The sequence below is a fragment of the Engystomops pustulosus genome, chromosome 8 (genome assembly GCF_040894005.1).
Source record: "Engystomops pustulosus chromosome 8, aEngPut4.maternal, whole genome shotgun sequence".
In the NCBI taxonomy this organism is placed as follows: domain Eukaryota; kingdom Metazoa; phylum Chordata; class Amphibia; order Anura; family Leptodactylidae; genus Engystomops; species Engystomops pustulosus.
In genome coordinates, this window is record NC_092418.1 from 65,238,091 (window position 1) to 65,310,179 (window position 72,089).

The 72,089-nt window shown below is 40.8% G+C and overlaps 2 protein-coding genes across 2 annotated transcripts; one reads left to right on the top strand and one right to left on the bottom strand.

The window, feature by feature from the left end:
• Positions 1-8,146: 8,146 nt before the first annotated feature.
• LOC140075314 (carboxypeptidase O-like) lies at positions 8,147-56,476 on the bottom strand. Its single transcript, XM_072121023.1, has 11 exons — positions 56,249-56,476; positions 44,542-44,617; positions 39,019-39,143; positions 20,315-20,426; positions 19,310-19,411; positions 17,419-17,523; positions 16,329-16,439; positions 14,392-14,482; positions 10,706-10,908; positions 9,741-9,825; positions 8,147-8,455 (listed from the first exon to the last, which is right to left on the bottom strand). The coding sequence occupies exons 1-11, from the start codon at positions 56,326-56,328 to the stop codon at positions 8,184-8,186; spliced, it is 1,362 nt and encodes a 453-aa protein (XP_071977124.1). The 5' UTR covers positions 56,329-56,476; the 3' UTR covers positions 8,147-8,183.
• LOC140075313 (uncharacterized) lies at positions 30,649-32,155 on the top strand. The gene is made up of 2 exons (XM_072121022.1): positions 30,649-30,665; positions 30,697-32,155. Coding segments are annotated over exons 1-2 (1,446 nt in total). The 5' UTR covers positions 30,649-30,663; the 3' UTR covers positions 32,141-32,155.
• Positions 56,477-72,089: the final 15,613 nt, after the last annotated feature.

A 72,089-nucleotide genomic window follows, 5' to 3' on the forward strand; every position in this document is an offset into this window, starting at 1 on the left:
CCATAGTTTTGGCATAATGGTGCGATTAAGCAGCCTCAGAGGCATCCATGCATGCTGCCCCTGCTGTTTCCTGTCCATTTCCGTGGTGTTTCCATCCTTTTCTGAGGTTCCCAGGTGCTTGGCCAAGCTTCCCTGTGCAGATCCTTGGTCCCCTTGAAAAATGCTCGAGTCTCCCATTGACTTCAATGGGGCTCGTTATTCGAGACGAGCACTCGAGCATCGGGAAAAGTTCGTCTCGAATAACGAGTACCCGAGCATTTTAGTGCTCGCTCATCTCTAATAATGAGGTATGGCGAAATACAATCGCGTCCCAAACAGCAAGTCGATGTAGGACTCTGCCCACACACCTCCTATGCAGGAAAGAAGTGCCCAGTCAGAACAGGTCCGAAAACTATGAAAGTGAACCTGTTTTTTGTTTGTAGGAGAAAACATAACAAGGGAAAACACGGAAGGCCAGCAATGACTACAGTGGTCAGTAGTGAAACATAATCTCATGTCTGTGATTTAGACCTTTTGGAAATCTGGTATCTAGGCGACAGAACTAAAAGGCTTCACGATTCCGCAAAATCCTGGATCTATCCCCTCCATAGCATGCAGAGACGCTAATCTGCCATGGTGTATCTCAATAAAATGACGTGCCACCCTCTACCTCTATATGCTGGTATGGCAGATACATCGACCATCATATGGAGGGGTGATGTGTTTGCCGTACCAGCATTTCTGGAGTATATTAACTCATATATATTAACAAGTACAAGAAGGAATTTTTGGAATAATGCTTGCCATGTTTTACTGGACTAAATTTGAAATAAAGGCTATTTAAAAAGAAGACAAGATTTTACCCCACACTGTTGTGGAGTTTTGTTTCTTCATTCCCCTTGGATTCAAGTTTACACAAACGCAAGTATGAATCTTCAGCACGTGCGGAAGTCAACGGACGGTGAGCTGTACAAAATATTTCTTTCTGTTTCTCATTGTGCCACTTTGTAGCCTATGCATATTTGAGCATGGCACAACGTTCTACAACACCCTACATGATTCTCCCTGATTCGATTTGGCGAATCGGCTTGAACCGAATTTCAACAAAGTCGCCCATCTCTAGTCTTAAACTATGACATATATAAAATGGGCATTTGCCCAGGGCCTTGTGGCTTGTTGACTTTTGTGGCCAGAGGATGTATTGCTCTTTTAATACCCCATGATTGAATGCTACAGTGAAGATGCTCTTGGCTATATAATTATCATCTATCTGTTTAGATACCTATCTCCTATAATTGGTCATATTTCCTATCTATGTGTCTATCTAACCATGACAAAAACTAAAGCACAGCAGCACAATCATTATGTGAAAAAACAAGATAAAGGGTGCTATGCTGCACTCTCACCAATGTGAGAGTCCAACGATATAAAAAAGAAAACGGCGGTACTCCATTCAATTGAAAAATGGTACTTATTCTATCCTCTGCAATGTTTCGGCTGTATCCCAACCTTTGTCAAGCATTGTGTATATGAGCACAACATAGTGACATCATCAGATGAGCAATTACCATGTCAGTGAGCAAAATACATAATTGCCTTACAAAATAATGCAGTATATATACATACATGTTGGCATCCTTTTGCTACATTTATACAACAATAATACAAAATCCAAAACACTGATGTTAAAGTGAAAAACACCTTTACGTCCTAATTAATATATGCATTCATTTGTGTGGAGAAATGTGGAGACTCCCTCCTTACTATACAGCAAAAAGAGACTCTCATCGCATCACAGAGGTGCAACTTGGCATGTCAGTGATATTGTAATAAGCAAGAATACTAACACACATGTGGCACACGCGCACTAGCTAGCTGGCCTCTAAGGGTGCGTTCACACGTTGCAGTTAAAACTGCATCGCAATCAGCTTTGAGGTGGTTTTAGGTGCAGTTTTGTCAATTGAACAGGTGAAAGACATGAAATGAACGGGTGAATGACATTTGTGGAGCAGGTTTCCCCTTCAAAATCAAATCCACTCGTTCAGTTCATGTCATTCACCTGCTCAATTGACAAAACTGCACCTAAAACCACCTCAAAGCTGATTGCGATGCAGTTTTAACTGCAACGTGTGAACGCACCCTGAGAGCACCTTACTGATCGAGAACCTGTAACTCTGTAACATAATGACGGACGTCAAAGAGATCTAACCAGGTATGCGATCTAAAGCCGTGATTAGAGGAGTCCTAATGATGGATACCGAATATGAAGATAAATGTATATATACTAGCGTCTAACAAAAGTCAGTGTCCACATTATAGGGCACTATAAAAGTAACTAGTTAATCACAAAAATGGGCTAAGGGTAAACTTATATAGAGCAGATCCAACATCACAAATTATATGGATCACCACGCATCAGACCTCTCAGCAGGGTGGGAATCAAGAAAATAGCCCTAGTGACTACTCAGTACCTAAATGCAACAACAGCTAGTACTCAAAAGCAAAGCAAGTATAGACCACCTCTGCTCATTCGATAATCACATTTTTAATAAATAACAAAAAATATAAATGTAGAATTTGTCAGGTGGGGTCCATCTAAACATTTATCCATCTATTATCTATCATATCTATCTCCTATCTAGCTATCTATCCATCAAACCAACAATCAATCTTCTATCTTTCTTCTACAGCATCTACAGCATTCTACAGCATTAACCCAAGGGTTAATGCAGACTTATAGTAAGCAGGAATAGTCTGTTTGGTCCATGTTGGCCTAGCTAACATGGACATATTAGTAATGTCCGTACTGGGCCTGCTTATTATGGAGTTGGGGTAGGCTGGTAGTTGGACTCCTACTTTGTATAGCCAACAGGTGTGGTTCCTAGGCCTTGTTAGAGCCTGATTTAGTCTGCAGGCCAGAAGCAGTAGGAGAGGCACTACTTGGAGAGCTGAAGGCTAAGGGTGATGCCACACATGGCGCTTTGAACACGTTTTTGGGCCGTTTTTGAGCAGTCCGTTAAAAAACACATGTGTTAAAAAAACGCATCAGTTTTTTAAATACGCATGCGTTTTTGTCCGTTTTATATTGCGCAAATTCGGAAAGCCGGACAAAAACGCATACATTTTCAAAAAACGGATGCATTTTTAAAAAACAGATGCATTTTTTAACGCATGCGTTTTTAGCGGACTGCTCAAAAACGGCCCAAAAACGTGTTCAAAACGCCATGTGTGGTATCACCCTAAGACTGAGGTAACTGAGTGCCTCCTGTACTACTGCTGGCCAAGAGCGTGTGCCAGGCAGCCTGGTACCCGTAAAGCTAGGATCTGAAATTGTATTAGGCAGTGCCTAGCCGGGCAGGATTTATTTTTGTGTTGCTTTATATGTGCCAAAACCAAGGCTGAATTTATGTTGTTCTCTGAAGTGTGAATAAAACACTGTATTTGGACTTTAACCCTGCATGTGTCCCTGCTTCCTGCACTACTACTACCACTACTGCACTACTATCTTCTATCATCCATCTACCTATCATCTGTCTGTCTCCAATAAAATTCTCCCATACAGATTGCCTTACCATTCTGTTTGTAAACTACAAAGTGATATTGTGATAAAGGGAGCAATCTTACTGAATGTGACTATATTTTGGGGTCCCACTTTTAGTTTTGCCCAGGGCTTTATTACCCCCACAACATGTTAGGTGGGGCTTTATAAATTCAGTATCCAATATAAAGTCTCCCAAAATAAACAATAGTATATGCAGTACTAGCAGTTATTATATACTAGCTGTAGATTCCTTGAGTGGACATACATACACCCACACCCACACATACACTCAGCTTTGTATATTAGAAATTTGACCCCTCTAAATTCATTAGACTCAGGGTGCACTCTCCTTGTCTGTCTGATGCTACATTACAGGAGTGTGGTATGTAAACTTTTTTCCCAGCTGTTCCTGCCTAATTTCCCTACCTACACTAGGAAACAATTAGTTGAGTCAAAGACAAGACAATGTAAACATAGAGGGATAGTCGGCAAAATGAATCACAACCAAGAGGAGAATGCAAAACATCACTAGGAAATCAGTTACTCAGTAAAGAGACAAAAGGTCGCAGAAGGAAGAATGATAGCTAATATTAGATATTACGCTAATAATATTAATATTACACTAAATTTACTCCCAAGAACTCAGCACCCAGAGAAACTCACTGCCACCACCCACAAATTACTTATACTAAGAATGCCATAGGCACATCATCCACATAGACAATGCACACTGTCATACAGAACATGCAGTCATTACATCTGCTATGCCAGTAGTTCCCAATGTTTTTTGCCCAGGAACTGATGGGTGGGGGATGGGGGTATGTTGTCTAGTGAAAAATGTATGTTTGAGCACCTCACCATAACTCCCTGTGCACCTAGCTTACATTGTCCACTTTTCTGTTTGATGCTTCCCCTGCTTTCATTTCCCCCTTTCCTGTAGCATGCTCCCTCCAAAGTCCCCTTTCCCATAGCAGTTCCTTCCCCTGCATCCAATGTCCCCTTTCCTGCAGTAATCTTGCTTACTTCAATGTCCCCTTTCCTGTAGCTGCCGACCTCCTCCAATGTCCCTTTTCCTGCAGCATGCTCCTCTCCTTTAATGTCCCATTTCATGTAGCTGCCCCCTCCTCCAATGTCCCCTTTCTTGAAGCTGCCCTCCTCCTCCAGTGTCAACTTTCCTATAGCTACCGCCCTCCTCCAGTGTCCTTTTTCCTGCAGCATAAGCCCTACCTCAATATTCCCTTCCTTGCAGAATGCTCCCCCTCCCTCAATGTACCTTTTCCTGCAGCATGCCCTCTCCCTCAATATATCCTTTCTTGCAGTGTGCCCCCCTTCCTCAATGACTCTTTTCTGCCCAAACTGAAAAAAAAATCCAATACTCACCTTCCCCCTTCCCTTGCAGCTGCCTTCTCTTCTTTCACTTCTCTTCCACATTAATGCACGGCTCTATTGTTGAGAATCACAATGTGATTATATCATCATGCACTCTGGCAATACAGCTGTGTATTAACGTGGTAGAGAAGTAAAAAAAGGGGAACACAGCTCCAGGGGAAAGGGGGAAGAGGAGTATTGGCTATTGGATTTTTTTTTCACAGAGTTTGACCACGACCTGGGACCAGGTGCTCCATGGGGGTTGGGTAACACTGTGTTATGCTATATGATCTGGTAACGTAATTCCTTCGGACACTTAGATTCTCTAAAGCTACAAGCAGAGATTTATTAAGATTAACACTTTAATATATATAAAGGTATAATACTCTCAAAAATATAAACTTGTCAGAAAGAAAAAAAAAGCAAAAAGGTTACAAAACAATATGCATACAGTACATACAAACAGGTATGGGATAAAAGAAACAAAATACGCTTACAAGGAGATAAAGAGAGAAATTGTTGCTGGGGAACACGGCATAGACAGCTTTCTAGTGATGACAGAGTTTGCAGGACTGCCCAAAGGCTTCTTCCGTGAATGTTATGTCACTGAGAGGGGGTGGTCTGCATTTGCTCCTCTTTTCATCTGTGTCTGATGTTGTATTAAAATCAACAACCGTTCCATTGCTTCCAATGATCAGGGTATCTCACTACCTTTCACCCTATTCCATACTTGGGGTTGTTAGTGTTAAAATTAGGAATATTCCATGATTGGACTAGGTTCCTATGCAGCTAGGTGTAAATTCTCACACTCTGTGTACAAATGAACTTTCTTTCAATCATTGACGACACAGGGACTCCCTGGGGTTGTCAGGTTCCAACTAACAAATCCCCTCCAGACAGGCCTGTCTCCTCTTAAGGGTAATTACCTTCTACACTACAAAAAGTGTTTCATGCCTGGAAAGTACTTTACTGGGGCCATAAATGGGCATGTGGACCCCCAGTAAATAAAAAAAAGAAACTAAGAAAAAGATAAATGTACAACTTATGGAATATTATAACAGACACAAAAACTTTTATGTGGTTCCAGAGCCACTGTACCTCTGCAGCAATCAGAGTGGTGAGAGATTACGTCAATCACAGAGGATTAACTGTATGTAAACTGGAGCAGAGTTCACAGGAGATAGATGGGTGTGGTTGAAATCAATTAACACTACAAATCCTCAACCATACTTTACAGACAGAGGATGACACAGGCACAGATGTAACAACCCCTAATTAATTATTATAGAACCCCCTAAAAACTTGGTTCACATGATGCTTTAATTCAAAGAGCTTTAATAATATTTAGTGTCTTAAATTTAAAATGCTCCATCTTGTTATTATTAATATACATAAAGCACTATCCTAATTTATATAGAGCTGCCTAATTAATTTTATATACAACCCCATCTAATTTACTAATTTATGTACAGACCCCTTATGATTTTATGTACAGCGGCACCGTAATAATTGAATATATAAAGCACCTCTCAAATGATAAATAGCCCCTCCCAGTTTATAAAAAAAACGGCACCATTTACAGACTTATCACAGTATGTACAATACCCCATATACAGCCCCTTCCTCATTTTAAAATGTGGCCCCCATATATAATCTCACATCTGAATTTTATACAGTACCCCATGTCACGGGTGGACCCGCGACCCACACCGCGGGTCGCGGGCTCACCCGTGCCTCTCGCTCCCCGCAGGCGCCGCGCCAGCGCATCTCACCTCTCCCCACTCCCGTCCTGGCCTCGCTCCGTGTGCGCGCGGTCCCGCGCCTCAGGGCGCGCGCGCGACACTTCCAGGAAATTTAAAGGGCCAGCGCGCCATTAATTGGCGCTGGCCACATTGCCCAAATCTATTTAAGCCTGCCTCTTCCTGCAAGCCCTGCCGGATCTTTGTGCCCCACAGCCTTAGAGAAAGCTCTGTTGCGATTTGCCTGCGTTCCAGTGTCTCCTGCATTCTAGTGTCTCCTGCGTGCCTGACTCCCTCTGTGTTCCTGCGTTGCCTGACTACCTCCGTGTTCCCATGTTCCAGTGTCCCTCCGTATTGCTGTCGTGAGTTCTGTGTTCCCATACCCTTCTGCTTGGACCTCCTGTTGCTGACCCCGGTTTGGATTCTGACGTTGCATCTCTGCCGCCTGCCCTGACCCTGTGCCTGGACTGTGACCCCGAGCTTGACTGCTGTTTCTGTACCTCAACCTTGGCCGCCACTGCAGACAAGTCACGCATGAGGAACGACCTGGTGGTACCACGCCGCAGCTTGTCTAACCCGCTTTGCGGCGGGCTCTGGTGAAAACCGGGTACCACTTAGACTCCGGTCCCAGGTAGTGGCTTGAGTCATCGTCTGCAGTGGTCCAGCGGATCCACATCCCGCAAGCCTGACACCCCATATAGAGCTCCCACTAAAATCTGGGGACATATATACAGCCCTGCAGCTTAGACTAAATCTGACCCTAATAAACAGTCTGTGGCTTCTAAATACATCCCCAACTCAGTTTAATTAAAATCTGGTACCATATACAGCTTCCCCCCAGTTTAATAAAAATATTACCTCTATGTACATCTCCCAGTTTAAAATCTTGCCCCTATATAGCATCCAGTTTAACCCATTAAGAACAGTCAGCCATTTTGTACATTAAGGCACAGCCCTTTTCCTTAAAATCTTACCAGTGTCTCTGTCTGTGATAATAACTTTTCAATTTAACTTATCCGAGTGATTTTGGGATTATCTTCTTGCATGGCATTGCAATTTATGATAGTATAATTTCACTGATCCATTTTTTAAGCAAAAATTCAACAATTTAGGAAATTAAAAAAAAAATTACAATTTTCAAAGTTTCGAATGTTTACTTTTTAGACAAAACATTTAGACCACAATTTTTTTTTTAGAAATCTTTTGCCATTCGTCTTCTTTCTACTTCTATATTTTTTTTTAAGTTTCCTTTTTTTCATGCATGTGAGAAGGTTTAAAGTTTCAGGAGTGAGTTCTAAGATTTTCAAGAGATTTTAAAAAAGGTATATTTTTGGTGACCAATGTAGTTTTGAAGTGCCCCATAGAATTATGTAATATAACCCCCCCCCCCCACAAGTAACATCACTTTATACACTTAACATCTCTATCTTTCCTTCTATTTTCCTTATTTATGTTAAGTGAATATTGACACCATTACACTAGCTGATAGTAGGTAGTCATGGAAACAATAACATTGATATCTAATGCCAGCAGCGTGATGTTTATTTTCAGTCATATCAATATAGAGAAAAGTATGTACCAATGACAATTGAAAAGCTCATATTCATCCACAAAGTGCCAGAGAAAATGCTTAATGCACTATTAAAATGTTTTTCATTAAGATAGTCAACGATGGATAAGATCCCATCCATAACTTCTTCACATGTAGGTTCAATCTGGTCTTCAGGAAGAACAAATCCATAAGTTCCATTATCTCGGAGCTCAAATGTAAATGAAAAAGGAATTCCTAGGTCCTTAGCCCAATCCCTTGATGAACCAGAGTTAAAATCTGTTGAAAAATAATCAAGTTTAAGTATAACACCCTATACTTTTTTACCAACAGTAGTAAAAACAGCTTAAACTAGTGGTGTTCACATGCTAAACACACAGAACATAACTGTTAGCATAGGCCCATTTTGGAATCAATACATATATACAATACAGGCGGTCCCCTACTTAAGAACACCCGACTTACAGACGACCACTAGTTACAAATGGACCTCTGGAATTTGGTAACTTACTGTACTTTAGTCCTGGGCTACAATAAACAGCTTTAACAGTTATCACAGGTGTCTGTAATGAAGCTTTATTACTAATCCAGGTTCTTATGACAAATCAACATTTTTATCATACAATTGTCACAAAGACCAAAACAATCTGGCTGGGGTTACAATGATAAAATATACAGTTCGACTTACATACTAATTCAACTTAAGATCTTGTACGTAACCCGGGAACTGCCTGTAGTTATTTTGCTGATTTTGGACCTGCTATTGTGGCACATTTGCAGGTTACAAACGCAGAATGCCTTATAAGTTTAATTCCGTTTAAATTTTATTTTTGTCTCTCATTTAATTCAGGAAACTGGTGACCGGTGGCATCTGGCTTCTAACGTGGCAGTTATGAGTCCTAATTTTTGTTCTTCACTCATTACCTTTCACTGGATTCCAACTTCCAGGATCTATGACCACTCTTACTATAGGCTAACCCTTTAGCCTGCATCAGATAACCTTTCACCCTTTGGGATCTGGGAAACCTCTAGGTTTTTTTTTATTACATTTGGTTGTTCTACTACTCTATGGGAGTTTGATCTTCTCTTTTTTATTTGTATTAGTCATCTTCATGGATAACAATGCACCAGCTCATCAAGGTTGTTTATCAGTAGGGAGCAACTGCTGGAGACTGGAGTCCCTCGAATGGATGGCCTGTACTTTCTCTGGAGCTGAATTCCATTATAAACCTTAGGGATCAACTGTGTCACCCTGTAGAAGCTCTTAACTCTGCACCCCGAGCCTCAATGACCTGTACAGCATGAGATGTTGTTGTCAATCTGTCAATCTGTTAATGACGCTCAATGTCATATGAAAATGTATCGATATATTTGAATTTTTGTGCAGGTATATTCACCACTGTTGTTTAATTTTGTCTCAGTAAACAGTTTGAGATGAGAAAATATCCATTGTATACTTGTGCCCTTCTTTCATAATATAAACTACAGACAACATTTATTATACCTAATAAATGAATGCAAGGTATATTTACAAGGTACAAACCTTTCTGTCTAGTTTACTTACATAGTATGTGAGATGCAGATCCAACTTTATACTGCATACCGTGCTTTTCTGCAATTTTAGAAGCTGCCACCTGTCCAACTGACAACTGTAAAACAATATTTGAAATTCAGACATTTTATTTAAAAAAAACTGTTAATAATGTTCCTGTGGCCTTAATATGCATGTCATGGATAGAATGTGGTAGACCTAGTTATCTTTAAACAGGTTTTCCATGCATCCTGGAAAATTAAAAGGATGCATGGGTAACAAAAAAAAAAAAAATTCTATTAATGTATTTTTACACTGATGTGGCTCCCAGTTCTAGCATTGCAGTAGTCTGTTCGCTGGCCAGGCAGTTAGTGTAAGGAAGCCAGAAGACCTATTGTGGTTATTTAGTGGCCTCAGTGGCACGAGGGGAGTGTTCTGAAAAACTTCTAGTATCACCTTAAAGAAGGCAGCGAAGAGATCACTGCACAAGTTGTACATGTTATTTTTTTTTTGCCAAAATTTGTATAACAATAAAAACACACATCATAAATAAGAACAAAGAATGTGTTTGGATACATTCCTCAAAAACCATGGGAGAAAATATTAGCAAATAGGGTATGCTGTGGTGTAGCAAGTTGTCAAAATCAGGTAATTATACCTAGACATTTCTCAATGACAGGTGACACTGGCTATAGTATCTAAGAGCATGTCAGTCACTGTTGCCCAAAATAAATCATGTTCTTACATCCAATTAAAAAATAAATCAAAATGACAGTACCCACCCATGGTATGATAATACATGAACCTACATTCTTGTTCCAGAGAGGCAATGCAAATAAATATAACAAGATAACATGTGACAAGTGCTAAGGATCATGCAACATCCAAAACTAGAAGAAACTGCAATTTGGAAAAGATAAGTTGACCTGACAAAAGAATCTCAGTGAAAAAAAAAATACAACTAATAATTCAATTATTAAAAATGGATGATTTCTCACCTGTTCATTATGGTTTACTGATGGTTCTTGGGTGTAACCATAAGGAAGGAGAATGAGTTGCCCATATGAGTGCATTGTTAAGAAAGCCAGCATATCAGATTTGAGGCTGCTTACTAAACGTGACAAAGACTGAACCTCTGGTTCTGATGCAGGTCTAGATCCACAGAATGTGATGCTGCTGCAGTTTTTTGAGGCACCAATTGCTAGATGAAAACATAAAAATTCAGAAACTGAAAAAGAGCTCATACAGTACCATGTAACTTAGAGGGGTTGTCTACTTTATCCACATTCCAGCAAATAATTAAAATTGTTTGTGTAACAAACAGTTATTCAATTTTCCAGTTTACTTTCTGTATCAATTCTTTATAGTATTATACAATATCTCTGCTTACCTTCTGCAAATAAACAATGATCCATGGTCATGTGATGTCACACAGGTGCACAGCTCTTTAGTATCACACAGCTTTTTTTTTTTTTCCTTTAAAAAATTTTTATTTTTATACAAAAAGGTATATATGGTACAAAAAACAAAGATCTTGAAATCTTACATACATAAACAATGTTACGCATGGCACCATTACCACCTAGATTATTGCATATAGTACCTTTAAACCCCTTACCACCACCACTCATGATAGTATCACACAGCTTTGTCTACACTGTCGATTCTAAAGAGCCACACACCTTTGTGACATCACATGACCATGGACTGATGTTTATCTACAGGAAGTAAACACTGAAGCTTCCTGTTGTATGTAGTAACTTTTCATCATACAAACATTATCAAGTATTTGCTGGAATGTGCTACTTTAATTGTTTGAACCCAGTTGCTCTTAAATTAATAGTAACTGTAGGAGGTAGAATAAAGGTGTATTCTCAATTAGAAGTATTTATCGTGACTAGAGATGAACAAACTTTTAAAAAAATTTGATTCAGCCTGGTTTGCCAAATTTTTCCAAAAGTTTAATCCCAATTTATTTGTCATAAAACGTGAATGTAAGTGTTCATTTTATGAACTGGGATAGTGCATCACTGTAGGTTGCTCAAAAATGCAGATCCCAGTCCTTTCTGGTAGCAAAACAGTCACACAGCCCCAAATAGCAAATACTCACACAGTCCCTGTAACCAACAGTTATGCTGTCCAAATTAGACAAAAGACAGCCCCCCCCCAGGCCAATAGTTACACAACCCCCTGTAGCCAATAGTCACGCAGCCTCCAGTAGCCAATAGTCAAGTAGCCTCATTTTCTCTATAAGCAGAATAGTTATTTTGGTAAATTTTTAGATATAAAATACTAAAGTACTTGGAAAACATTTCCTCTAGAGACACTCATATAATGGAAAGGAATATAAAAAGGAATTATTTTCAAACTTTAAAAGAGTTTTACTTTTTCAGTATATGTTATTAGTAAGAACTCAAAATAACAGAACAACACAACAACGATTAACAGTACTAACAATAACAGAGGTCACTTAAGACGTGATCATAAAGGTAACTCCAATATGCCAGAGTGGTCAGAGGTGGCCTTCACAATTATTGAATAAATACCAAAAAAATAGACAAAAAAAGGAGAAATCCATGCCAATAATAATCTTATAAAATAGAGAAACTTTATTGATAACAAATTAATTCTTTAAAATGTTCTTTCAAAAATTCCAGGAGAGACAATGCATGAACAACCCAGGTAAGGGTACACAGCTGTATATAGAGTAGAGCAAAGGGAGCGCTGCTCCTAATGGCAGTAGTGTATAACAGAAACTCATGCCCAGACACAGAAGTTAAGCAAATAAATACTACAAATAAAAATGCAGTTATTTGAAAAAGTATCAGACCCAAACAAGGAAAGCACCCCTTGAGAAAGAGCAGCGGGTTGAAACGCGTGTCGGGGGCTGAACACCAGGTACTGTGGTCCACGGGATCTCCCTTTCAAGGATTTTTATCCTTGTTTGGGTCTGATACTTTTTCAAATAACTGCATGTTTATTTGTAGTATTTATTTGCTTAACGTCTGTGTCTGGGCATGAGTTTTTGTTATGTGGTGCAGTACACATTACTGCCATCAGGAGCAGCGCTCCCTTTGCACTACTCTATATACAGCTGTGTACCCTTACCTGGGTTGTTCATGCATTGTCTCTCCTGGAATTTTTTAGAACATTTTAAAGAATTAATTTGTTATCAATAAAGTTTCTCTATTTTATAAGATTATTATTGGCATGGATTTCCCTTTTTTCTGTCTATTTTTTTGGTATTTATGTTATTAGTAAGATTTTTAAATCTTTTAAATCCTATGGTTTAGAAATGATTGTATTCAATTGGAAGTCTTGATTTAGAAAAGTGAAACATACTGGCTAGAAGAGTATTTCCCCCTTTATAAAAAAAAAAGCTGACATTGAGAATCAACCACAAAGTGATAAAAAGGAGGAAATCAATGTGAAACCATAGCACAAGGACGTGATGATGCCACTGCCGGTAACGTTTTGCTTCAGATTTTTATTTCCACAAACAGAAACTGACAGTATGCACTGTATATTGTGCTATAACGCAGCGGAATGTGAACACCAATACTCTATATGTGAAGGGACACATAGAAGCTGGTGGAGCCTGTACTGTATTTTGCAATAACTAAGGAGGATTATGAACCCCTAAAAACAGTATTTCCGCAAAGAATTAGAAACTGGACTGAAGTATGCACTGCTTTTTGCAATAACTGAAATGATGTTTAACTTCAATATACTGTCATTCCAAAAATGAACAGGTACTGCCAAAGTATGCAATGTATTTTGCAACAACTGAAGGAACAGTGAACCCGATTATACTGTATTTCCAAGAACAATTAGAAACTTGCTAAGTATGTACTCTTTTGCAATAACTATTGGGGCAGTCGAACCAAACATTCTGTAGTTCCAAGAACCAATAGGCACTTGTAAAGTGTGCACTGTTCTTGCCATAACTTAGTCTGCCAACAGAAGCCTCTCCTCCTGCAAAATATATAAAAGCTTACAAACAGTTTGCGATAAAACACATGAATGACTCCCAGACGACGAGAAATAAGATTTTCTGGTCTGATTAGACTTTTGGTGTTGATTAAACTATTTGGTATTAATTGTAAGCAGTAAAAGTGGATAAAACCAGGTACTGCTCATCACCTGCTAAATACAATCCCAAATAACAAAGCAGTGGCTTCACAACAACTCTGTGACTGTTCTTGCCTGGCCCAAACCTAGTTTAGCATCTCTGGAGAGACTTGAAAATGGCTTCCCCCAACGTTCACCATCCAAACTAAGGGAACTAGAGATGATCTGCAAAGAACAATGGCAGAGGATCCCCAAATCCAGGTGTGACAAACGTGTTGCATCATTCCCAAGAAGACTCATTGCTGCACTGACTCAAAAAGGGGCTTCTGCTCAATACTGAGCCAAGGGCCTGAATACTTTTCTTGTTTCAGTTTTTCTTGTTTTATTTTATCTTGTTTCACTGGGCTGTTTTATAAAAAAAACACATGTAGTTTACAGTTTAGAATAGTTACAGAATACAATTGGATTACATTTTTCAGTAATTTGAAAAAAAATAATTAAATAGATGTACATTATGTACATGTAAAGGTAGGCTGGTTTGTTAATGCTTTCCATTGATAAGATAATATTTTGTGCATGTCCATTTAGCAAAATAGTATTAGCTTAAACTTACTGCACCAGTTTGAATCAAAATTTCTGTTGAGATCCACACCATGACACATTCCATTTTCATATGGTGAGCGAGATTTTCTCCATAGTCGATCCTAAAAACAAAACAAAATATAAAATCAACATCTTATTGAAAGAAACATAGATTTTTACTGTCTATATATACACACAATATTTAAACATAATAAAGTATTCCCATGTCCTTTACAAACTGGAATTAAAAAAGAGCATAATATAAATATGTACAATATGCAAACAACTCTGTAATGCTGAAAACAGTACATTAAAAAATTCTACTCTGTTCACCCTCTCAAAAAAAAAAAAAATCTTATATTTGTTATTCATGGCCTCCTTCCTTCTAAATTCAACTTTTAAAATTATTCTAATGAGCCAGAAGCTCTCTGGGGGTGTTACCAGAGCCCCTCAGTACTGCAGATTCACAGGTCATGAGCAAAACATGTCTCACCCAAATCCCTGTTCTCTGACTCCTCCTTTTGCCTGTGTAATCTATCAGTACCAGGAAGTGCAGGGGAGGGGAGACCTGCTCTGCGCATTGTAACAGCCTATAAAGTACAGCACTGTGGGGCTCTGGAAACACCAACCAGAACCTTCCAGGCTCATTACATTAATTATAAAATTTTAACTTAGAAGGTTGGGGATTACAAGATTACAAATATAAGAAGATTACCAAAGTAACAGTGCCTGGATTTTGATTTTTACGGTAGATTTTTTTTAAGCCTAAAAAGGCTGGTCCTTAAGGTTATTTTTAACAATTAATGTATTCATAATAATATAATAAGAAGCTTACTTAGTAATTCATAAACGGAGATAGAAATAAAAGGTAAAACAACATAATTTACTTATTTAACACAAACATTGCCCCAAATTATAGCTTCAAAAAAGGTCTTTTGGTGACCATCCTGGCTCATGTTATAATTTATACCCCTCCACCCACAGGTCTTCTGTTTTCCATGGGGATTTACATTATCTTTTTCTATTATGGAGGAAACTAATGGAGACCAGCAGTAGATGGGAGTTTTGCAGAAGGTTTCCTTACATCGCATCTACTGTATTAATAGCTGTAAAAATAAAGTTGATTGCTGCACATGTTTTTCTGTTAAAAGTGACTGCACCAGTTACGGTCCTGTGTCTAAATCTATGAAAAATAGTGGTAGGGGAGAGGTTTCCATCTACTGACGGTCTCTGTTATTCTTCTCCACAATGGTAGAAGATAATAAAAACACTTGGTGTTTTTGGGAATTGCGCCACTGGGACAGTTATTTAACTGGAGATTGTGTCGCACAGGATCGGATTGTGGCACAGCTGCGCTTTTATGCAAAAGAAATCGGGCCTGGGCCGTTGGACGATCCGACTGATTCGGACTGAACATTCAAATTGTTTCGCAAGACAATGCACTTATATACACTGGGAAAAAGAGGGAAAACACTTTAATACAATTGTGGATCACGTTAGTAATAAATGTGGATCAATAAATTGTGGATCACATCAGTAAAAAAATATTGACGTGATCCACAATTTATTGATCCACATTTATTACTGACGTGATCCACAATTGTGTCCTGGGTCTATTACATATCTCAGCTGCTGCAGAACCTCATTATACACAACCTCATATTTATGTAGAAATGCAGTGGTGGGGAACAATATGTGGGATGTAGAGGGGGAGGGGGTCTCTATGTGTTTTAGGGTCAAACTCAGGAGAGCTTCATATCTGATTCTGCACACAGAACACTAAATGGTTAAGGCAGAGTGTGCCAGGAACATTTGCATTGTATTTTTAACCAGTTAAAAATTTCATGGATGAAAATATATTTATGTGCAGATGTAATACAAAAGGTCCAAAAAGTGAACTAAATGTTAAAAATCATATCATTATTATATAAGCATAGGAGTGTATAATGTCGGTTCTTAGGTTCTTACCGTAGTCCAAGAATAAACAAAACCATCAATATTGAAGACAGGGACAATATAAAAGTCTATGTGCTTCAGAGCTTTATGTATTACAGGATTATGGCTGTGATGTTGAAGGATCTGTAATATAAAGGTTAAGTTTAATAAGTCACATGTTGTTTTTTGAAGTGCATGCAAACCAAAGCCAACTGCTGGGACTAAACAAACAAATTTGTCAGGAAGCTGGTTAACATAAAACACACAATGATGTCCCTGGTGACAGGTTCCCTTTAAAGGAAAAACCAAAAAAGAAAAGGGAGCCTCGTTAGATACTATATCACTGCAACTCTCAACCAATATCTGATCTACAACCCAAAAGAGAGCTGAAAAAAGCCATCAGAAATTAAAATTCATAGTATATTTTATTGTTAGAATAATACACAATATGCAAAAAGATACCACATAATAGGGAAAGAAATAAGGGGAAACAAATAGCCCCTGATGGAAATTGGGGCAACCACGAAAAACATAAGCGCCCTGCAGACACCCCAGAACCTAAAGGTAAGTAATAGTATATAGACAAGAAAGTCTAATATATAGTAAATAATGCAGACGGGAACATGGATAGAGGAGTAAATCCTTAATTAAGTCCTATGTGAAGTGGGGACCGGAGGTACCTTCCGGCTCCCACTGTGCACAAAATCAATTTAGTCCTTACCCGTAAGCATGATGATAGGTACAATGGGGGACCCCAGGAGGCCAATGAGCTACACCCCTACAGCGCCGAAGCTGCTTCTGCTATAAACTTTAAAAAGTGTTAAAACCGTGATACAGTGGTTAATAACACTAACTAAAGTAAGCTCTGGCCCCTGCTCACCCTGAGTTGATGCTCGGTACTTACAGCTTACACCTACCATTTGAACTGGTAGGTTTCCTTTAAAGAAAATAAAATCATAGGATCTTTTCATTTCTTTATATATTATCACCACAAGTCTTCATGTATAGTAGGATCATGAATAATAATTACTAATTTGATGGCAATGATCATTTAAGTGAAGTAAATTGACACCTAAAGCAAAGTAAATCTGGAATAAAGATGTTTTAATAAATAATCACATACTTCTCTAATAAACCACTGACAAAATGCTACGGAGATCCATTCACGAGCATGAATTCCGCAATCCATCCAAACAATTTTCTTTTTTCTATTAGACGGCAAGCTTATCTATAAAATCGTAAATCAAAAGAAAGTTATTTTATCTGAAATTGTAATTAATTAAATAGTTGTTTGATACTATTATAAAGTAACTTTTAATATTTGTTACAGTAGAATCATATTAGGTAAAATAGATGTAGGACCCAAACTTTAGGTTTGGTGTCCTCTTTTCGGTAGCTCTGCCTAACCTGGAAATGTTGCTTGATTCGTCAGCTGTACGCCCCTTAGGTGTCCACCTGACCATTCGCAGCCATGCCTAGGTTATAGAAATGTAAAGATGCCGGATTAGCTGTTCTGCAGCCAATCAGGCATCATATCCGGTTTAGGCAGAGCTGCCGAATAGAGAAAGCAAAACCTAATGTTCGTCTCTCTCAAAAAATGTTCTATCAACAATTTTGTTTTCATAACAAAAAAAAATGGATAGAGGCCATTGTTAAACATGTATTGGCCATAACAATCGACATACAATTTTAACCTAATTCGTTGCATGGGTGGGGAGCAGCTCCATCCAGTCAAGTAGTCATTGCTCTATGCACACTGGATATATTAGGACATAACACAGTGAGAGAAATCACACAGGATGTCAGGAGATTCATCATTGTTTGAACCTTTTAACAGCATTTCCGGTTCAATAGGAAATATCCTTTCTATTACTCTTTTTATTTAGGGTAAAAAAAAATCACAATTTTTCTGAGAAAAGTCATTTTGAAGGCGCTGAGTTACTGCAGAAGCTAGTACATTTTTAAGATGTGAATCTTTCAAAACCTATCATGGTTTTGATTGTGTGTGCTTTAAAACTAGAGATACATGTAGTTATAGACATGGTTTGGAATGTGAACAGCATGTAAAGATCCAATTCCCAACTATGGGGCAGTGGTTACGGTATTGAGTGCTTGAGCTGCTGCTTGCTTTCCTCATGATGATATTTTATTTGTGGGTTTGGACTGAACAATTCTTTGTAACTATTTGAGCGCTATCTCTTCTACCTTTTTGCTCCATTTATAAGCAGCTTCAAGCGGAAAGCAAGTTCTCCCTAACACTTTCCAGGGTCTTACATGGTCTGTTAGCAGCTTCCAGTTGCTGGACTAACCCTTATCAAGGTGGTTTATCTGCTATAGACAGGCCCTAGACAGCAGGCACATTGCAGAGTATAACTGATTTTACTTGCCTGGTCTGACATCTAGAACCAAGTCTGTTTGTGGATGTGCCTTTTGCTGGATTGATTATGTCTCTTCCATTAGACTGGCTCAGTACTTAATAGTACTATTAAATTATAATACACTTGTGTTCTTTAGTAAAGGATTTGTCACACAAAAGAGACTTATGCACAGCTGATGGGTTAAATGTCAGGTACCTGGGGTTTGACTGCCAGCTGTCCTAGCAATTTGTGTAATGGATAATTCTGTATAAAGCCGCCACAAAGGTCATCTCATGAACGTCAATGGAGAGATGTTCAAGTATACACAGTGGTATTCAATTCACTCTGAGGATTTAGGGGGACACTTTGTTCCCACTTGTGACAACTTGTAAATTCATTTGGTTGAATATAGGACACGATGAGGGCTAAGCATTTTTTTTTGAAAGTGAAGGGGGTGTTATTTCAGTTTCCCATCACAGGCATCGCAAAATGGCTAGAGTTGGCCATGACAACGCTTATTTTTTGTTTTAGTCCCATAATTTTCAATTACTAAACACTAAATGACTGGGAGATAAAATGTATAAAACAAGATATAAATGCTTTAAATGCTTAAGAAAATTGCTTCAGAGAACTCAAGTTTACTTTAAATTACCACACCTTAAAATAGTAAATGGGTCTTGTCTCATAAGTTGATCCCAAATAATGCATTGTCACTAGATCTTTATGTGCTTCTTTGATTTGATCCATCCATTCATAGATCTTTAAACCAGAAACAATCATAAGAAAACATTAAACTTCAAGGTTGTATGAAAATTGATTTTTTTTTACCATTTTTATCAATAAATATTTCTTGACTAGGCCAAAGAGGATCAATATAGCCACATCATTATTTTTAACAGTTCCAAGAAAATAAAGTTATATATATGTTTTTATCTGTTGCTGCAGGAATAATCAAAACCTATAATGCTTTAGTGTTGAAACACTAGCATGAAACACTAGGGGGCACTTACTCATAGATCCTGGCACTGTGACTGGTAATATTCTTGTATCTGTTATCTACAGTCTCAGTCTAAAATATGCTAATAAGCCTACCCTTGCTTCTTTTTGATTTGGCTTAACAGACTGTTAAACTGTCTCAACCTTGCTCCTGCTCCCTCATCACTTGTACAATCAGAACGTCCTGTGTTACCTGGTTTATCATGCTTGATTTTGAAGATTTCCTTCAATTATTATCTTACTATTAACCATTTTTGTGATTTCTTTACTCAGAACTTTTATTTGTTTATTTGCATCAAACATTTTAATAAAAAAAGATATTACAATACAGTCAGTCCCCTACTTAAGAACACCCGACTTACAGACGACCTCTAGTTACAAACGGACCTCTGGATCTTGGTAATTTACTGTACTGTAGCCCTAGGCTACAATAAACAGTTATAACAGTTATCAAAGATGTCTGCAATTAAGCTTTCTTGTTAATTTAAAATCCAATTGTCACCAATTGAGACCAAAACATTTTTTTCTGGACCTACAATTATAAAATATACAGTTCCGACTTACATTTGTATACTTTTTTCAGTATTTTTTGTATTTTCTCCTTATAAAATATACCGTAATAAAATCCATCCCATGATATTATATAACAAATATTCCCTTTCTTACCTCATTCATTGGATGATATTTTGTATAGTCAAATGATGACAATGATCTCTTATGTCTGTCCTGAGCAACAAATTGCTCATTTACAAGTATTTGTACATCTTCTATCAGAACACTAAAAAAAAACAAAATCCATAGAATGATTAAACCATTTTTGGATGATTTTCATTGCACAGTCCACTTTGCATAATTGCATATTGTGCTTGTATTTGCTTCCTAGCCTGGGCAAGTAAAAAAATTAAAGGGGCTATTCTTCCTCAAGCTCTCCATTTTTGGGGTTCAACCCCTAAGACTTTTGTTGGCACCTTCTGCTGGTTTACGTGACTACTATAGCCAGTCTGTGACCTCAATGGTTACAAGAAGGGGGAATGCTAATTTCACTGTGGATGCAGTCATCCCCGGACATCGGATCTCACCACACTCTATACCTGGTAAGGACTGGTATTTTTACATGTGTCACTCTATTATCTCACATGGCATGGGCTTTTTTGCTGTGCAGAAACTATTAGGTCACCACAGTTAATGGATCTTGATTAGAGATGAGCGAACATACTCGTCCGAGCTTGATGCCCGTTCGAGCATTAGCGTACTCGAAACTGCTCGTTGCTCGGACGAATACTTCGCCCGCTCGAGAAAATGGCATCTCCCGCCGTTTTGCTTTTTGGCGGCCAGAAACAGAGCCAATCACACGCCAGGAGACTCTGCACTCCACCCAGCATGACGTGGTACCCTTACACGTCGATAGCAGTGGTTGGCTGGCCAGATCAGGTGACCCTGGAATAGACTAGCCCCTGCCTGCGCTGCTCGGATCATTCTGTGTCTGGATGCCGCTAGGGAGAGAGCTGCTGCTGGTCAGGGAAAGCGTTAGGCTGTTCTATTAGAATAGTGTTAGGCAGGAGTGATTCTACAAGAACCCAACAGCCCTTCTTAGGGCTACAATAACGTTATACATTTTTTTTTTTTATTTGCAGCTAGTACCATATTGTGAGGAATTTGCAGGGGGACTTGCTACCGTTGTGTTTAGCTCTTAGTGACACACATATCCACCTCCAACACCAAAGTGGGAAAATTTATTAGGGGTTTGATTTCAATTAGGCACAGTCTGCCATTTACTTTTTATTTTACGTTTATTTTTTCATAACTCAGCGTCATCTCATCTGGCATAGCAGTGTGCTTTCATACTTGGCTAGAAAATAGCCATAGGAGAATCCAAACGGCTTACTTAGGCCTACAATAGCGTTATATATTTTATTTCTGGTTGATCTGCTGGTGGCTGTCCTTGCTGTAGTGCATCTACTACCATATTGTGAGGAATTTGTAGTGAGACTTGCGACCGTTGTGTTTAGCGCTTAGTGACGCACATATCCATCGCAAAGACCGAAGTGGGAAAATTTATTAGGGGTTTGATTTCAATTAGGCACAGTCTGCCATTTACTTTTTATTTTACGTTTATTTTTTCATAACTCAGCATCATCTCATCTGGCATAGCAGTGTGCTTTCATACTTGGCTAGAAAATAGCCATAGGAGAATCCAAACGGCTTACTTAGGCCTACAATAGCGTTATATATTTTATTTCTGGTTGATCTGCTGGTGGCTGTCCTTGCTGTAGTGCATCTACTACCATATTGTGAGGAATTTGTAGTGAGACTTGCGACCGTTGTGTTTAGCGCTTAGTGACGCACATATCCATCGCAAAGACCGAAGTGGGAAAATTTATTAGGGGTTTGATTTCAATTAGGCACAGTCTGCCATTTACTTTTTATTTTACGTTTATTTTTTCATAACTCAGCGTCATCTCATATGGCATAGCAGTGTGCTTTCATACTTGGCTAGAAAATAGCCATAGGAGAATCCAAACGGCTTACTTAGGCCTACAATAGCGTTATATATATTTTATTTCTGGTTGATCTGCTGGTGGCTGTCCTTGCTGTAGTGCATCTACTACCATATTGTGAGGAATTTGTAGTGAGACTTGCGACCGTTGTGTTTAGCGCTTAGTGACGCACATATCCATCGCAAAGACCGAAGTGGGAAAATTTATTAGGGGTTTGATTTCAATTAGGCACAGTCTGCCATTTACTTTTTATTTTACGTTTATTTTTTCAGAACTCAGCGTCATCTCATCTGGCATAGCAGTGTGCTTTCATACTTGGCTAGAAAATAGCCATAGGAGAATCCAAACGGCTTACTTAGGCCTACAATAGCGTTATATATATTTTATTTCTGGTTGATCTGCTGGTGGCTGTCCTTGCTGTAGTGCATCTACTACCATATTGTGAGGAATTTGTAGTAAGACTTGCGACCGTTGTGTTTAGCGCTTAGTGACGCACATATCCATCGCAAAGACCGAGGTGGGAAAATTTATTAGGGGTTTGATTTCAATTAGGCACAGTCTGCCAGTTTCTTTTTATTTTATGTTTATTTTTTCGTAACTATAGGATAGCATCGTTTGGTTTTAAAAACTAAAAAACACAAACACAAAAAAAGTTAAAAAAAAATTAAAGTTAGAACTTTAATTTTCAAAATGTTTAACCCGAGGGCTAGGGGTAGAAGACGAGGGCGGGGACGTGGGCGTCCAACTACTGCAGGGGTCAGAGGCCGTGGTCCTGGGCGGGGTGAGACACCAGCTGCTGATGAGGGAGCAGGGGAACGCCGCAGAGCTACACTCCCTAGGTTCATGTCTGAAGTTACTGGGACTCGTGGTAGAGCACTGTTGAGGCCAGAACAGTGCGAACAGGTGATGTCGTGGATTGCCGACAATGCTTCAAGCAATTTGTCCACCAGTCAGTCTTCCACGCAGTCCACCCATGTCACCGAAATCGGCACTCCTCCAGCTCTTGCACCTCAGCCTCCTGCCCCCTCCCAGGAAAATTTGGCATTTGAACCGGCATACTCTGAGGAACTGTTTTCTGGACCCTTCCCACAGTCACAAACCACTTGTCCGGTTGCTGCTGAGCAATTTTCCGATGCCCAGGTTTTCCACCAGTCGCAGTCTGTGGGTGATGATGACCTTCTTGACGTAGTGGAAGAAGTGTGTAAAGAGGTGTCCGACGATGAGGAGACACGGTTGTCAGACAGTGGTGAAGTTGTTGTCAGGGCAGGAAGTCCGAGGGGGGAGCAGACTGAGGGATCGGAGGATGATGAGGTGACAGACCCAAGCTGGGTTGAGAGGCCGGGTGAACACAGAGCTTCTGAGACGGAGGAGAGTCCTCGACCAGAACAGGTTGGAAGAGGCAGTGGTGGGGCCAGACGGAGAGGCAGGGCCAGAGCAGGTGCATCAGCGCCAAATGTGTCACGTAGTGAAGCTCCTGTGGGGAGGGCTCCCGCGGCGAGGGCTAGATTTTCAGAAGTCTGGAGGTTCTTTAAGGAAACACCGGATGACCGACGGACTGTGGTGTGCAACCTTTGCCAAACCAGGATCAGCAGGGGTTCCACCACTACTAGCTTAACTACCACCAGTATGCGCAGGCATATGAATGCTAAACACCCCACTCAGTGGCACCAAGCCCGTTCACCTCCGGCCGTGCACACCACTGCTCCTTCCCCTGTGTCAGCTGATAGTCAGCCCCCTGCCCAGGACCCTGGCACAAAAACCCCATCGTCGCCTCCATGATCCTCCACAGCATCCACCAGCGTTCAGCTCTCCATACCCCAGACGCTGGAGCGGAAACGGAAATATAGTGCAACCCACCCGCACGCCCAAGTTCTTAATGTCAAAAAGCCAGAAAAAGCAGTGTGTCACTGACATAATGGGTTCAGAAAAACATAACAAATTTTATTTGTATCAAACACTGAACACAAACACATATCTAAAATCAATTAAAATTGTACCGAAGTGCATACAATTCTCTACCATGTTGTGCACTGTAGTTGGTGCAGAAACAAGACACCTCCTGAATGGGCAAAATATACCCAAGCCACCCCTAAGTATTGAAAAAACAGGTATAAAGTGCAAATGCATATATCAAGCTGCCATAGAAGTAAATGCTAGGTAAATGGATGCCTACAATGCAATCATAGTATACATTCAATACAGGTAACCCTAGTGCAAAATACAGATAACCTGGCAATAAGCCAGTAAAATAGCAGCATACAAACAGGGTGGTAAAGTGGTCAGGAGGTGGAGGGCTCCCCACGCGTTACGTCTCCAACTGGAGACTTCCTCAGGGGTAAAAGAAGCCCTTAATGTCCACATCTCCAGATTGCTTAGCCTGGAGATGCTGCCCTATAGGCTAGTAGAGACCGAGGCCTTTTGCAACCTCATGGCGGCGGCCGCCCCTCGGTATTCGGTCCCCAGCCGCCAATACTTTTCCCGATGTGCCGTCCCAGCCCTGCACCAGCACGTGTCAGACAACATCATCCGTGCCCTGACCAACGCCGTTTCTGACAAGGTCCACCTGACCACGGACACGTGGACGAGTGCTGCCGGGCAGGGCCACTATATATCGCTGACGGCACATTGGGTTAACTTGGTGGAGGCTGGGACCGAGTCTGACCCTGCGGCTGGTCATATACTGCCGACGCCGAGGATTGCGGGGCCTACCTCGGTCCAGGTCTTTCAGGCCTACTATGCCTCCTCCTCCTCCCACCCCTCCTCCACCTCCTCCTCCGAACTACCATCCGTGGGCATGGCGCCATTAGTCGCTAGCTCTAGGCACAGCAGCAGTGCCGTCGCTAAGCGACAGCAGGCGGTGTTCAAACTGCTGAGCCTAGGCGATAAAAGGCACACCGCCCAAGAGCTATTACAGGGCATTCCACATCAAACTTGTTAACTTTGTCGCCACCCTGCTGTGTAATCCACAAAATATACTGGCAAACTTTTATCATTTACCGATATTATTTCAGCGCTTCTTGCGCATCTGTTTACATTCCCCTCACCCGCCATATCCCAAACTTATAAGAACGCTACTACACTTGATCTTATACAAAAGGTTCTTAGAAGTGCTGTTTGGGGAGTAGCCTAGAGAAAGGGGCTTGGATTGGCGAAAGCTCGCCTGGAAGCGGAGCGCCAGCTCCATCCCAAGATCCAACTAACATAGTTTTAACTGCAGCACCTTTAATCTACTACTAGTTCACTGCCTCCATAATAATAATAATAATAATCTTTATTTATATAGCGCCATCATATTCCGTAGCGCTTTACAAATCATAGGAAACAAATACAAATGTAATGTAACAGAGCACAACATTTGTATGGAACAACAGGAGTGAGGTCCCTGCTCGCCAGAGCTTACGGTTTATGAAGATGATGGGGTAACACGAGGTAAAAGAATATTTAATGGTCAAGCCATTCTTCTTAGGGAATAGAACAAAATATAATAAATGGAATTGCTGTCGCTTGAACCACTCAGCCGTCATCTTATATACCAGGTCCAGGGTGAATGGGACTGCAGAGAAGTCTGGTGCCTGTTGGTTGCTGGATAACAGATGGGAGGACGACACAGGACGGGTTAGTAGAAGAGTTAAAACTTCATGCAGTTAATGAGTGTTATAGGCTTGCCTAAAGAAATGGGTTTTAAGAGCACGTTTGAAACTTTGGAGGTTAGGTATTAGTCTGATAGTCCGGGGCAGAGCATTCCATAGAATTGGTGCAGCTCTAGAGAAGTCTTGGAGACGCGAGTGGGAGGTCCGCACTAGGGTAGAGGTTAATCTAAGATCACTGGCAGATCTAAGAGCACGGGTTGGGCGATAGACTGAGATAAGAGAGGAGAGGTAGGGGGGTGCAGCATTATACAGAGCTTTATGGATGAGGGTTATTATTTTAAACTGTATTCGAAAGGAGACTGGCAGCCAGTGCAGCGACTGGCATGAACTGTAGGCATACATGGTCCCCTTATCAAACGAGCTGTGTCAGGCAGAATTTTGGGTTGTTTTCATGGCTTCCACAACAAACTTGTTAACTTTGTTGCCACCCTGCTGTGTAATCCACAAAATATACTGGCAAACTTTTATCATTTACCGATATTATTTCAGCGCTTCTTGCGCATCTGTTTACATTCATCCGCCATATCCTAAACTTATAAGAACGCTACTACACTTGATCTTATACAAAAGGTTCTTAGAAGTGCTGTTTGGGGAGTAGCCTAGAGACAGGAGCTTGGATTGGCGAAAGCTCGCCTGGCAGCGGAGCGCCAGCTCCATCCCAAGATCCAACTAACATAGTTTTAACTGCAGCACCTTTAATCTACTACTAGTTCACTGCCTCCATACATGGTCCCCTTATCAAACGAGCTGTGTCAGGCAGAATTTTGGGTTGTTTTCATGGCTTCCACATCAAACTTGTTAACTTTGTCGCCACCCTGCTGTGTAATCCACAAAATATACTGGCAAACTTTTATCATTTACCGATATTATTTGAGCGCTTCTTGCTCACCTCCTTTGGTTCCTCTCTGCTACCCATTGGTTTTAAGCCTGAGTCCATTTGGGGTATGTTGCCAAGACACTCTCTAGCTTGCCGCTGCTGCCGCTGCCTCTGCATGCCGTCCCCTATAGTGTCAGGGTCAATTATTGGATGTTTTAGATGCTATCTAGCTTCATTCTGTCACTCTGTCATGGCCATGCTGTTGCCCATAATTTTGGCATAATGGTGCGTTTAAGCAGCCTCAGAGGCATCCATGCATGCTGCCCCTGCTGTTTCCTGTCCATTTCCGTGGTGTTTCTGTTACGTCTTTGCCTGTATCGTCTTCTGTCCGCGGTATACGGCTTAGAAGGCGTTGAGGTTGTTCAGTGTTCCTGTGTGTGAAATGGGACTGAGATTGCTGCAGGGTTGATTGTTGCACCACACCCGCTTCCCTGCAGTCTAGCAACAGTTAGCCTGCTGTGATTGACAGATCTCTCCTCCAGTCACCTTGAGGGGAGGTTCCCCAGTCACCTATATTACTTCCCAGCACAGGTTCCCCAGCGCTGGTAATACTCGTATTTTCAGCTCCCCAGTCCTTTCAGCGTTTTGTTCTTACATTGACTTCTCTGGCATTCTGACTTTGGCTTTCGTTACTTACCTCGGCTTTCGCTTTCTGATTCTGCTTATATATTGCTCTCTCCGTTGTGACCCGGTTTACCTGACTTCGCTACCTGTGTGTATTGTTTTTTTGTCGTGTTCTTTGTCTGCACTGTGGCCTAGGAAGGGATCGTCTTCGTGGTTGTCCCGTATCAATAGGATACCGGAGGCAAGTAGGCAGGTGACAGCATTGGGGGGCTCAGACTTAGGGCTCACTGTCTGGTTTGTTGCCCCTGTATCCCCGAGCCATCATTACAGTTTCCATCCTTTTCTGAGGTTTCCAGGTGTTTGGCCAAGCTTCCCTGTGCAGAGCCTTGGTCCCCTTGAAAAATGCTCGAGTCTCCCATTAACTTCAATGGGGCTCGTTATTCGAGACGAGCACTCGAGCATCGGGAAAAGTTCGTCTCGAACAACGAGTACCCGAGCATTTTAGTGCTCGCTCATCTCTAATCTTGATCCTTCATTCTTACCAGTCCTTTTCTATACTACTTACATCCAGGCATGACTGCTCTTTTCTCTGTGCACCATCATTGTAATATCTTTATGTATTTAACCATGTTTATGTGTTGTGACATGTATCAATGTTAATAAAGATTGTAATATATTTCATTCTTATCTGGATGTTATAGTTTTGCCTCATTTTTTTCCTCTTTTGAGGAGTACAATAGGTTATATAATTTCACTGTGGGAAAAGAAAATGACGGTAGATAAGTTCCTCTTATATTTTTTTTTCCCTAGATAGGGTCGCCTATGGCTGCATTTATACGACCGCATGATACGGTGCCATACACGCGTGGTACCGTACCACTCCGTACATGGGGAAAAGATAGGACATGTCCTTACTTTTCCTATTTTATGGGCCGAGGGTCGTGTTTCTATATGGAGAGGGTAGGGGTCACCCATCCCCCTCTCCATGGTGCCGGACATATGCTTCCCCGGCATACGTCAGTGTATATACTTAAGATGGCGCCGGCATCCACACAGCCAACACCTTATATCCAGGAAGAGAACAACATTCCTGATTCCAAGAAGGCTTCATCCCTCATATCGAAACTCAATGCCCAGGACATTATCTGTCCAGATACTGGAACTGACCAACCAGGGCACATCGGATGCTAGACAAATTTGCTTAACCCTTGCCCACTATGATGTATAACCACACCTTTCTCTCTTCTGTATAAAAGCTACAAACACGGAAATAAAGTCAATCTTGCTGTCATGAAAGCTAGAGTGCAGAGCTTGCTTAAGATTAAAACCTGAATAATCTTATTTCAGATTTTATCTTGAAATCGTGCACACTTGCTCTATCTAATTTGGAGGTGACTGACTGGACCGGTTAATTGTCGATTACGACCCTGACAAATTGGCGCCCAACGTGGGGCGTGGCCTGAGCCTCTGAGCCCCCGGGGACCCGCACTAACACCCGGTGGATGACCCCTGACGCTCCCGGGGGAGATCTGATCAATCTCACAGGAACACGGTAAGTCTATGTATATAATATATATATAGTACTTATCTGTGTATCCGAGGGCGTGAGGTAGTAGTCTCCGGACTCTACGGGTCTGCGGGGTGACTGTCTGAGTGGTGGGCTCCTCTTTGTCTCAGCGCTACGCTCAGAACCGTGACACAGCAAGGAAGACGATTTAGTTTCGTTTTCAAACACCACCCCCGCTCCATCAGTCACTCTGATAATTTCTGCCCGGACAGTGAAAGTAAATTTGTGCGTTGCCGTCTGGTTATTTAAAGTTGTATTGTGATCAGGAAAAGAATATTTAGAGACGTAACTAAGTAATGTCTAGTGACATCGGCCGTCAGAGTAGAGAAATACGCCATGACGGGTGTCTAAGCCTGAAATTAGGCGAGTAGGGAGTATAACCCAGTAGGAACTTCTCACTAGGAGAGTTACCTGCATAGAGTACCGTAGTGGATACCGTTATTCTGGTTGGGGACCAGACCACCGTGTTAGCCTGTATATTGGTTAGGACAGAGTAACACCGTGGCGCACGTGTGGAAAGGATTTTGATTTAACGGGGATCGCTGTGTTGAGCGAGTGGCCACGCCAACATAGTACTCTATTTAGTTAGACCAAATGTTACGTCTCATGAGAAAGGAACACAGCCTCCCCCCGGGGGCACAGACGGCAATTCAGATAGTGGAGCGGAGAGAAGGAAAGAAATATGTGAAATATGCAAAAGATTTGTACAAGTTTGTAGAACAGCCAAGGTCAGGGAGATTACAGCCCACACTGTGGAAGACCATCTTACATGGTAGTAAAGGGTCCTTAGAGGACAAGGGGCTGTTAGACTCCGCACAAGCCCACTTTAGGGTAGCGAAGAAGTTGAAGGAAGAAGGTTGGTCGGAGGTGAAAGGAGAAGGTGGCAGTGAAGGGGCAGAAATGATTTACGGATATGTAAAATGTGAATCACAAAGTGTTAAAAATTGTAATGGAAAAAATGTATCTAAAATGGCCGCAGCTCCTTCTGGGGCGCCACCGCCCTATAATGGCGCCGGTTCAAGTCCGGAAGGGTGGACATGTGACGTATGTGGAATTCAGAACCCGGATGGGGTGGAGACTTGTCGTTAGTGTGGTGCTCCACGCCCACATAGACACACCCCCAAATCCGGAGGAAGTGGGGCATGCCCCACTTCCTGCAGCGGCCATCTTGGTACTCCTGCAGAGGCCCAGGTGCAGCCACTGTATCCACTTCTCACTTCTTCCGGGGCCTACTACCAAGGCCCAAGCGCTTCGGAAGAAAGTTCATCTCACCCCTCACAGGCGCTAGGTCTGTTTGTAGTCCAGAAAGACACCCGTGCTCACAAAAAGCGCGACCAGGATCAGCCGGCCCCTCAAGTCCAGATAACCCCTGAAATTTTGCAAGAGTCCCCACTCTATAATCGCTTACAAGATAGACGTGCCGCTATAGCAGACAGCGGAGATGAGTGGGAAACTGACCCAACTGACCCTTCCAAGTCTGGGGCCCAACTCTCTACCAAACCTTCACACACCAAGTCCCTTCAGCCTCCACTGCTTACCCCACAGGCACCCCAGGGGGGGACAGAGGAACAGTGTGGACAGCAAACTACCGAACAGTGGAATCCTAAATACACGATCTGTCTTGACACATTGCAGAACACGCAAGTTATCGTCACGGGGGGGATAGGTGACATTACCACACTCAGGGTGGGAGCCATAGTCAACCCTGCTAATCCACACCTGAAGCATGATGAAGGACTAGCCAGACAGATAGTCCGAGAAGGAGGCCAAGGCATACAGCAAGATTCTGATCTGATCACTAGTGACTCCGGCGCTCTCCCAGTGGGGGGTGTTGCCCTCACAGCCGCTGGGGCCCTCCCATGTGATATTATAATACATGCTGTAAACCCTAGGTGGGATGGGGCCAGCCCTGAAGATTGTGCTGCCGCTCTCAGAACTGTGATCTTCCGGTCCCTGGCCGCTGCTGACCAAGCATCTGTCCGTTACATGCCGCGCCGCACCATAGCCCTGCCACTCATCTCTTCAGGATCATACGGATACCCTTTGACAGAGTGCATTCAAGCGCATCTCAGGACTATCAAAGAGTATATCATCACACAATCATCAATAACCCTCACAAAAGTGCTTATAGTGACCAAGTCTCCATCCATAGTGAAGACCCTGCAGTCCCAGATGAAGAAAACCACAATCACACCCAGTGTTCCTACGCTCCCTGACCTAAACATGACTACTGTCACGGTAGAAGCTCCCCTGAAGAGCAAGACCCTCACCAGTGAACCTACAAGGTACGTGGCTTTCACACCCACGCAACTGGACACTATCATCAGTAAACTCCCAGACCCGGATAAACACCCTATGCAGTTTCTGCGGAAGTTGGAGCAGAACCGCCAGATCTATGGTGCCACCTGGAGGGATCTTTACAATATGGTTACTGTTAAAACTCCTGACACTTATCTGCAGGTCATCCTGAAGTACCTGGACGCCTCGGCAGTACCGGACCAGGACAGTTACCAGTCGGGGTTGGAGTTCTGTTCCCAGATGAAGACATGGGCACAGGAATGCCTCACCGACCAGGCAGGTTCTATCCAGGACGTCCAACAAGAAAAGGATGAACCGGTGGACAGGTACTCCACCAGACTGTCTCAACAGTTTGAGGATCTTGGATTCACCCTTCACAATAAGATCCAAGCCCATATGCTTGTAAAGGCCCTAGTGGAGGGCCTCCAAGATGAACTTAGAGACAAAGTTCTTGCCACTCGTCCAGAAATCCTATCCGCAGGATTCAAGGATGCTGTAACCATAATCAAAGGATTCCAGAAAGCTCAACATAAGGAGAAAGACAAGAAGAAAAAGAAAGTGATGCTGATGACCACCACTTCAATGGACAGCGACTCAGATGAAGAACCGGTCCCTGCCCCTATTATGGTACAGCAAGCCCCTACAGGCCCACCTATGCCTGTCAACTACTACCCTCAGCCACCAGTACCCCATGCATCTTATCCGTGGCAGACACCACAACAGCAAGGGCCCTTTGGATTCAGCGACCAGAGACCTCGCCCGACCTGCTGGAATTGTGGAAGACAAGGCCATGTCAGAAGAGACTGCAGGTTCAGACCTGGTCAACGCCCCCGAGATGACTACAGACCGCGCCAAAGTGGACCCAGGTCTGATGATTATAGAGGGTCCCAGAATAGAGCCAGATCTGATGACGATAGAGGGTTCCGGAATGGACCCAGACCTGATGACTATAGAGGATCACATGATGAACCCAGATACCAGGACCAAAGGTACCAAGAACCAAGACCACAGGATTCAGGATCTCCCCACAAATTATGAAGTTCAGGCCAACCTGTGCCCTGCTTTACAAACGCTTCAAAGCTTTACCCTAAAACAGCTTGTGGATCCATTGTCCTCCCAGTGGACGGACACCCCACGAGATTTCTAGTGGACACAGGGGCGGCCACTTCGGTTATCTCCTCACCTAACCTCCCAAATACTGTGGAACTGTCTGATGACTTCTTGTCCTGTATTGGCATTACTGGCACCACTGTTGAGTCTCCCCTCACTATTCCTGTACCCGTTGGACCTTTCCCTGATGTCATGGCTCGCTTCCTGGTCTCAGATACTTGTCCCGTCAACCTCTTGGGGGCAGACCTTCTCCAATGTCTCAGAGCTTCTATCAATTATACCCCCCAAGGTCTTCAACTTGAATTACATGACCCCAGGTCAGAAGAGGGAACTATGGACAGATGTGTATTTAAAGCTCTCCCTCTGATGCTTCAGCAAATTCATCAACCTGATTCCCTCTATGGAGTCCCGGACCGGGTCTCAGCCCAACTCCCTTCCTCACTCTGGTCAACTGGACCTGATGACGTAGGACTTCTACCAGTCCCCCCAGTGATGGTATATCTAAAAGAGGGGGCTCAGCCCCCGAGGATACCTCAGTATCCTCTGAAAATGGCTCAAGAACAAGGCCTCTCCACCCAGATTCAGGCCCTTGTCAAGCAAGGTGTTTTGGTCTACTGTACCTCTTCCTGCAACACCCCATTATTTCCTGTCCAGAAGAAGACCCCCAAGGGGTCACCACCCAAGTACAGGTTAGTCCAGGACCTCAGAGCAATCAATGCAGCTACTGTATTGGAAACTCCGGTGGTACCCAACCCCAACACTTTGCTGGCCAGCATTCCACCCTCTGCGAAGGTTTTCACGGTCATCGATCTTGCTAATGCCTTCTTCAGTGTACCCTTACACCCGGAGTGCCGTTATCTGTTTGCCTTTACCTCCTGTGGAAGCCAACTCACTTGGACAAGGTGCCCACAGGGTGCCCAGAACAGCCCTAACCAATTTACTCAGGCTATGAAGACTGTGTTGTTTCCCTGGATTGCTGAGCATTCACAAGTTACTCTCCTACAGTATGTGGATGATCTTCTCCTCTGTGCTGACTCCAAACAACTGCTGGAGCAATTGTCTCTCCTACTGTTCCTCTCTACAGCCAACTGCAAAGTTTCCAAGGATAAAGTTCAATGGTGTCACGCAAAGGTCATTTTCCTTGGACATTGTGTCTCTCAAGGGGCCAGACACCTCACCGAAGACAGGAAATCGGCCATTGCCAAATTACCATTTCCTTCCACCATTAACCAACTCCAGTCTTTCTTGGGACTCATCACCTACTGCAGACAATGGATTCCGGATGCATCCAGGCTTATGCAACCCTTGTATGACTGTTTAAAGTCAGGAGGACCACAAGGTGCTTCACCTCTGGTCCTCCCATATCTACAAGACTGTCATCACCAACTGAAGATGGCCATTTCCAGAGCGCATGCTTTGGGACTTCCAGACTATACCCAGCCCTTCAACCTGTTTGTTTCTGAAAGTGAAGGACATGCAACTGGCGTCCTGGCGCAACAACATGACGGGAGACAACGTCCTATTGGATACTACTCTTGCCGTCTGGACCCTGTGGCCAGAACATCTCCTACTTGTTTGAAAGCAGTTCATGCCGCCCATGCACTTCTAGACAAGACTGCTGACATCGTCCTGGGACATGACCTCATCATTCAAGCCTCACATGATCTGGCGGCAGTCCTTTCTCAGACCCAACCCAGACATCTGGCCCACCAGAGACACCTCAGACTTCAGTGTTCTTTACTTCTGCCTTCCCATATCACCTTCAAACGTTGTTCAGTCATCAATCCAGCCACTCTCCTTCCACATTCCAGGGGGGAAGAAGGTGACTCAGAAGTTGCTCCAGAAGTTGAAGATCCTCATGACTGCTTACAAGTTCTTCTTGATGACACCTCAACGCCTCCAGGGGTAACTACCCAGGAATTACCCCAACCTGACCTTGAACTTTGGACAGACGGCTCCAGGTTTGCAGACCAGTCTGGAAGGTACCATACAGGTTATGCGGTAACCACTGAAACACAGGTGGTGAAAGCGGAAGCCATACCAGCCTCCATGTCAGCTCAAGAAGCCGAACTGATAGCCCTCAAGGAAGCCTGTACTTTGGCCAAAGGGAAGACTGTGAACATCAGGACTGACTCAAGGTATGCCCATGGCATTGCCCATGATTTTGGAATAATCTGGAAGAACAGAGGCTTCATCACAGCCGCACGTACCCCAGTGAAGCATGCAGACCTCATCAAGAGCCTGATGGAAGCTCTACAACTGCCTACCAAGGTGGCAGTGATCAAGGTAAAAGCTCACGGAAAAGTAAACTCCAAAGCAGCTAGAGGAAACTACCTGGCTGACTGCACAGCCAAAGAAGCTGCCATGGGGAATGTGTCATCCGAGTGGCTGGAAAGGATTCCGAAGGAAAAACAAGAGATAACCTACCCCTGTATGGTGGCCACTAGAGCCCAGAAGAAGAAAGAAGAAGAAGAGAAGATTATTTCTCCTACCCTTGCTCAGCTACAAGAGGAACAAAAGATGGCCCCAGAAGAAGAACATAAAGCATGGAAAACATGGGGTGCTGCTTATGAGAATGGACTCTGGACAATGCAAGGACTTGCCTGTCTCCCTAGAAAGTTGTACCCCGCCATTGCTGCCTGGGCTCATGGGGTAACGCACAGAGGAAAGAACCAAGCACTAGGCTATGCCAAGAAGATGTATTTTGCTCCAGGATTATCTACAGCTGTGAATGCCTACATCAAGGCCTGTTCCATTTGTGCTACCTGCAACCCAGCTCCCACAACCAAAGTGCCCTACCAGCACCTGGCCAAGTCAGACTACCCTTTCCAAAGGATCCAAGTTGACCACATTCAGCTTCCCAAGTCAGGAAGATATGAATATGCCTTAGTAGCTGTGGACATGTTCTCAGGATGGCCAGAAGCCTACCCAGTTGTCAACATGACTGCCAAGCTCACAGCCAAGAAACTGATTACTGAGATTGCCTGTAGATTTGGAGTACCTCAGGTAATAGAGAGTGACCAAGGACCAGCCTTCACCGGACAAATCTACACTGAACTATGGCAGATGCTAGGAGCTAACATCGGACTCCACACGCCGTATCATCCTCAAAGCTCAGGAAAAGTTGAAAGGATGAATGGGACTTTGAAGAACAAATTGCTCAAGATGACACAAGAAAACCCTAAGGAATGGCCAGAACTCTTGCCCATTGCCCTGTACCATGTCAGACATACCCCACAAGCCAAACACGGTCTCACTCCCTATGAGATTCTGTTTGGGTCACCTCCTAAGTTGTCAGAAGTTAGGGAGCAGCAGTTATCTGAGGGGATGGATAAAGTTGTTAAGTTTGTTGTCCGTCTGTCTAAAGAACTGTCTAACACACATTCTGCAGTCTCTGCTTCTATTCCTGAATCCACAGGTGACACGGTCCACGACTTCCAACCGGGTGACAAGGTGTATGTAAAGAAACATATCCGGAAGAACTGTCTAGACCCGAGGTTTGACGGTCCATATACTGTGATTCTTGTCACCCCCACTGCGGTTAAACTTGAGGGGAAAACCACCTGGACACACGCCTCCCACTGCAGAAGAGACCCGGCCTCACCATGAGGAAACATATCCTTTCTGGTTGCATAACTATCCTTGTTCTATGTCTCAGTGTCAGGGGATCAATTATTTTCTGGGTTAACACAACCTCTTCATTTCAAACTTATAGCTTTGATTATTGTGATGTTGTAGATTGTAAGAGTAGGGGAACTACCAATAATTATTGGTTTTCCGCCTATGTAAAGGGTCAGTACTATTTATGTGTCACTCGCCCCGGAAATGAGAATTGTCGCTATTGGTCCGATGTGGGATGGAACACGGGGAAGAACTGGGGGTACGCCCCCCAGGAGGCAAGAAACAGGAAGGATAAACAGGGGAAGTCTTTACTCACCCGACTGACCCTAAGCACTGGTCAATTAAAATTCTCTGGCTGTAACCGCCAAGCCAACTGCTTGCCTCTGTATTTGAATCTGGAAAACCCACAAGTGGGAGACCTGGGTAAATATGTCCTAGGTTGTCATGTAGGTAGTTTGAACCCAGAAGTAGGCCACATATATCTACGTGATGTGAGGGAACGTCCCGTAGCTAAGCCAAAGGCACATCCCACAACGGCAGCTGAAGGATCCCTCCAGCGAGCAGTAGGGGAAGTTATCCCTATACCGGGCCTCAGCTGGGAGCAAGTCTTTTCCATTGAAACAGGAACTGCCCCCAGGAAAAACTTATGGCTGGAATGGGTCAGGTACTCTGTAAGAGCCAGTAACATGACAGTAGGATGTGTAGCCTGTGCTGCTGCCAATCCTCACTTAAGTACTACCCCTTTCCCTATACCACAGAATGATTCATTAGTGAAGTGCCTTATGACTCTACTAAAAGGGGGGGCAGATACTAAGTGTCCTCAATATCAGCCGCTTGTCACCAGAAAACCCAAAATAAGGCCCCCAGGAGAAATATATGTACTTCCGGCCAATTATACTTGTTTCAATAATAACGACCGATCAGGGATCTCTTTGGGGATATCTGCAGATGGATTTTGTGTAGAAAACTCTACTGTAGACCGTGACCTATTGACCAATCACACCGGTATTCTAATGGACTGCTACTGGTTATGTGGTAATGGTAGATTGAGAAGTAAGTTGCCCTCCTCCTGGAGAGGACAATGTACTCTAGTTAAACTCGTTCTCCCCTTCAAAATATTACCTTGGGACCCCAAAATAAAAGATGAAAGGCCAAAAAGAGCCATTGAGTCCCTTAAAGGATATAAGGAAGACCATGAAGTGTATATTGATTCTATAGGAGTCCCAAGGGGGGTCCCTAATAGATACAAAGCCCAAGACCAAATTGCTGCAGGATTTGCCTCTATCATTCCTCAAATTCAGATCAACAAAAATGTGGATTGGATCAATTACATCTATTATAACGAACAGAGATTTGTAAATTACAGCATTGAGGCCTTTACAGGTATAGTCGAAGAACTAGGCCCTAATACTCGAATGACTCTCCAAAATAGAATGACCCTTGACATGATTCTAGCTGAAAGAGGAGGAGTCTGTGGGATGATAGGAGAAGAGTGTTGCACTTATATCCCCCAGAATAGTGGTGCTGATGGCAAAATCACGGTAGCACTGAACAGCCTCAAAGATTTGGCCTTAGAGATGAAGAGAAATTCAGGAGTAGATACCTCCTGGGCTGATTGGCTACTAAACTGGACTGGAGGATGGAAAAAGTTTTTCCAACAAATAGGTGTAGTTCTGCTGGGAATGTTTATCCTTTGCCTTTTCCTTCTTTGTTGTTGCATCCCGGTTTACAAGTCTTTGATCAGGCGTATTGCCGAAATGAAGTCCAATATTTTGATGGCCCAGGAAATGGAGGCCCTGATGGGAACGGAAGAAGAAAAATTTACTGATATGCCCCTAGTCGAATCACGATCGCTTGAACCCCCATACAGGGGAGAACTAATTTAGGGAAAGATGGGAGGGCTCCATGAGTGTAAGCTAGCGTAGTGCAAGCGGGAGGTGAGGTCTTGCTGAAAGGGCAGGCCTTGCCCGAAGTTTGTGAAGAAACCCCACCCCGACCTATCCCCACGCATGGGCAACCTCAAAGGTACGTTAGAGGAAAAATTTAGTATTTAGGGGGGATTGTGAAGGGGAATATCTATACATGAGCTTTATAGTTTTATAGTTTTGTACATGAAGGGGAATATTTGTATATGAGCTTCTAGTTTTATATTTTTATACTTTTATATAGCTGGCAAATACTAAAGTTTTTCCTCCTCAGCAATATGCTCAGATATAATACTTAAGATGGCGCCGGCATCCACACAGCCAACACCTTATATCCAGGAAGAGAACAACATTCCTGATTCCAAGAAGGCTTCATCCCTCATATCGAAACTCAATGCCCAGGACATTATCTGTCCAGATACTGGAACTGACCAACCAGGGCACATCGGATGCTAGACAAATTTGCTTAACCCTTGCCCACTATGATGTATAACCACACCTTTCTCTCTTCTGTATAAAAGCTACAAACACGGAAATAAAGTCAATCTTGCTGTCATGAAAGCTAGAGTGCAGAGCTTGCTTAAGATTAAAACCTGAATAATCTTATCTCAGATTTTATCTTGAAATCGTGCACACTTGCTCTATCTAATTTGGAGGTGACTGACTGGACCGGTTAATTGTCGATTACGACCCTGACACTGTATAGAGAACATTTATACAAAACGGTTGTACAACATACAGCTATGAAATAGAAATATTGACCATTGGGCCTTGAAGGAATAGCAGTTATATATCTTTAACTATTCAAAGAAAATATATTGAACAGGACCCACTGGTTTCTACTTCATGCCCAACCTATTCATCAAAGCAGAGGTATTTCCAGAATTGACTAAAGCAGTCATTTCTTGTGTGTCAAGAACCAGCCGGAACCCAGTTAATATTTTTTTTCTATGAATTGCTTCTTTTTAAGGCCTTTGTTAGAACATTGTCATTTTGTATTGCAATGGTTTCATGTGAAAGTGGAAGTCCTAAAAATTAATACCTGATCACTTGGCCATATTCGATAGTGAAAATGGAGATGTCATCAGCATCAGATCAATGGAGGTCCAATACCTGAATCTTGCACTGCTTAGTAGTTCTAGGCTGTCTATTTAGCAACTTCTATAGGGGACTCTCTATAAGGGATAGCTAATCAACAACAAGGGACCAGACATCACATTTATCTAATGTTAACGGTCTTGGTTCATATAATTCACATACTTAAACAAAATTTTTTGTTGTTGAAGATTTTTCTTAGTATTCTGCAGCAGTGACGATGGTACACGTACATGCACTTCTCTTCTGGGGTAGATATCTTCTACATAGCTTGGTTTCCACAAGTCAAGCTGCAATGAAACAGAGTGCATCGGAATGCATGATAGTTAAGGATAATTCATGTTTTGCATATTAATGGAAAAATACCTAATACATTGAGTAGGTTACACTGCATATATTATATGCTGGGCTCCTCCAGGAGAGTTGTAAATTTAACTTATAATATAACAATCATTTTCTTATGTTAAGCACGACAAGCATTAAAAGAGTTGCTGTACAATCTTTGTTTTCTATGTGATGATAAAACGAAGATGATTGTAACTGTGTGACACTACTCAAATGCGTTTGCTGATAAGCTTGATTTTTCAACTAATGCAATACCGTGGGTCTGTCAGACTTCTTGTATGGTACAAAACAGGTTGTGCTCTGGTTATGTAATAGTATGCAAGTCCAAATTCATATATGAAAAAAAAGGAAACTGGCACTCACCAACGTCTTCTTCTTTAGTCCATTTTTATTAATGCATACTTACAAAAACAGTATTCATAAAACTGCAAATAGCCCGACAGCTGTTTTGCACACACAGGGCTTCATCTGGCTTGCTTGACCAAACACTACAGAGTAGGAGGGGACATGGGTTGGCGTTCCCGTATTATGGCTAAGAATAGAACATAATCTCACCTGCGGATATATTTTCAAGCCAATGGTAAGGTGTAGGGTTAATTTTAATTCCTGTTATAATGTGAGAGTGGAAGTACCTATTGTATATATTGTAAACAGGTGCACGAGAAGTATGAATGCCACAATTATGTGCAAAATTAAAATGTTGCAAAATCCATGCAACAATGTTGTAATGTATAAGCTTTATACATTAGGAAATATCTCTTTGTTTGTAAAGCTTATTACATAGGTCTACAAAGTACAATGCCGTATTACTGAAAAGCATTTATAAAGAGGATACTTATTCACAGTATATGATTGGTTATTATAGGAATATGTTCATGTCCAGTCTGTCATTCAGACCATTGGGTCCTAGAGCTCTTGTTCGTAATATCCATCTGCCTTCTTTTTGCAGCAATAGACGCTGTCTGTCTCCTCCTCCTTTTATCATGAGTAGGCATTATGGCATTGTCTAATGTGGTCTGTAAGTCTTGGAGCTCCATTACCTGTTCTTATAGCTCTTACATGCTCTGTGAACTGTATACTTAATTTCCTTATGGTTTTGCCAATGTAAAACTTGTTACATGCACAGAAGATCACATAGACTATGAAGTCTGTTTTACAAGTAATGCGATGTTTTATTTTATTCATGTCCCCCGCGGATAACTTTTTTCATTTTTATGAATTGTAATCAGTGGTTGCAACTCCCACACGGATAACTTCCTTTTCGGTATACTAGATTCTAACCAATTTTCTCTTTCTGCTATCTCTCCTAGATCCTTGTCGGCTTCGATGATGTGCCAGTTGGATTTTATGGCTGATTTTATTATTTGTGCTTGTGGAGTATAGTCAAACGAGAATGTAAATCTACTGTTGTTATCCTTACATCTGTTTGATTTTCTAGGTTTGCCTTCATTACGTCAAATATCTCTATTTACCTTGGTCCTATGGAACGCTTCATCCATTAGTATCTCCGGATAACCTCTAGATAGTAGTCTCTTTTTCAGTTCTTGAGCTTGAGTTGCAAAGCCATAGTCTGTACTATTAATTCGTGATATTCTAACGAACTGGCTGTAGGGCAGTGCCTTCTTCAAGTATTGTGGGTGGTAGCTTTGGTAGTGTAGAAGTGCATTTTTCGCTGTACTTTTACGGAAGACGCTCGTCTCCAACACATTCTCTTTCTCCTCAACTAGTACATCTAGGAATTCTAGGTGATGGCCTCCAATGTTATATGTAAAAAACATATTCATTGTGTTCTGCATATTCAAATACTCCACCATTCCTTTGAAACATTCATCCGAACTATTCCACACTATGAAGACATCATCCACATATCTCTTAAATATATATTTGTCCTTAATATGGTAAGTTTGGGCATATTTTCATTTCCTCATGTTTTGAACAGCGATAGGTACCTGAATATTATGGGATATCCCAGTAATGCAAAATAATAGTAATATGAATTGACTTTGTGTTGCACCAATAGAAATATAGATGCAATTAGAGGCAGTTGTAATAAGAGTTTAAAATGCCACAATGGGGCACATTTACTTACCCGGTCCAGTCGCGATCCAGCGGCGCGTTCTCTGCTCTGGATTCGGGTCCGGCCGGGATTTATGAATGTAGTTCTTCCGCCGTCCACCAGGTGGCGCTGCTGCGCTGAAAGTCATCTCATCGCGCCGGAATGCACCACCTCGGACCAGGTGAAGGTAAGCGCTCCCCAAGCGACACTTTTTCGGTTTTTAAATGCGGCGGTTTTTCCGAATACGTCGGGTTTTCGTTCGGCCACGCCCCCCGATTTCTGTCGCGCGCATGCCGGCGCCGATGCGCCACAATCCGATCGCGTGCGCCACAATCCCTGGGCAATTCAGGTACAATCGGCGCAAATCGGAAATATTCGGGTAACACGTCGGGAAAACGCGAATCGGGCCCTTAGTAAATGACCCCCAATGTCTTTAGTGTTTGGTCAAGCAAGCTAGATGAAGCGGCGTGTGTGTGAAACAGCTGTCGGGCAACTTGCAGTTTTATGAGTCCCTGCACCTTTCCCTCACTCTACGTAATTGTCATTATGATACTGTTTTTGTAAGTATGCATTAATAAAGATGGACTAAAGAAGAAGACGCTGGTAAGTGCCGGTTTCCTGTTTTTTCATATTTCTTTTTTGTGTAATGTTATAACTTATAATATTATCATGTAGTTAACACATAATCCTAAAGGCTGAACTAGCACTAAATAATAATAATGAAATAAACAGCCGACATTCTGCTGTTACACCCTGTCAGAGAGAACTTTTTATCAAACTTTTGTACTCTAATCTCCCACAATAACATGCCCCCCATAATCTCAATGGGAGACTGTCAGGTCTTGCTGGAAGTGCAACAGTTTACCAACTGTAATATGCTGCATTACAGACTGTTTTGCAATGTTTTTTCCATTTTGAGAAAACAAATCAAAAATAGTTAAAAACTAATTAAATACAAAAATAACTTAAATGTCCCCAATGTCCCTTTTATTTTTAAAGAGGACATTTCACTATCTTCACCAACCTCACATATTTGCATGCATGCAAAAGGAATCATTCTGCAGATTTTGACTTAGTCAAAGTTTCTCTATCCCCCACCATTCCTGAATAATGTCATTAATGTTATTTAAGATCTCTCCAGCCCAAGAAGATCATTTTGGCAAAATATGGCCTAATTGACATAGTTTCTATACCCAATATGCTAATGTGACTTCTCTAAGATTGATTTTCTTGAGCAAAAGCAGAAAGCCTGGCTTCATCGATTTGACAGTAGAGATAAAAAAATAATGACACAGATCATAATCTAAAAAAGGATCAGAATGCCAGAATCCTTGTAGTGCATTTAGGAATGCAAAGGGTTGAAGTGACCCCTCCAAAATTGCTTGGTGTTGACAAAAACGTAAAAATCATCACAAAAACACATTTGGTATTACCATGTTTATAATAAGTCACATAAAAAGACATCATTATTGTACCCACCTTAAAAAAAACAAAAAAAAACGACAATCTATGCCCATATCAGCTCACAAGCAGAAAAGAACACAAAATGATTCAAAAATTGTATTGGGGCTCAGATATCATATGTCTTTTCTGCTGTTCAGATTTTTCTTAGTGTTTTTTTCCTTATTAATAAATGTGAAGCTTTATGAGTTAAGGTCTCTATATAATTGGCAACATTTTAAACAAAAAAAAACCAAAACGTCTCCAAAAAGTTGCACAGTTGGACCTAATTTTGTGCCAATATTATAAAAATCACAACAGTGAAATCAGGTGATAACTCAGGGAACACTGCAGTTATCTTGACCATGACAAACTGTGAAGGTGGACTGTCTCAGCTGCAAAAAAGGTTGCAAAAGTAGACATGCTAAGCCGAAAATATACACGTGTCTATTCATCCCACAATAAGTGAGATTTAAACCTCCATTAAAAATAAAATATTTTATACCTCTCAGGAGAAAGCAATGCAATACAAGTGATTTTTCCCCAAATGAAGATTTTGAAGATGTAGAAAAACTCAGAAACAATAAAAAACATTTGAACTGTGTAGTATCATAATTCCACTAGTCCATAATAACAAATAAATGTAACATGCTACATCTGGTATTTGGTCAATGCCAAAAAATTAAGTTTCAAATCAATGCAAGAATTGATTTTTTTTTCTTTCTTCCAGAAAGTTCACAAAATGGTGTCACTGCAAATTGCATCTCTTCCTGCAGAAAATGAACCCTATATGGTTACATTATTGGAAGAATAAAAATGCCACAGCTTATAATGTGCACAAACATAATCTATATACCATAGAAGAAAAGAAGTAATCCCGCACTTCCACGGAAGGAACATAAAATTTCGTCCTTTATTCTATTTGTTTAAAATCCATCATAGAGCAGTAAACATGCTTCCTCCTATTGTTTCATTCTATTCGGACTTAATTAGGACTTACTGGTCCTAACTGGATGAAACACGTTGGATTTTCAACTGTGACCGGGTGCATGTATACTGCTCTATGATGGACTTTAAACAAATAGAATAAAGGACGAACTTTTATGTATCTTCTGTGGAAATGCTGGAGTACTCTTTTATTCTGTCTAATACTGGAAGGTGTTTCAAGCGTTCTCTGAGCACCGAGGGTGCTGTTGCACATGAAGTGGAGAGCTGGCTTTACATTGTGTTATCACATATACCATAATCTTGTACTCTGCACAGACATGTTAGGAATTCTACATGCACTTTACGCATAAATGATCACACTTGCTACACATATTGACTGCATATATACCCACATTTACCTTCACATACACTGCATATATGGATGTTCATAATTCACACATTGACTTGAGCCAGACATACACATACTGACCACATACATGAATACACTATTTCTCAAATTTACCACTTAGATAATTCATCCACAAATTCACTATATACCTTAGAGCACTTATACACACTATCATCACATACATTGGTTACAAATACACAGATTCATCATATACTTGGGTCACTCATCCAAACATTCATATATGAGGCCAAGCATGCACACATTCATTACATATTCATACACTCATACACACATTTATCACACCCATATGGGTACTCATACACACATTCCACTGGATGCTAAGATTTTGATTTCTTTTATTGAATTTCAATAAAATTTCTTTAGATACTCAATGGTGTTTTGATTGTCCTTTTGCAATGGAACTATTAACCTTTCTGAGATTTTTTTACATTGATCTAACTAAAAGTGCTCCATTATAATACAATACCGCATCAAGTGCATTTTAACCTACCTCTACATCATTGAATATTTCTTTGATGTATTCAGCTTGACTTGGTGTCTCTGGGATAATGCTTAAAACTTGGTCTCTAAAATATAAAAAAATGATTGAATCAACTTCATGGGAACGTGATATTTTCCATGTTCTGTCTATAACATATACATATAGTGACAATTGTAAATGTATGCACATTTAAGTTGTGCATACATTTTCAGAAGAGGTATAGTTAGTGTGGGGATTGGGAATTGATGGACCTAGGCTCCAAGCTCAGTGAGCTGCTCAACACCCCTTTAATTGTATCTGCAAAGCACAATTCTGCCAAAATACACAATAGAGCAAAGTTCTACCCTAAGCTTTCTGTCCTACTGAATTGTTTTAGGCCTTCAGTCATCAGTATACCAGGATCACAGTAGCCTTTTTTACTATAGGATGTTGGATAGAGAAATTGTGCAGACAACAAAAAGATGGAATAAATGCCTGCATGAATATGGCTGCAATCAAAGCTGTAAGAAGTTGTCATGACAGTCTTAGCTGGATGGACCAGACAAAATATGTCTTGCAGGCTGACCCCTAGTTGCAGGCTGACCCCTAGTTATGTTCCAAAGTTGTGTTCCAGTGAGAAGATATCTGTTTCTATAATTGTATGGCATGTGGTAAAGAAAGTTAAATTCCAAACTATATTCTAGGTAAACTTACTTCCCAAATCCAATTAGAATGTATTCCTGGGTTAACATTTCCCTCTAAATGATTGTTACAAATAAACCCAGACAGATCTGTTTTGACAGTCATTCACTGATAAATTAATTATAAAGAATATTGCTATTTTCCATTGGAAAAAAAAACATCTATGTTACAATATTTTCTCTTGTGGTAGGACATTCCATAATTTACCATATATACTCAAGTATAACCTGACCCGAGTATAAGCCGAGGCCCCTAATTTTACCACAAAAACCTGGTAAAACATACATTTTTTACTCGAGTATAAGCCGAGTTTGGGTTTTCAGCACATTTTTTTGTGCTGAAAAACTAGGCTTATACTCGAGTATATATGGTAATTACTTGTAAAGATCCCTTTCCTCTGTAAATGTCTAAATCTTTTTTCCTCAATCTGCAATGTATGTCCCCTCGTTCTTTGCATGGTTTATGAAAATAATAAATTGTGTGCCAGATATTGAAGACTGTAAATATATTTGATGTATAGATGTAGATCATATCAACTCTAAAGCATATTTTTCCAAGCTAAACAAGCCCAGACAGACCTTCCATCCCAACCATGCCTGACCATTCACTCTATCTAGCTCCCCTATATTCTTTTGGGTATTTGGAGACCAAAACTTGATCAAATTCTGATGTATTCTATTTTATACCGCCTAACATTGTCCTTCCTTTTTTACCACAATACCCAATCCTATTTCTTGTCCGCAATTCTAAACCATTTAATTTAAGTTTGAAAAGTGGGTAAATACAATGAGTGAGATTTATTATATGCTTAGGCCTCTTGATGTATCTGGCAAGCTCGCTGGTTTTTCAAAAGAACGTAGGTTCCGGGCATTCTACCCCTGTGCCTGCTCCCTCCATCAGCCGCCGTGATGGTATGGAGGTGGCATATTCCCCATTTTAATTGCAGAAAACTGACATAGAAACAATAATAAATCTCCCCCCAATGAGTCTATTTTCCATCACACAATCAATTCTTTACCCATGTGAATATATTATTCCCAATTCCTTGAAACTGAAGCTTTAAACTAGATGGTTGTGTGGTGCAGTATTAAAAACTTTTGCAAAATCTAGGAAAATTACCTAAGGAACAAGAGTAATATTTAGATGTTTCCTAACCTCCTCATAAAAACCAAGCATATTAGTTATACATGATTTGTTTCTATTATCTGTTACCCAGGCACAGTAGGTCATCTATGTACATGTGGCTGGGCTATGCCTATTACTAATGATGTGCACCATTTCTCACTAACCAATATGGGCAAGTCAACCATTATTTTTTACACAGAAGACCACTAACTTTTCTGTTGACTTCAAACCAACATTTGACATATCTCTATGTATAGTTTACTGTAATTGTCGGGAGCATAGATATGTCCTCTCACAAGGTCCATTTACACCTGCCAATACAAACCACTTGGCGGATATTGCACTTCTTCTAATTTACAGTTTGATGGCTCTAAGTGCACCCCTATTTACCCAGGTGATGTACTGATGATAATAATGCACTATTTATGCTACAGTACATAAAAGTGCTTTAAAGCGTAAATACAAAGTTACCTGGCCAAAAATAGTTTAAGAACAGCTGGACAGAGCCTTTGACAACAATTCCAATGATAACTTTATCATGCTTCTTCCTAGGCTTAGAACTGCTAGATGTAGAGGGGAAAGCTCAACATTATGGGAAGTGAGGGAAACTGCTCTGGCCTCAGTGCCCTTAGCTGATGTGACAGCCAGGAAGTACCTGCGCAGTTCAGAAAAAGCTAAAGATGACTTTATAAGACGGACTGATATACCACAGTGGACAGAGCAGTTTCCCTCACTTCCCATAATGTTGAGCTTTCCCCTCTACATCTAGCAGTTCTAGCACACAGATTATTGCACACACATATACACCTTTGTAGACCTATAATCTAATACAGCCTTATGACTACTATAAACACTACCTGCTATGATGTGTGAGTCAGGCTGTTCAGCAGATGCCATCATCCTCCTTCTCATCCCAGCACAGTGGGTGATAGGGAGCACAGAAAATGGAGAGGACATAGCACCCAAAATTAAATAGCCTTCATCCTATGTATCAAGTTGCTGTGCTGATCCCCTTCTCTTTACTCACATAGCCTTGTTAAAGTTTACAGAGAAGTTAGTGGTGTGCAGTGAAGGCTTTGTGAATGATAATGGATTTCTAATTAAACTGAGAAGCTGCATAGGGAGGAGATGGACTGTGTGTGAAAACATAACAGGATAATGTAGACAGAGCAGAAATAATGGAGGTGCTGCTGCTGCTTTCTGTAGTTGCTGTGCAGAGACCAATGGTGCATAGCTCCACTCCCTCACCCTTCTCAATCCATAGACTGCATCTCCTGTTCCTTCCTTTTTCACTCTACGGATCTGTCTTAGCAATCAAAATTCCAAGTTGACAAGAGAGGGCAGGATGATAGCAGAGGATTAGCAGAGAAACAGTTGTAATAAGGTAATTAATTTATATTGGAAAATGTTACTTCTGCTCTAAAAAAAAACTTTATAAACTTTTCAGTTGCACTTTAAATGTAGTCATGTGGCGACAGTGTGTAATGAGGCTAAATGTTCATAAGACCACCAAAACTTCTGGCTAAGCTAGAAGTGCCAATACATTCTGCAGGCACCATGGAAGGTCATGCTGAAATTTCTGTTTAGCCCCTGGAGGACTGTAGTTTCTAAATTGGAATTATTTTTCAGGTGTTCCATTTTTATAGCATCTCTTAACTCGTCTCGACTGCCCGCTGACTTTAGATATCAGGGGGTGCAGGTCCTGAGTCTGCAGTGACATTTTTAGACGTCCCCCGGGGGACTTTAATGACCTTATGCGGGACATATAACTAAAAACATACATACACACTAAAAAATATTAATAAATATTCATAAAAATTCATTTCCCCATATAATAAAAAAATATCTCAATATAAGACTTTTATCAGACCAATTTATCAGTTATTGTGTCTCTGTTTACAAAAGCAGAGCGTGACATTTAACCCCTTAACGCTCGTTAAAGCTCGTAGAGCTATGGCGCAGAGGTGCAAGGAATATATGAAGAGGGCTCACGGGCTGAGTCCTCTTCATTCAATAGTGGGGGTTGTTGCATATTGCAGCAAACCCCCACCGCTAATAACCGTGGTCGGTGCTTGCACCGATCGCGGCTATTAACCTCTCCGTTGCCACCGGCAAAGTCGCCGGCGGCATTTAAAAGACGTTGGCACGTGGGCACCGACATCTTTATTCCGATCGTCACTCCCCCGAACATCATCGGGGGGGGGGGGGGACGACGATCGGTTGCCATGGTAGCCTCGGGTCTTCGTTTTACCTGAGGCTACATGTCTTCTGCAGATTCATTACAACAGGCTCATTGTAATGAATGACCTGAAAAAATTCCATATATTGCAATACATAAGTATTGCAGTATATGGTAGGAGCGATCTGACCATCTAGGGTTAATGTACCCTAGATGGTCTAAGAAATAGTGGAAAAAAAAAGAAAAAAAGTTTAAAAAATAAAAAAAATTATAAAATATTAAAAATTAAAATCACCCCCCTTTCCCTAGAACTGATATAAAACATAATAAACAGTAAAAATCACAAACATCATGGGCGTCGCTAGGTCAAAAGATCCGGGGCTCGTGCCCCAGTTCTTCTTGTCTGTGCCCCAAATCTCCCTGGGCTGCTTCAGCCGATATCAACTCTTCTTGCATCCTCAGGATGCAGAAAGAGTTAACCACTGTGGAGGAGCACAGAACAGTCAGCTCTGTGCACCACTACAAAGTCCCTGCAGGGATAGGAGCTCAACAGACAGGGACTACTGCCACACTAACAGCTTCATGTTGTGGCTGGTGGTTGAGGAGAGAGGAGTAATTGCAGGCAGCCCCTCCCCCACATTGGAGTCAGACAGGAGGGAACAGCAGCCTTTCAACTGTGGATGAATCAAAAGAGGTATCAGCACGGATCAGAGGTGTGAGCAAGGCTCCAGGGGATGTCAGCAGGAAGGGTAAACAGGGTCAGGTGGTGTGAGCAGGGTGAGGTGTGAGCAGGGGTCAGGAGGTGTGAGCTAAGGTCAGGTGTTGTGAGCAGGGTGAGGAGGTGTGAGCAGGGGTCAGGGGATGTGAGCAGGAGTGGAAGGATGTGAGCAGTGGTCAGTGGATGTGAGCAGGAGGTGTGAGCAGGAAGTGTGAGCAAGGCTCCAGGGGATGTTAGCAGGAGGTGTAAACAGGGTCAGAAGGTGTGAGCAGTGGTCAGGGGATGTGAGCAGGGGTCGGAGGGTGTCAGCAGGAGGTGTGAGCAGGAGGTATGAGCAGGGGTCCGGGGATGTGAGCAGGAAGTGTGAGCAGGGGTCAGAGATTGTGAGCAACGGTCAGAGGATGTGAGCAACGGTCAGAGGATGTGAGCAGGAGTCGGAGGATGTGAGCAGTGGTCAGGGGATGTGAGCAGGAGGTGTGAGCAGGAGGTATGAGCAAGGGTTAGGGGATGTGAGCAGGAGTGAGAGAATGGGAGCAGTGGTCAGGGGATGTGAGCAGGAGGTCTCAACAAATCTGTGTCAAGTCCACACCATGCTGTGGAATGTGATGCAGATTATTGCTTGAAATGACATCAGATCAGGTGAAACAAGACAGGTAAAAAATCAATGTGGAAAATCTGCATGAAATCTGCAACACGTACAGTGGCATCTCTCTTTTTCAAGTCAGGTGTATGGCCTTCCTCAGGTCCTGTAGAAATATCACATATCACAAATACTCCAGTGTTTGGGGCAGAAAGATGGAAAATATTGGTGTTGTTGGCATTATTGTCAGTTCACAAAAGGGCATTTTACAGTAGAGGGTAGAATAGGGGGCATTTTAGTGTATTATTTGTGTAGTTCTTTCTGAATATTCCTATTGCAGTGTTTGGAGGAGCTATATTAGGGGTAGCAGAAGGACAACAATGTTAAGGGACCACGGGAGAGGGTATAATGAGAAAATTCACATTGGGCCTGATGAAGAAAGCAGAGAACAACTACAATCCAAGAACACATCACCTGCTGTCACTAGTGAAACAAGTAGGTATTTTATATTATTAGTACTACTGTTGTGAACAAGTGCATGTGGGCGTAGAGCATGTAGGTGGACACTACTGAGAATTTGGTAGATATACATTGGGGCCCATGCCCCTGATCTTTTGTGTAGCTAGCAACGCCCCTGACAAACACATTAGGTATCGCCGCGTCCCAAAATGCCCAATCTATCAAAATATAAAAACGGTTACGGCCAGCCTGTGACCTCCGAGACGTGAAATGGCACCCAAATGTCCGAAATGCGACTTTTACACCTTTTTACATCACATAAAAAATGGAATAAAAAGTGATCAAAATGTCGCACAGTCCTCAAAATGGTAGCAATGAAAATGTTGGCTCATTTCACAAAAAATGACACCTCACACAGCTCTATACCCCAAAGTATGAAAAAGTTATTAGCGTCTGAAGATGGCAAAAGTTTTTTTTCTTTTTTGTACACATTCGTTTAATTTTTGAAAATGTATTAAAATGCAATAAAACCTGTATAAATTTGGTATCACTGCGATTGTACCGAACCAAAGAATAAAGCTGAGGTATTATTTGGAGCGCACAGTCAAAGTCGTAAAAACTGAGCCCCCAAGAACGTGATGCATTTTTTTAAATTTTTTTCCACATTTGGATTTTTTTTCAAGCTTCGCAGTACACGGCATGTTAAAATAAATAACATTACGGGAAAGTAAAATTTGTTACGCACAAAATAATCCCTGACACAGGTCTGTACACGTAAAAATGAAAAAGTTATGGATTTTTGAAGGTGGAGAGCGAGAAATGAGCGAAAAAAAACCCTGCGTCCTTAAGGGGTTAAGGAACATGTGCTGTCATCAACCTTTACAAAGTGCTGCTGAGGTCCAAATGGGGGAGATATATCAGAAGTTTCTGGTAAAACTGTAAGACTGTAAAACTGGTCTAGCTGCCCATGGCCACCAATAAGAGCTCAGCTTTAATTTTATAAACAGTTGTGGAAAAGCTGGTTTCTGATTGATTGAGCCATGGGCAATCATTGCACATTATAACACTCACTTTCCATTACCCCTTTCCGACATTGGACGTAGTACTTCTTCACATGTGGCAGGAACTTGGCGCAACGTGACATAGTACTACATCCCGCTTCTTGCACCTGCTGCCAAATGGAGCCAGTGACAGAAGCCGCAGGTGTCAGCTGTATATTACAGCCGACACCCACCGCTAACATCTGCGATCTGAGATTCCCGGCTGTAACAGCATGCTCAGAGTGTTACATTACACAATGTAATACATCTGTATTACACTGTGTTAGGTAAAGAAGAGCTTGAACAAGCGATCAGAGTATCCCTTGTTCAAGCCTGTAAAAAAAAATAATTAAATAAATAAATAAAGTTTTTGTAATAAAAATAATGAATTAAATAAAGTGAAAGTCCCATAAACAACAACATTACCTATACACATTTAATAAAGTACAAAAAACACTAAATCATGAAAAACCCACATATTTGTTATTGGCGCATCTGTAACAATCTATACAATAAATCAGTAACATTATTGAACCCACTGAGTGATTGCCGTAAAAACAAAACCCCAAAAACTTGCCAAAAATGTACATTATTCACAAAATGTATTAGTATTTCTTCAGTAAAATTCTAAACATATATAAAAAAAAAAGACTATGTAAATGAGGTATCGCCACAATCATAGTGATCTATAGAATAAAGATAATGGGGCACATTTACTTACCCGGTCCCTGCGCGAACCCCATTCCGGACTGTCCGACGAGGATGAACTCTGCTGCGATTCATGAAGATCGTGCACCCGATATCGCTTCCCTGATCAGGTCTGCCAGGGTTCACAGCCTTCTTCCCGGTGCATGTAAATGCTTGGCTTGCGACAAAATTTTGAAGTTAAATTCCTAGGTTTGTCCAAATCCGTTGGATCGTCTGACTGCCCGCCCCCCGATTTGTGTCGCATGAAAGCCATCGCAATTGCGCCAAAATCCGATCACATGCACCAAAAACCCCTTTTTTAAATCCTAGTCCCAGCGGCGCAAAATGGAAATCGTCCGTATGTCCAACGAAAGTGCGGTCCGCGGGCCCTTAGTAAATGCCCCCCAATATGTTATTTTTATGGTACAGTGTAAAAATAAAGGAGACCAAAATGTTCGATTTTCTTTTCCTCCATACATATAAGAGTTAATAAAATCTCATCAATAAGCTAATGAACTACTAAAATGAGGTTTTTGTAAAGTGCATTTCATGTTGCAGATAATAAGCCCTTATATGTCCAAATTTCCAAAAAATAAAGATTGTATAACCATTAAAAGTGCCAATGTAAATCTGCTCTGAATGGCACAGTTTCCCTTTAATGCTTTGGCGTGTGCCCATCATATAGAAGGTTGCCCCATATATGGCATATAGTTATACTCGGGGAAAAATAGGGTATCAAAGTTTGTGGAGCTTTTTGGTATTTTATCCACTGAGAATGTGTACATTTTTTGAAAAACACATTCATTTGGACAAAAAAAGGTAACTTTCAAAATTGCACACGATTTTGTTTTAACCTCTGTAAAATCCTAAAAGGGTTAAGAAACTTCAATAAAGTTGTTTTACAGTTTTACATATGCTGAGGGTTGTAGTTTGTAAAATGGGGAAATGTATGGGGTTTTACTATAATTTAGGTCCCTCAATAGCATGATTTTGCAATTGTTAATGAAAATGGACAGGATAGGACTAGCAGCACTGTGCTGTTCCCATATGTATAGGATAGGAGAAGTAGTATTGTGCTCTGCCAATATATACAGGATAGGAGTAGTAGTACTGTGCTGTGTCCATATATACAGGATAGGAGTAGTAGTAGTGTGCTCTGCCAATATATACAGGATAGGAGTAGTAGTACTGTGCTGTGTCCATATATACAGGATAGGAGTAGTGGTACTGTACTGTGTCTGTATATATAGAATAGGATTAGTAGTACTGTGCTGTGTACATATACAGAATAGGAGTAGTAGTGCTGTGCTGTTCCTTAATAAACAGGGTAGGAATAGTAGTACTCAGCTGTGTCTTTATATACAGGATAGGAGTATATGGTGTACCCAAAGGAGAAGATGTGTGACATGTGAGGTACTAAATCACACTTCTGAGTCTGATTTCTCTGGTGGGCCCAAGACACCCCAGTCCGACTCTGCCTGCATCCCTTCTGCATCCTTTACTCCTTAAATAGTGTGAATATGTATTTTAATGTATAAATTGAGCTAAATGAATGTATTATTGGCAAAATTTAAACATTCTAAAGATTTCTATTGTGTTGTAATTGCAATAAAGCTCTTTTAGCTTGTGGTTTAACATCAGCTAGAAGCCATAAAACCAGGTTCCCTTGCATCATCAGTTTGTTTTTTTTTTTGTTTTTTTGCAGACCAAAAAATTTCTAGGACAGGCTCTAAAATGTTTTCACTATACAACGGATCAGTGAAAAACAATGGAAATGTGAAAAAGCGCATAGATAAGAATGCTTCAGTAAGACATCAGAGGAAATCATAAAAGTCAGGATGTGAACAAACCGATGTGTGAATAAACTCTGAAGCAGAAATTAGAGAATTTAAAAAAAGGCAAATCTTTCAAAATTATCACTAACTGTAATTTTCTTTAAATACAATTTTTTGACCTTTGACCATAAAATGCTTTGTGCAGCGCTGCATAGTCTGTGTGCGCCATATAAATAAAGAATTATTATTATTATACTGTTCCATTCATGCAAAAATCTTTTTCCTGTGAAATATTTAAATGAGAATAAAGTTCCTCAGGGGACATTTGCAGAGCACCACTGTGCTCCATCACCTCATTTTCAATAATCCCACCCCTTGCTGCACTGTTGCTCCACCCATTATCTTCACTCATCCCCCATAGCTCTACTAGGTCTCCTTCAGTTCAGCAAAATCTTGCTTCTGTATAGAGACCTTCACAGCTTTATCTTATCAATGGCTCATCTGCGACGGCTGTATCGACTTGTGCGCATGAACATGATTTTTTTGGACCCATGAGTGACATAAATGAGGTGGATGAGGATGAGTGAAAGCAGTGGGTGCAATGAAGCAGAAGCTGGGGTTATTGTAGAGGAGAAGGACTCTGTAATGCCTCCTGAAGAACTTCAGCCTCATTTCAGTATTATAGAATTCAGAGGATGGAAAATTCTGACTATAGGTGCAGGTGGTATGTGTGGACATAGCCCTACAAAACGTAGCAGTTAGTTTGGGGAGCAGGATCCCTATTCCGGTTAAGGCCTGCTTTACTATTCTTATTAGCGAAAAGATGGTTTATCTTTTCTCCTATAAAAAAGCCTTCAGCCTGTTGAGTCTTTTTCAAATCCCCCTGGGTGATATATGCTTAAATGTCCACCTCTGTGAAGGTTTTTAACTGTCTTGATTTTTTCAGTTGTGAATCATTTTATTAAAGAAGAATGGTGGCCCGCTAATTGGAAATTGCCTAATAACTCTTTCTAGATTTATGGGCAGCAACAATTGCATCTTAAAGGAAACCTACCATCAGGATCATGGATAATAAACCAAATACACTTACATGCTGGTGTGTGCCCCCTTTATCAGGATTTGCTCTTCTTTTAACTTCTTATGCCTTTGATATCTAAGAAAATATGCTTTAAAACTATGCAAATGAGCCAGAGGGGCTCCAGGCTCCATTAACTTCTATGGAGCATGGAGCCCATCCGGCTCATTTTGAAGCCTTTTAATGTAAAACCAAAGGCATTAAAAGCTTTAAGGAGAGCGTATCCTGACAAAGGGGGCACACAACAGCATGTAAATGTACTTGGTTTATAATCCATAATCCTGATGGTAGATGTCCTTTAAGAATCACTTTTGATGTATTTCCTCCTTAACATTTTAACACACTTCTCAATGTTCCAGGCCAACAAACTGACAAAACATCCACTAGAATGTGGTGAGACCTTGAAATCAGTAACACAAGGGCTTTTGATTAGTGGTACCTGAATTCTACTCACTCTCTTCTCTTAATAATTATAATAATTCCTTTATTTATATACTGCACACAGATTACGCAGCGCTTCACACAGCTTGCTGAATTGGTTCCTGTGCCCAAATGGGCTCACAATCTAAACAATCTAAGTGTGGGAGGAAACCGGAGGACCCAGAGAAAACCCAAGCAAACACGGAGAGAATTCTTAAGATAACTGTTAATAAAGACATGGTGAAATCTGTTGTGTGTGCTCTTCATCTAAGGCTTTTATAAATGAAAATTTAAAACTTAGATTAAGTGTTGTAGGGGTTCAGCTCAAATGTGGGGGGTCGGCAATGACAAAGCTCTCATGGACAGCAGGATTCAAGTTGAAACTGTGCATTTATTCCAGCAAAAACAGCAGTAACAAACAAAACATCAAATAAAATCCTTGCCTGTCCGGCTCTATCTATACACTTGGCGGCCCTCACTAGCCACTGGAGGGCTTCTCCCTGCCAGCATGAAACATACGTTCAGCAACCCTGTGTCACTCACGTGTGGCTCTCACACAGCCAGCCTCTGTGTCTCCAGGTAGAGAGCCACTTCTGACTGCTCCACACCCTTCTTTAAGGGGTTGCACACCTGGTGCATTGTTAGACACATTAGAATCTGGAAGCTTTGGTCTGGAGCAGTGATCACACTTCTGTCTCCACTCCTGCAATTAGGGTCCTGTACCAGGTCTTCCAAGAGACCAAAACATGGAAAACAGCTTCCAGTTTGACCCAATTCACTTTGTGGTCGCTGTAATACACATAAACACTCATTTTCTCTCCAATTCAATAGTGACCTTGTCACAGTGTTTTCATTTTGTTTATTAAACTACAATTCTAATAATTACATCAAGTACAATCAACCTATCATACCCAAAAGTGTGAGTTCAACAAACACCAGCATTTGGAATAAAGATAGCTATGTTACTCTCAACTTACCCATCATAATGAACTTGTACAGCCAATGTCGCAAATGCTGTGTAGGATAGAATAATCATGAAACTGTTGAGAGCCTTCATCCTCAAAGTAGCTGTTTCCTTTGCCTTGCTTAAAGAATATTCTTGGATGTAATTGTAGTCTTTTAGAAATAATTTAAGTCTAAAAGTAAACAAGTGCTTGAGATAACATTATCTATGTCCACACCTCTGCTTTCACATCATAAATAGCTGGGTTATAGACTCTGGAGCTATCAGTGTGTTTCATTGCTGCAATAAACTTCTATCACACATTAACTGCTATCATGGCTAATGCATAACATTTCTCTAAGAAAAAAAATAACAACACAAATTAGTAAACCAATTATGTGACAAGATAGGGCTTAGTAAATGAGCCCCAGTGTCTTTAATTCTATGGCTTTAGGTATTAAAACGCAGAAAAGGGGAAACCTTAGACAGTCCTAAATAAGGTTATTATAGCCTCAGGTGAACTACATTGGGTCATTTTCTATATAACAAAAACTGTACATTAAGGCAGAGGTAGCATTTCACTGGATCCAGTTAGATCCAGGGGAGGCCAATCAAATCCTGTTTATTAATTGATCATCGACAAGTATCAAGCAAGTACCACCTTATAAAGGCAAAAGGGTTTCCACAGTTTCTTGGGCAGAAGAATTCAAAGCCAAAGAGAAAAGACATCAGCAATTATTACAGGGAAGAAATTTTTATCTCCCCTATTCTGATATGGATTATAAGGTTACTTCAAAAACATTGTATTCAATCTTTCTACTGTGAAAGAGATTATTCACAATTAGAAAATGTTACAGACAAGTTGATAGTCTTCCTAGAAAAAGACATCCCAACTAATTTTTCCAAAGTCAGACTATGAAATACAGATTAAGAAATTGCAAAGAACTCAAGAGCTACATTTTACACTTCACAGGTTTGAGTTAGCATTTTAAATGCTTGACTTCATAACAATACAGAAAAGAGAAATTGCACAGAAAATTCAATTAACTGTTTGAAAGGGAGAGCCTCTTGATATTTGCAAAATTGCATCTGAAAAACAACATAAGACCACTGGAACATTAGGGCAGATATCTCAAGCAGCTTAAGAGTAAGACTGTGCTTAGTTGTCCATGGCAACAGACAGAACCTAAAGTACAGACTGACCCATTATGGTCAATGTGCTTTCTAAGATTTTTTTTTATACACGCACCAACATTGGCGCATGCACTATTTTACTTTTTTGCTTGAAAAACACCCTATTCAAGCCAAACTTTTGACTCGCCTTTTTCTTTAACTTTTGAGACTTTTTATGAGCTTGGACACTTTTTTTGCTCTTAAGACAGTTTCCCTTCAATGTTCACCATAGTCTAGTTTTCTGCAAAGTTATCACCTGAATCCAGATGTGAAAGTTGCAACTTTTTTAAGAAGTCACAAAAAATCGCAAATTCTGGCACAAATCTATGGCTGCCCCTGACAAGGTGTAGAAATTAGCTTAAGACTGATTGAGACTTTTCAAGACTTTGTTTTAAAAAGTCACAAATTCACTGGAGACCAAAAGCCACATGTATCAATAAGGAAAAAAAAACGCTAAGATGCATCTGACCAACATAAAAGCCAAAAAAGGCCCAAAAAACAAATGGACAAAGTCAGACTTATGATAAATATGCCCCTAAGGATCATTGAAAGAAACTTGACTGCACCTTACTCAAGTGCATTCTGTTGCCACAGAATAAATAGATCACATTCAGCTTTTTTTTACTTACATGAAAAACAGATGAAAAAGCAGCAAAAGTTACTATAAAAACTAAGTCACTGAGTCACCGAACTAAGTTTGACAGAAAACTAATTGCAATCTAAAGGAAAATCACCGTTTTCAGCAGTGATCATGTGCAACCAGACTCACAATTGTTGAAGTAGTTTTCTACAGGAATCAGACACACAGACATTGTCAAACAATCTTCCTGTGATAACATAACTAGAACTTTTGTTAAAGTCAATTATTATTTCAGGGTATTATTGCAAGATAGGATTTGAGTTAAATTTCAGAATGTGGATTATGGTGCCAGATGACAAACATTCTGCGGAACAAGAGTTGTTGTAACATTGTTACCATTGTGAAATAGTTACCTGTTTCAACAACAGAATGGACTTTAGATGTACAGCAGTTTACTTTTTTTGTTTATGCAGCACATTCTGAACTTCTACTTTACTACCTTGTTTTGCTTAGAATTGTCTTAAAAAATTGTGTTTATTGAGCTAAAAAAAGCCTCATAAATTTGTGAAAAGGCCAGAAACCTGCAGTGCGGGTGGTCACATGGAGGATGGTTTTGCTTCTTTGGCTGCGACTGCCATTAGTAGCAGCAGTAGAAACCTGACATAGCTATAGATTGGATGTTTATGATAGTTGTAGGGGCAAAAGTATTCGTAGTAGTGATAGTGGGGAATCTGTAGCAGGGAGCAGTACCTGTGGTAATGTTGGTAGCAGAGGCAAAAGGAGCAGCTGTTATATGGTGTATATTGGCATCAAGGTAGATGGCAGCAAAAGTATGAATGTGGTTATGATTTGACAGCACCAGCAGATGTAGATAGCAGCAATGCTATGATTGTTGCCATGGTATGAGAGTGGCAGTATTGTAGATGGCAGTAATGTCATTATTGAGGCTGTGGTGTGAGAGAAGAAAAGCAGGTCAGATATCAGAAGTGCCATGATTGTATCCATAGCATGACAGCATCAGCAGGTGCAACCGAAGGTGAAGATTGTGGCTTTGCATGGCAGCACCAGCGGGAGCAACAGAAGGCGAAGATTGTGGCTGTGCATGGCATCATAGAGAGCACTATGGTACCCACCCAGTGCACAGACAAGAATGGCAAGATGGCACACCTGTGCACACCTAGTAGGAGTGTGATTATCCAGGGAAAGCTAGGCTCGGTTCATTTCAACAAAGGAGCTGTTTTGGACAACATGGTCCGTTGGTGGGTGATCATATTACCACCCTGCCAGCAAGAAGGTGTTTGTGTAATTGAATGTGGAGAGGTCCGAATCAAGCACACCCTAAGAAATTGTCCATCTGTAGTAATGGAAAGAAGTAATGGTTATGTCAATGATGGAAATAGATTTGTCAGGGTTCGGTCTGTAAGTTAATGGGACAAATGTATTGGCTTTCCTTGGCTTTTCAGATGTATCTTACTCATTGTTATTATTAATACTTTTGGAAGTTGGTCTTTATTGAAGTCTCCAAAAGTCGCAATCAGTTCCAAGCTAATTTCTGAGCCCCATCATGGGCAGCCGTAGATTTGCACCAAAATTTGCGACTTCTTACAAAAACTGGATTTAGGTGATAACTCAGGAAACACTGCAGAAAACTAGACAATGGCTAACTTTGAAGGGACACAGTTTTAGGTACAAAAAAATGTTGCAAATGAGAAAAGTCTCATAAATGAAAGATAAAGGTAAGATAAATGTTTGATACATGTTTTAGAAAGATCTCTGCAGAGCCACTAGAGGACCGTTAACACAGAAGTAGAGTCACCCTTATATTAAAGGCATCCGAGCTAATCCTGCCTATTTTTACCATTTAGTTCCTTCCCCAAACCATTTCTGTCATTGTCGCTTTGGCACCACTGCCCACCACCACATGACTGCCATTTCCTATACAGTGCACACTGTTGCTCATTTAAGCTTGTGTGCTTGAATACATTTTGATACATTGTATACCATGGAAACTTATTCTTTGTTGAAGGGGTTGTGTACAAGCAAGTATCAGTGGGACACATTTATTATGCTGTTTGTGCCTTTTTTTGCATGAGCTTCCATTTTTTTCTAGTGTGTCCTACGACCTATTAATTATTTGTTGGGGCAACAAATATCCTCTTTTTCCGATGATCACCATTTTTAAGGAATTTGGGTGCAGCTTTTTCCCCTCAAAACTTTTCCTTCACTTATTTCTATTTTAACATTTCTATTTCTGGCACAATTTATAGCACATTTAGACCAACAAAAAGCAAATCTACCAAGTTTTATAAAACCTTCATAAATGAAAAATGGCCTCGAGACACAAATAATAAATGTGCTCCAGTGTCTCCAAAACTTATTCATGTCCCCACCACTTGGCCACTCATATATATGTTGTCCAAAAGGCTTCACTGTCTTAATAATAATCCCTGTTCATCAAGTGATTAAGCAGTCCTGGTACTTACTTTAATACTGTCTGTAAACCCTCCATCGATCTTTATTTACATGTCTAGGCACTGATGAATACAATACACATCCTGCTCCACCATCCCCCACCTTCTCCTTGTGTCTGTTGGTGAGATGGACTGTGAGAGATAGAGTCACAATGGGTTACACCATTAGGACAGACTGAAGGAATGAGAAACAGGAAGACAAAAACAGGCCTGAAGCTCTTAATCAATACAAATGTACAGGTACATATACAGGTACATATACATGCAGAGATATGTCTAATAGAACAGATGTATTGAAAGTGGCCAACTCCTTTAAGACTAGACACATTTCAGAGTAAACTGCTTCTTCTTCAGTAGCATAAAAGCAATCTCTGTTCTTAATCCTATGTTCTTCCACTGTATCCATCTGACATATCCCTTTTATTCTATGGGGCAGTACAGACGTAGATTTACTAGCTTCATATAGCTTTGCTGTTATTTTACTAACTTAAACCTGTTAACTCCACCGGGATTTTCCATTGTGTCATTACATTTTGTACTTAATATCGTTTGCAGATATGTTTAAAGCTGACATTGTACTTTCCAGAGATAACATTTAATATTCTGTACTATGTACCGGAAGCAGCAAAAAATGCCAAGTGCCACTTTTTCAAACTTTAGTGTACAGAGCTGTATAAGGAGCATATTTTCATTAAAAAAAAACAAGTTGATACATGTAGGACATCTTGATATCCTTTTATTAAAATTTTCATAGGTAAATAAATCCACCAAACGAGATATTTATTTGTATATTTTGATAGATTGGGCATTCTGGGAAATAAAACAGTAGCCATATAGATGTTACATTTGTGCCTTTGTCCTTCTCTCTTCGTAAGGCTGAGCAGAGGATATGCTGATATCTGTTTATTTTGTTCTCTATAGTTAGTGTGAACACTGGTCCATTTCCTCCTCTGACACCATTGATTGAATTGTATCACATCTGTCTCTTGCAAACCATGCTCAGGTTCTTTAAGAGTGAATACGCTGCGATTGACAGGATCCTTCTCTTATCCCCTTCTGAACCAGGATATAAGCAATTTCTGACCTGTACTCTTTGCCTACAATAGATCAAATTAGTTGAATCTACAAAAATGTAGTGGGAAGTGGAAAAAAACATCTCCAAGAAATTATCACAAAATAATGATAACAGATTTCTTTTCGTAGGTATCACAGCATGTAGGAGGTAAAAAAAAATACATATATGTACAGGTGCAATCGATAAAATGCACAACACCTTACACTCAAGAGGACCTTTAACCACCTCACACAAGCCACACCATTCTATAGGGGCGGCTACACAGATCCAAGGGTAATTTTAATTTTCTTTCTAGCCCCCACGAACGTGAAGATATAAGTCCCAGTATCTGACCATTGTAATCTATGTTTGGTCAGAGAGGAGGAGCTGGGGCTGGAAGAGTGTGTTATACTAATCTCTACTCCGTCTCTCTGTCCCATGAGCAACAGACACTGTTAGCGAAGCTACAATGAACAGTAGTGATCTGTAGTTTTTTTTCTTTGTTCATCTAAGGGTTATGTTCACACATTCCATTAATATTCTGTTGACATTGCATTTACATAATCACAATGTTACGAAATTGTGTGTGCATTTGGTTTACATCACAAACGAGCTGTCAAAAGAAATGTTACAATAAACGCAACATAAATGCAAATTTGATAACATGATGTAAACGTGATGTGGTCGCAGATGCAATGTAAACTGAAACGCAATGTTACCACAAAAGCAATGTAATCATAAACTGTAATGTTAAAGTATCCACATTACATTCACACAAACATGATGTTTATATGTTTTTTGCATATTTACGTTTGCCTTACATTTGCAAGTACGTGACATTTGCATTGACATGGTGCTTGCGTGGTGTTTTGTTAGCAGTTGCATTTGTCACACTTGCATTGCAATTATGCTTATATGGCGTTTGCTCCGCATTCACATGCATTTATGTTGCGTTTGCACTTACACTTATGTGGCATTGTGTTGTGTTTATGCTTACCTAGCCTTTGCGTGACATTTATGTTGTGTTTGCGTTTACGTGGCGTTTGTGCTTACGTAGCATTTGCATTGCATTTACGCTTATGTGACGTTGCATTGCATTTATGCTTACAAACCATTTACATCACAATTGCGATTAATTTGCATTTGCATTATGTTTATGCTTATGTGGTGTTTCCGCTTGCAGCACATTTGTGTTGCATTTACGCTTATGTGGCTTTTGCATCACATTATGCTTACGCAAATTAGCATTGTGTTTAGGCTTACACCTTGTATGCGCTGTGTTTACGATTACATATTGTTTGTATTTTCATTGCGTTTACACTTACACATCATTTGCATTGTGTTACAAGTATGTAGCCTTTGCGTTGTGTTTTTGCGTTTATGTCATATTTGCATCGCATTTACACTCATGTTGCCTTTGCTTTTATGTTTACACAGCATATGCGCTCATGTTGCATTTGCATCACGCTTATACTGTAGTTATGTGGCTTTTGCATTTATGTTATGATTACACTTAAGTTTATACAGCATTTGTGTAACATTTGCATTGCTTTTACGGTTATGTGGCGTTTGCATTCATCACATTTTCACTTTAGTTTACGTGGGAATTGCGATTATGTTGTGTCACAATATGTAACATTGCGCTTTTGTAAACATGGTATAAACGCAATGTTAACTGAACATTAGAAGAATTTTAACACAGTGGGCCGCTTAACTTACCTGGTCACTGGGGAAAGTGCATTGTCTGACTATAATGCACCATGCGGAGATGCACTAACATCATGCGCCCAAAATCATGCATGTGTCGCTTCCCCGCTAAGGTTCACCATCTTTTTAGTGGTGCATCTTAGGGCGAGGGCTTAGGCTTGTGACACAATTTGAAAGTTAAATGCCACGCTCACTCTGAATCAGTCGGACAGTCCGACGTCCCTAATTTGTGCCGCATTAAAACCAGGGCAGCTGCACCACAAAAGGGTCATGTACGCCACAGTCCCAGCGCACACATTTCTTAAATAACTGTGCAAGCCGTTTTAGCCCCGAAAAAGGTGAACAGTCTGACAAAAGTCCAGAATGCGACCCTTGGTAAATGAGCCCCAGTGTGTGAATACAGAATCTAGATGAGCATAGAGGGATTTCACATTTGCAACCAATTAGACAGTTTGGGAAAAGTTTAGCATAACACAAGTCTCCAGCTCCAGCCCCAGCTCCTCCTTTCTGACCAAACACAGATTACAATAGTAGTAAAGCGTCCATACCTTATGTCAAACCGCCCTCTTCCTGAAAGTGACAGGTACCACGCCCCCTTTGATTCAGAAGAACACGCCCCTTTGATTTAGTCTTATTTCTCTCCCTTTTTTATGGGGTTTCTATAATGTGAGGATGCAGGGTTGTTGTAATGTGTGGGTGCCTGGAGGTTGTGCAGAGTAAACCCCCTTTTATGTGATCTGTACCAGATTCATATTATATTGGATGTCACACATAGTTTAATTTAACTTTAATTGGGCATGTATAACATTTATATGGTCAGATACTGGGTCAGTTACAATGGTCAGATACTGGGATTGATTTCTTTGCAACTGTGGGGCTAGAAATAAAATTCAAGGTGCCACTGGATGTGTAGCAGCCCAGAATGCTATGCTAAGCTCTGCATGCGTGAGGTAGTGAAACATATTTAACCCCTTACCGACATGTGACGTAATACTACGTCACATGCCGGGTGCCGCTGCATGGAGAGGGCTCATGGGTCCCTCTCTCGGGCTTCATAGCCGGTAAGTCTTTTCGGCATATTGCACCAAAGCCTTACCGGTAACACCCGTGATCATTGCCAGCACCAATCGTGGGTGTTTTCATAGTATCATAGTATTTAAGGCTGTAAAAAGACACAAGTCCATGAAGTCCAACATTTAAGAATTAAATAAATGGTTTATTCCCATAACCCGTGATATTTTTTCTCTCCAGAAAGGCATCCAGGCCTCTCTTGAACATGTACATAGAGTCCGCCATAACAACCTTCTGCGGCAGAGAGTTCCACAGTCTCACTGCTCTTACAGTAAAGAACCTTTGTCTATGTTGATGGTAAAATCGCCTCTGCTCTAGGTGTAGAGGATGCCCCCTTGTCATGGTCACAGGCCTAGGTATTTGTACATTGTAATGAGGTCTCCCATCAGTCGTCTTTTTTCTAGACTGAATAATCCCAAATTTTGTAATCTGTCATTGTATTTTAATCCCCCCATTCTCCTAATAATCTTGGTTGCTCTCCTCTGCACGCGTTCCAGCTCTACTATATCCTTTTTATACACTGGTGCCCAAAACTGTACACAATATTCCATGTGTGGTCTGACCAGGGATTTGTATAAGGGCAAAACTATGTCTTTATCATGAGAATCTATTCCTCTCTTGATACATCCCATAATTTTATTTGCTTTAGCAGCAGCCGCCTAGCTCTGGTCACTAAAATTAAGTTTACCATCCACCAATACCCCCAAGTTCTTTTCAGCTCCAGTCTTACCAAGTAATTGAGTGTTTAGAACATAATTATACTTTTTGTTTCCATGGCCCAAGTGCACTTTACATTTATCTACATTAAACCTCATCAACCATTTCTTTGCCCACTCCTTAAGCTTCCACAAATCCTTCTGTAATGCTAAACTATTGGCCTCAGTATTTATTACTTTACACAGCTTAGTATCATCTGCAAATATTGAAACTTGACTGTGTAAACCCACTACAAGGTCATTAATAAAAATATTAAAAAGAAGTGGCCCCAATACTGACCCCTGTGGCACTCCACTGGTAACGTCAACCCAATCTGAGACTGTGCCATTAATGATGACCCTCTGTTTTTTATCACTAAGCCAATTACTTACCCAAATATATAGATTTTCCCCTATTCCCAGCAGTTCTCCCACTGATCGCCGCCGCCGGTTTCAAAAAGATGGGGACACATGGGCGCCTCCATCTTTCCGAGGATCGTTGCTCCCTGTGATGTCATCGGGGAGCGGTGATCCATTGCCATGACAGCCTCAGGTCTTCCGAAGACGTACCGACCCAAAGAATAAAGTAGACATGTCATTTGGGGCATACAGTGAAATTCGTAAAATCCAAGAACATTAAATGCCATAATTTTGAAGTGTAAGTTGTTACACAGAAAATAAGCCGTAACACAGCTCTGTACATGGAAAAATAAAAAAAGTTATTGATTTTGGGGGGGGGGGAGGGAAAAATGAAAACGCAAAAACGAAAAAGGGCTGCGGTGGGAAGGGGTTAAAGGTAAAGCAGATGAGGATGGGTTAAATCTACAAATGATTAAGTGCAATACTGCAATACAAATGCACCAACTGACCTTTTAAAGCTACTAAACTACACTAGTATAGATATACATACCCATATTCATATGCCTCTGTACCACCGCGAGCAATGGTGTAAACCGACACCTGGGAGTGAAATCTAAGTGGCACATGGTTTTCGCTAGTGGTTTGAACTTTCTGGGTACCACCAGGTCGCTCCATAGGCGCGACTTTTCCCGCGGTGGTGACCAAGGCAAAGTACAGAATCGTAAGGCAGGTTCGTGGTCGGGGACAGGCAGGAGGTTGAGACAGGAAGCACAGTATCAACGTCAGGAACAAAGCAGGAGGTCAAGGCAGGCAGCAAGGAGTCAAAGTCAGGAACGGAACCGGGTCACAATGGAAAATCTGTAGACTGGCACAAGGCAACAAGACAACCTTTTTCTGTGGCATATAGCAGGGAATGCTGGGAGAGACCGTTTTTATCCAATTTCCTGGGAATGGCCTGCACCAATAAGGGATGCTCTGACCCTTTAAATCTTCGAGCGTTGGCAAGCTCGCGCCCTAGGAAGCGGGGACACGCGCTCCGGGCTCCTGCATCCGGAGCAGGAGCCTGGATTGGTAAGGAAGCAGGGAGGGCAGCTGAGAACCAGAGTGAGGCACGGGTGTGCCCACGACCCGAGACGTGGGTTGCGGGGACATCCATGTCAGACATATACTTTTGTTCAAATGCCACCCCGATGTTTGTTTCAGCATCTTATTCTTGGCATCCATTTTCCTAATTGATTTTGTAGTGCAATTGTCCTCTTGGCTTTGACTCAGATTGAAAAACCAGTCGTAACTGTTTGTTTATTCTTTGTCTCCCTGTCTGCACTTTGATGCAGATAGGGAACATCGACTAGTTGTCCCCTACCACTTAAGATAGGCAAGGCAATCAGGTACAATGCATATAAAGGTGTCATGTTTTTTTATAGATTGTATTCTATCCTAGGTTCTGTTGTAAAAATAAAATTTTAGGCTGGCATGCATATATACATATTTCTGAACAGCAGAAGGAGAAAGTGGAGGCATAGAATGAGTTTCGATCTCAGCAAAGTGGCACCCAGTGCAGCTCACGAAAGTTACCAAAGCATTATTGTGGAGATGGGAAGAAGAGACAGCTCCTACCAAGGACAGCCTGTCCTTACCTCTGGGAAGCTTGGCTCACATTTGCCACCATGTGATTCCCTGCCTGCATAACCAATACTGAGTTGCCTGCATTGTCAGCGCTGGCCACCGTGATAGCTCTCCACTGTAGTCATAACATAAAATCCTTGATTACATGTGATGGAACATGAGAGAATACAAGTACACTTGGTAGATGCCTGGCGGAGTTGCAATCTGACATTGAGGGCTCAGTGGCAGCGTGAGACCAAGGAGGAGGAGTAATGTAAAATATTAATATCATTAAAATGACTTTAGCATAGGGTGAGACCATATGATTACACGTATATGATATTGTGTTATTCTTAAAAGTATTCATGTAGGATAAACATTCTTTCAAGATAAACAATATAAATTCATGATAGTATTATGTTATTATTGTATCAGTAGTAGAATGTAGGTTTATGTATAATATATTGATTTGCTTTATATTGGGAATCATAGACATAATGAATAAGATAGTTGGGGATATTCCATTGTACTCTAATGGCAGATGGTATATGGTCAGTTGCCTTTGGTAAAATGCAAATTCCTTTATTATACTGAACTATTGTCATTTATCTTGACTTGTCATGGTACATTATGGTCTCAGAGTTCCCATGGAGTACTGGTATCTGCCAGACGAGTCAACCTTTATAATAGCACATCTATATGTTAATAGCATATGTATATATAAGTTAATTAGTTAAGTTTACATATTTATGAACTAGAATGAGATCATCTATGATCCTCAGATGGTATACGGACTAACATGAACCAATAGGAGATTGGGAATATTCATTTGGGAAATGTTAGTTTGTGTATAAAGAGTTACCATACTAGTGATTAAGGGGGAGACTGTGGGAGAGAGAGGGTGAGTAGGAGAGAGACATCATTGGACACCGAAATATCCACTCAATCCTTAGTCAGGTATGACTAAGGACTGACATTTGTTTTTGTCCGAAACGCGTCACCATATGCATTTTTCTTGTGATGTCTTGCTGATTTTAACTTTTTGATGAACTGAATAAATTGAACTAAATATTTTTTAAACTTTACACCAGTGCGGATTGAGTGGATATTTCCTTTTCCTTGCTTCCTTGCAACTCTCCTTGGACCTAGACCAAGCGTATTCCATCTCTTATCCAGCACGGACTCACCTTCAACATGCATTTCTGCGGGTGAGCATAAGCAATTTTTTCTATTTTTTCTGTGTATATCATTGGACACCACCATCAGTCTTTTATCTCTTTGTCTCCACTCAACACAAAGACTCTTTACTCTCTCAAGCTTTGCTCCACACCAGGTTTCTTTAATTTTATCTTTACTTTACTTTTTGTAACTTTATTTTTATTTATATTTTTCATCCAATTCTATATTGCTACTTTATTTTTATTGAAGTTCATTAAATACCTTTTACTTTACATCTGAAACGAAGGATCGCTTCTGATTTTTTGAAACATTGCTCATCATCGTGGTTCCTAATTCTCATATTAGGAATTGCAAGAAATATCTACTTATATTGATATTTAACAGAAATGGCGAGCCAGCCAGGAGACCAGAAGTAACATTTATGGTGAGCTCTAGCTGTAGTTTTTGCGGCATTGTTTTGTCATCTCTTTCGTTTGGAGAGAAGAGAAAGTACAAGAGACAAGATTTTTTTTCAAAGAATCTAGAAGCAAGACTGGTGAGCACGTGATCTACTACAAGCAGCATGTGTTCCAGTGTCTTGTGACAAGGGTGAGCCTATGCGAGAAGACCTCAACAAAGAAGACCTCTGCATAAGACAGACTGAAGTAGAGACGATTCCAGCAAGACATTAACAGAGTGAGTAATGGATCTCATTAATACCTTTTCAGATAAAAGTAACATTGATTTTAAGTTTGTGAGTAGTCATAGTAATGCTCAGTTATGGAATTCTTTATATTCACAATGTGAGACAGAGAATTCAAAAATAGACAAAAAAATATTTTGTGTGAATAAGCAAAAGAAAAAACTTTGGAATGTATTGTATTTGGTAAAGGTTTTTAACAAAATGGTAATGGAGGATAGACAGACAATATCACAGAACCAAAGTGTATGTGTAAATAGCAAAAATATTGTAAATGATTGTACAAAGGAAGATATAGAGGAGAATGATACAGAAACAAGTTTTTGCTCTCATTGTGAAATGATGGCTGAACAAATTGAAATTTTGGAAGATCAAATTGATGTAAGGACTCAATTAATATCAAAATCTGTTATCACAAAAAAGGAGACAAAACTAGTGAATCCTTTCTTCCTAGTCCACAATCCTTCCAAGCTGATGAAGAGTTAGAAGAGGAAGAAATCAAATGTAGGAGGTTGCATGAAAGGGCAGCAAAATTAAATTTAAAGATTCACGATCAATTGATGAAAATTTTGAAAGATGTTCCAATATATGATAATAAAATGGACAGTTTTCATAATGCAGACATTTTTGAGTCACATACTGACAAATTTAATCTGACCAATGAACAAAATAATAAATTATTCCGTGTGTGGTTGCCATCACACATGGCCAGAAGGTTAGAAGTTACACCAAGGTATGGTGATGGTAATGAAGTTATACACAGTACTGAATCAGATCGCTTAAGACAGCTGATTCTATTTACAACAGGAGAATCTAGTCCTTCTGTAGATCTATTGGATAGTCTCAGACCAACACTACAGGACGATCCTTTTGCATTTTTGATGAAATTTGAAAAAGCTTATAGAATGGTTATGGGTATAAAGGAGGATGAGGAACCAGAACCCATGATCAAAGCTTTTGTCAGAAAGTTCAAATATTTACATCCAGTATCAGTGCAATTTGCTTCTGAAAAAGATACATTAGAAGAGGCTGCAAAATTCATTGATCAGATTAGAAGATCAATCAAACAAAATAATGCTAAAATAAAAGTATCTGTTGTTCAGGAAAAGGTAGATAAGAAATGGGTAAATTCAAATCAGGACAGTCGTTTTAAATCTCAGACTACTCCTGCTCCGAAAAAAATATGAATTTACAAAACAAAATGGAATCAGAAGGAATGTAAATTGTTTTTTCTGTGGAAAGAAAAGGCATATGAAATTGAATTGCAGACAATTCTTGAGAGAACAGCAGGGGGTTGGGAAAGAAAATGGGATAATGGCTTCAGCTCCTCCCATTTTAGACCATAGACAGTCTAGGTCACCTTATGCTCCATTGATAAAGGAAATTCATGAATTGGCCATGAATAGTAATATGTCCCATAGGAGAACAAAGCATGATGTCAGAGAAGACAGTGAAACCCTAATGCCTTCTCAATGACTAAAGAAAAATGTAATTCCATGTTCACTGAAATATTTAGCTCCAATTTCAATGGAAAAAAGGGAGGCCTTTTGTAAAAGGTTCTTTACAAGGGAAACATGTTACATTTCTGATTGACACAGGAGCTAAGTGTGACTAATCAAACTTACCTGTACTACCAAATTCACCAGTTTGTACAATTGTTGGTTTTAGTGGAAAAGGAAGTACTCAGGCAACTTTGGTTTCTGATGTTTTGTTTGAAATACCTGGTTATTTGAGAACTGAGATTGACATTTGGCATTGTCCTAGTTCAGAAAACATCATAGGGATTGACATAATGAAGAAGAGAGGTTGGATTATTGATTTAGGGAACCAAGTGATTTGGAGAGATTTTGATGGTAACAAACCTGTAATTATTGATCCAAGAGATTGTGTCTTCTGAGCATGTGTGGCCTGAGATTAGTGATGATATGGATCTCAGGGAAATTGTACAAAGTTTTCCATCTTTGTGGGCTCAGTTTCGAAGGGAAAGACGCCCCTCCCCAAAAACAATATAAATTGCCTCCAGAATCCTTAGGTCGGCAATTCAGGAATTGCTTCAACAAGGAGTTATACATAAGGCCAATTCAGTGACCAACAATCCATTATGGTGTGTTAAAAAACCGGATGGTTCTTACCGAATGTTGTTGGATCTCAGGAGATTTAATAAGTGTACTCCCAATGTAGTATCTATTGTCGCAGATACACCTGATATTATGTCAAGATTGAATGCAAAAGCAAAGTTCTTTTCTGTGTTGGATATCAGTAATGATTTTTTCAGTATCCAAATAGTCAGGAGTTGTACAAATTTGCTTTTACGTTTTTGGAGGAACAATATGTGTGTTGCAGATTGCCACAAGGGGCGCACTTATTGGGCATTGGGCATTGTCCAAAGTGTTGTCAAAGTTTTCTTGGCCAGATTGTATACTACAGTATGTGGATGATATCTTGTTGGCAACTGAAACAAGAGAATTGCATCTTACTTTGTTAGCGGAATTGTTTGAGTTGTTACATGAAGCTGGATTGAAGCTGAATCCAAAAAAGGTCAAGATGTTACAAAGTGAGGTTAAATATCTTGGAGTTTTGATCAGTCCAGGAAAAAGAAAACCTTTGCAGGAAAGGATAGAATAGGTTATTTCACTTCCTATTCCTACATCATTCAAATCTTTGAGACTTGGAATTTTTCCAGAGAGTTCATTGAGGGCTTTGCTGAAAAAGCAAAACCATTATATGATTTTTTGAAGAATAATGATGATGATGACTCTTTTGGACCCTGAGGAGAGGAGCAACAAAAATCATTTGAAAAGTTGAAGCTTGACTTGCAAATGGCACCAGCTTTAGCTACTGTCATGCCTTCCAAACCATTCGCTCTACAGGTTCATACCTCAGAGATAGCAATCTCAGCAGTTTTACTGCAACTGCAAGGTAAATGTTGGAGAATACTGGGGTACTTCTCCAAACTTCTCTCACCTGTTGAGAAGGGTTTTGAAATCTGTGCTAGGCATTTGGTAGGTGTACATTTTGCTGTCAAAGCAACCGAACACATTGTTGGGTTCAATAAAATTACATTACAGACTCCCCATTCTACTTTAAAACTTCTTCTTGAAAGGAACATTCCAGGTTTTTCAGAGATTTGCACATTGGTTGTTGTCTTTATCACCAAAACAGATAGAAGTAGATCATAAGGCTAAGTATGTACTTCCTCAATTGATGCAATATGAGGGACAGTCACATGAGTGTATACATACATTTCAAGAAGAAATCTCCTCTCTTTTCAGAAGAGAAGCAGAGATAACAGATGAAACTG

Excerpts from the sequence above, each read along its gene's own strand:
- LOC140075314 (XM_072121023.1), bottom strand. The coding sequence starts at position 56,328 with ATGAAGGCTCTCAACAGTTTCATGATTATTCTATCCTACACAGCATTT. Across the intron at positions 39,144-44,541 it reads AAATATTCAATGATGTAGAG|CTTGACTTGTGGAAACCAAG; the intron begins GTAGGTTAAAAT and ends GTTTCATTGCAG. Across the intron at positions 14,483-16,328 it reads TTGTTTATTCTTGGACTACG|GATCGACTATGGAGAAAATC; the intron begins GTAAGAACCTAA and ends TTTTGTTTTTAG.